We start from the raw sequence: 72,089 nt of genomic DNA, 5'->3' as shown, positions 1-72,089 counted from the left end.
ATTATTATTAGGAGTCAGTAATCTCATAAATGTAAAATGCTTAGAACCGTTGTCTGGCTCAGAGTAAGTATGCGATAAATGCTAGCTCATTATTTTTGTGCCCTTCATCTTTAAACTGAAATTTTGTTAAAATTCTCTTAAGATTGGTTATGTGTTGGTATTCGAAATGTCATCTTAAGATTTGAGATTTTTTTATAATGTGCCCTAGGTTCACAGTTGTTACCCAGATGCTGTGCTGCATTTCAAAGTTTCTTTTAAGAATTCAAGATATTCTGCCTATCATCTTTTCCAAACATCAAGCCATTGCTATTGGAATATTAGTACAAGCAAATATTTACTGAGTGCATTTTATGTGCTAGGTAGGGTGCTAAGTTTTTTACATGGATTAATGCATTTGTTCTTCATAATAATCCTATACCATTATCCCCATATGACAGATAAAGAACTTGAGGTACATGAAGGCTGAAGTATCTTGCCGGAGATTGTCCAGCTAGGAAATGGCAGAGCAGCAGCAAGTCCAGCTGGCTGCTCAAAAGGCACACCTCACATTCTTGGCTATAACCACAACTAGCCACCATATCATTGACTGCTTTTGGTTTTCCTTTGGCCCATATAAAAGGTACAGTCTTATTGGAAGATTGATAACTAACCAGAATTTTTGAGTCATTGGCTAATCAATGACTCTAAGAGATTTATTAGTAATACTGGTTGAAAGTGTGATTCTTTCCAATAATCAAATTAACTAGAGACACAAATATTTCTCTAATAGTGGTTCTTGCTCATTTGTCTCCTCCTGATTTATCTGTGAGCTGCTCTCTTACAGTATTGATGGCTTCACAAATAAGAAGCCATTAATATCTCACATTTTAAAATGACTTTTGGTGCCTACTAGAGCCTTGGATGAAAAGTTGTAACATTGGAACCTTCTTTGTTTCTTTCATTCCTTTGCTTCCCCAAATTCAATTAGCTGCTGAATATTTTGAATTCATCTCCTTATTTTGTGTAGGAGAGACTTTGCTAACCTGTAGAACCTAGGTAGAAAAATTGGCTGGAATTGTGCCATTGGAACTGTTTGTCAAATATATAAAGAAGCCCAGGTGTTGGAAATGAAAGCCTTCTTCCTAAAGGACAAATCTCTCAGGGTTTCCTCATTCGAGTACATTAGCCTGGAGCAATGTACTCACTGGTGACCCTCTGGAGTGAAGCCCAGCCTCAGGAAGGAAGATGTGTAGCAGGTGACTGCTGGAAATTGATACAGCTCGATTTGTCCCAAGGGTTAACTCTGAGTTCTGCAGGACTTTTTCATTTTTCTACCCTTTTGAAAAGGGTGTTCTTTTAGTTGAATTCTTCAACTTAAAAGTCTACCTTCTTAGTATACTCTTTTAGTCAATATTTACCTATTTACTTTAAACTTCTTTAATCTTTTTGCTTTATTGTCGTATCTTTTTACTGTATCTTATCTAGTCTGAATTTTTAGCTTGCTGTTTCATCTTGTTTATTTTATACTATGCTATCTCCTTTTATCTAAATTGTATGTATTTGCTTTATATGTGTTGCTTCAATTTTATTTACACCTCATTTTATCTTTAATGGCATGAGGTGACCAGCTGGCAGACAGCCCCTAAACTAACCAAGAGCAATTGGATTCCTTGTCCTTCTAAATATCTCACTAAACAGCTTTTTAAGTTTTCCACTGTATGTTCTTCTTTCTTCCAATAATGAAATTTCAACATAAAATATATCAAACTAATTATGTAGATTCACCTGTTAACTTCATTTTCTCACCTCATCTTTCCAGGACAATAATACTTATTTTTAGTGCCAGTGGTTTTGAGTTAGAATGGTGCCATCTCTTCACAGTATTGGCCCAAACTTTCCAAATGCTTCCTGACCCAAATTTATAGTTTCTATTTTTTCCAACTGCTGTATATTGACTAGGCCTTACACACAAATCGTGAGCTATTGAAGAAAACACAGGTGAGAAGACCTTCAGAATAACCTTCTGGTCCATGTTTAATCGTCCTCCAGATTACAGCTGTTTCCTCCCTTCTTTCCCATAGTTTCAGCCCCGTTAAAAGCCTTCGTTACCACTCCTGGATGATTGGTCTCCCTATCTCAAGTCTCCTTCCCTCTGTTTCCTCCTTGTGACCACTTCCACATTGCTTTTCTTGAAATACATCTCTCTTTTCAAATGCCTCCTCTAGTTCCCCATGGCCCACACATGAAGTCCAAACTCCTCAACCCACATTTGAGTCCTTCAGGTTATCCCTAGCCTCCTTTTCCAAACATATTTCTACTTCCCTCCCTCACATTAGACAAAATAACCAAACTTAATGGTTTGCTACTCTTCATTTATGGCTCAAACATTTCCACAGTTGTTTCTTCACCCATACTTTGTTTTTTCATGTATTTTTCTCCATCTGTGAATGTCAATATTATCCCCTCTTTAAAGTCCCTTTCCTATTTTTTGACTTCTCTAGATGAAAATAATCAACCTTTGTATGACAGTCCCTGGAGAAATAGTATTTTAGGGAATTAGTGTGGGTTTTGGCTCTAGATAGCCCTCAGTTCAAATCCTGACTGTGCTAGATATTATTTGACCTGAGATAAGTTATTTAACTTTTTGAGCCTTGCTTCCACACCTCTAAAAATGAAGCTAATAGAATCCATCTCACAGTGTTGTTAAAAAGAATAAATGAGATGAAGCATGAAGTTCTGAGGTCTTTTTGTATTAAAAAACTTGAGACTCTGATTTGGTATTTGAGGAGAAGGGGAAGGAGAGGGAAACTTTGTTATGTTAAGAATTATAGAGTCATGGGTTATGGGGGTGTGAGAGATGTGCGCTCGTGCGTGCGCACCCGCGCGCGTGCACACACACACACACACACACACACACACTCTCTCTCTCTCTCTCAAGGAATTTCAACTCCTGAAGCTGAAATTCTCATTTGAGAATTTCTAGTTTTTCTCATTCTATCTGGATTTAAGGGCCTTTTTAAAAAAAAATATATTTATTTATTTGTTTTTATTTTTGGCTGTGTTGGGGCTTTATTGCTGTGCACGGGCTTTCTCTAGTTGCGGGGAGCAAGGCTACTCTTCGTTGCAGTGCATGGGCTTCTCATTGTAGTGGCTTCTCTTGTTGTGGAGGTTTTAGTAGTTGTGGCACACAGGCTCAGTAGTTGTGGCTCACGGGCTTAGTTGCTCCGTGGCATGTAGGATCTTCCCGGACCAGGGATTGAACCCACATGCCCTGCATTGGCAGGCGGATTCTTAACCACTGCGCCACCAGGGAAGCCCTTTTATTTACTTATTTTTAAAATGTATTTATTTATCGGTTTTTATTTTTGGCTGTGTTGGGTCTTAAGGGGCTTTTTGTGTATGGAAAATACAACTCCTTTTGTCAGAGAAATGCCAAAGCGGTCCTAGATAGCTCATCTTGAAAATAAGTCAATTTGCATAGACACTTTATTATTGTGGCCTATTTGTATCTGCAGTAATTTCAAACTGTGCAAATATACTGATACCCAGTATATTAAGTATCTAAAATGAGTTAAAAATATTAAAGTATTCAACTAAAAAAGACCTGGAAGTGATATTAGTTGAGCAGGAAATTCCAACATGCGCAGGGAAACTGAGGGGACAAGGGTCCTCTTGTGGAAGATGTAGAGAGGATAACAGTTAATAGGCTTGTGAAATAAACATATCCATCAGTGCAAGGAAAACAAGGATAACTTTTACCTGATTTTTCCAATTTTATAATGGGGTTATGTCCTTCAAGGAATTCAGATGACGGGCACCAATTGATATGAGCACAGTTGTCCCTGGGGCAGCACAATCTGCCTAAAGTTATAAAGACAGAGTGAAGTTTGAAACACTGCTAGAAAGAAAGAGACAGTAGTATTTCAAGTGAAGGTTAGTCAGGGGTGAAAGATGGCTTTAAGTGAAAAGATACCTCTCTCTGGTCTTTCTAAGTTAATATCACTTTAGGTTCAGTAAAAACAGACTGGAAGGAACATTACATATTCTGAAACATAATTATTCTTCACATACACACACACACACACTTAACAGGATGTATTAAAGCGGGTGGAGATTTCCTTATTTCCCTCTCTTCCTTCACAGGAATTGAGGAACCAGATAGCCTTTCAGCTTCCTTAACAAAGGGAACATAGAGGAACTTATTATGAGCTGAGAGGAGGAGGACATAAGGCATAGTGCCAGAATGTCAGACATGGTGTCTTTGTGGGGGGAAGTCCATTGTTATATTTGAAATCTTACTTTAATACCACCAATTATAGTACTTGTATACTGTATAAGTACTATATACTTATATATACACATATATACTATTTATAAATATATTTATATATACATATACTATATATACACATATACAGTATGTATATACACATATATATGTATATATAGATATAATCAGAGTGATTATAAGAATGTTACATACATGAATACTTACAATATGGTATGCTGCAGTAATTTTAGATTTATCATAGTATATATATTACTAAGTGCCTGGGGTATACTAGTGTATTAATGTTATTTTAAATACTTAAAGTGACTCTGCAGCGTAGATATTATTTCAGTTTCAGTGATGTGGAAATTGAAGCTCAGGGTGCTTAAGTGACCTAATCAAGAAGGCTCTAAGTGGCAGAGTCCTAAGGCAGATTCATTATTCTGCCACCTCTCTGATTTAAACAAACAAATCAACCAAGGAAAACAACAAAACCATGCACTTTGCACAACACCAAATTATCCAGAAAAGTTTAAATAGTGTAAACTTTATAAATATTCCGTGTGCCTGGCAATTTTGTGATTCTTCTTACTCAAAATTTTAGGTTTAACTGTCATCATGTGCATCAGAATATTATTGGTTTGTAAATTGTCTAACTTTTGTTTGTTGACTGAAACTATTCTCTCATTAACTTGTGTTTTCCTTGTGAATCTAGTTCATGCAAATGCTAAAGTCACCAGGCTGCTCTATTTCTGCTACTGAAGCACCTGGCTCCTGCTAGCACCTGGTGATGGCAACACCCAAGTGGTCAGGAATTGTTTTCAGTCTGGCTTCTGAAACTTTAGATAGCTATAAGCACAAACATGTTCAAAATGATAGTAAATGATGCAGTAGTTGGCCCTTGCAGTAAGCAGTGCTGAATCTTAACGACTGAGATTAAAGGTCAGAGAGTCTTGCAAACTCAGCAGTCTCAAGCTGGCACTGGAAGAAAACATCCATAAATCTGGAGCCACGTAGGTGGTGAAAAGGGCCAAAAAAGGAGAGGACCAGCATCAGGGAAAGAAATCTGAGCAAAGTGAAGAAGCTAAAGGAAAGCAAAGACTCAAGAGAATAACAAACTGTGTGCAGGTCCCAAGAGGATAAAATTGCTTTGTCTGCAAACTGTCATGGACATACCACAGCTTCTTTGTGATCTCAAATTGGCAGGGCAGTGACATGCAACTCTGAATGAGCTGAATGCTTTCCTGTCTTGATTTTCCTCAACTTAGTCAAATTATTCTGTGAGTAGAGACACACCCTTTGTGTACATCCCTGTGACATGAATATATGCTATATACTCTAAAATTGACTAATTCATCCCTTTTAGGATTGGTGTCATTTATTTTAAGTTTGTCTTTGATAGAACCGACATCCTTCATCTTCATTACACTGAAATGCACTTCTCCCAACCTCTCTCAAAAACACGTATCCATTTATGTTTTCAATTTACTTTGTGCTATTTTTCAAAAAGTCAGGTCACGACCTAATTTCTAAAGCAATCTTATCAGTGCTTTATTGTTCACCAGTGGCTTATATGATTAAAGAATCCATCAGGATTTTGTGGTTGTTTTTGTTCTTTCTATAGCATCTCCTTTGCCAATATCTCATTCTTTGTGGTTTGCAGTTCAGCATCTTGAATACAAATTCACACAAGGAATGGGTGTTATACTTTAGAAAATCGCAGCTCCATTTCAACAGCCACATCGTTTCTTAGAATTTGTGCTCTCTTATTGTGAACTTCAACCATATAAATATAAACAGGCATTCAAATACTTAAATACAACATCTACCTGAGATTAATAAGGCACCATGGTTTTCTTTCAGCCATGACAATGGTATCCAATCATCATTCCTAAAAAAAATAATAATAATTCAAATAATTCATTAAAAAGCAAATGGACTGAAAGGTTGATACTCAAATTATTAGATTAATGAATAAGCCACTTTTCTGGGAACATTATGGACATTACTAAGATGTGAGGAAAGAAGCCTAAGAGTGTGACACAGCCATAGATCCCATCTATATCTGGAATCCCAATAAAGAGCAATTCAGTTCCAGAAATATGAAGTAAAAATCTTTTTAAATCCTCAATTTACTTATTGCCCACATGCCTTGCAGCAGGTTTAGGAAGGAAAATAGGCACTGAAAGTGGCAGTAAAGGGACAGAGAAAATGAACTTCTTATTAAGTTAAATGGCATTCATTTAGCGTGAATGTTAATGGCACCAGGACATGGGGGATCAGAAATGGCTGTGCTAGGTCTCTTGTTAGATCTTAAGTGCTGAAGTAACACTGATGTGGAAAATGAGAATATTTTCACACTGGAACAGACAACTACCTTGATATGTGAATTGAAATGAACTGACTATAAGACCAAACTATATATTAATATTTTTCACAATTTCAGACATTGTCTTAAACCATATCATGTAATATTCCAAAGCTGAGTAATACCTAAAAATTAAAATATATTAAATTTGCTGTAAATGAGGTAAAGGCTATGGTGTCATAAATTGTCAGTGCCTAGAATTGACCTTCATGTAGATAATCTATTAGTTGAAATAATTCTTTTATGATTCTATGGGAAAGAAACATACACTGTTGATATAGGAAAAGGTTGAGTTAAATATATATTTACCATCAAATATAATTTTATCATGCCTTTTAGAATACTTTGTTCTAAGTGAAAAAGATTAGATGGTCTCAAGTGATTAAGATTCTTTACTAATAACACATTTAGTGAGCAGATATATATATTTAGTATTAGTAACAGTATAAATCAAGTCATTTATATTGAAATACTCACTGGGAAAATGTCTATTAAATTTGCTTGCTTTTCATTCATTCATTCATTCATATATCAATTTCTTTCTTTTTCAATTTTTAAAATAAATATTTCTGGTAGCTTATATCATAGTTTGGAAAAATAGAATTCATTGCCATAAAAAGACCAGGAAAATATAAAACAGAGAGAAAAATGTTTTCTAAAATTAATTTTAAAAAGTGACTTAGTGCTTCAAAGTGGCTAGAGCAAAAGAAATGGAGATATGTTTCATTACATAATTTTTGTTTTTAAGGAAAAAATTGATGTAAGTTTCTGAAAATAAACATTTTTCCCCTTGGACTTTGGTCTGAATTCTATTTCTTGAGTGCATCTTCTCAAATGGTCAAAGACTCATGTATTGGTAAATACCATTAGCTATATAAACATGGCAAATGCAATATCAATTTTTATAGCATGTAGTGATTTGATTTCTAGATGTTTCACCATAGTCGTGGCCCTGTGGCCACTCTTCCCTAGTGACACTTATCACTTGTCCTATGTCTCCCATCTTCAGAGCAGAATATCAAGTATTCTCCCACACTTGCTCTCTCCTTTTCTAACTATTTTTAAACTTTTATCCAAAGATTATATTGCAACACATTAAATGCATGCTAATTTTTCAAATGATAAAATGACATCAGAGAGTTGTGAAATCTCTTCCTGGTTGTAAAAAAGTGCTTTTACTATATAATTAAATTAATAAAATTGTTACATTATTAACAGCAGGTCCCTAAATTAAAAAATATATACATTGATGGTAGAGGGACGTTTTAGGTAAGCTGGGTTGGCAGTTAGGAGGGAAAGCTGGATGTGAAGTGAAGGGAGTGAAGAGAAGCAGGAAACCACGAGGGTAAAATGAAACCCACATCTGTCTCTCTTCACTTCCAGCCTCATGATGCTGGTGACCTATGGGAGAAGCTAGTGTCTTATGATACAATGTTACATGTGCGTCTGGACCAGGACTTGGAGAAGCTAAGGAAAAAGATCTGGGGGGAGATTGAGGAGTTTTAGGTTTGGGTACTACCCATAAAGCCAGTAGATAATGAAAATGTGCATGAGTGGCCTTACTGCCTAGAGTTCTGCACGAGCCTTCAGAACATAATTACTGCTTCTTCACATCTGCTTTCCTAATCCTGTATAGATTATTTATATAAGGTAAAGGGCTAAGCCTTATGTAAGTTTTTACGCAAGATTTTTACACGAGGTAAGTGTCCAATCCTGACCCAGAATTATACAAGGAAGAAAATTCTGGGGCATTTGATTCTAGTTTATCTACACTGACACAGCATAAGGCCATCAGACTCAACTCCTCCTCAATTTGGTATCCATGTGCACCTCTTTTACACCTACTTAACTACTTCACTAGCCTTCTCCTAAAACTAAGATATAACTATCAATATTTGGGGGATATTTTTTCCTCTTCTAACTGAGCATTATTGTATTTAACTACTGAGATACAAGGTTAACTACTTTTAATCTATCTTAAGGGACATGGAAAAAAAGAAGAAAAATGATGAATATATCCACACATTTGTTCATATCAAAATTAGTCCAACATTAATAAAGATTACAGTTCTTATTTCTATCACTGGTCATATGGTCTTAGCTGGTGTTTGAAACTATCCTCTACTATGCATTCTGTATTCCCTTTGTTCTCAGAAGGCACCTCAGCTGATAGTGGTTCCTTGCCTGGAGGGGTGACCCAAGACTTAATTCTAGAATGGTATAAGCCAGTAGAAGTTCAGCTTTTACTGGATTGTTGTAGTTTTACATTAACTTTTATCATAGGCCATGGAATTATTAAGATGCTCCTCTGGGTATTACCTGTATTCCGAACATACTCACTCACATTCCCTTTGTGGAACAGCAGCCCATTTGTCCCTTGAAAGTTAAGAAGATAAGTCCCTTCTTTGCCTGTCAGTTCATTGGAATCAACATGAAGAGCCCAAACTGGACTGGTGGCAGTATCAATTTCCAGTTTTAATAGAACCAGGGCTCTTGTTTGTTGGAAGATTTTTAATCACAGTTTCAATTTCAGTGCTTGTGATTGGTCTATTCATATTTTCTATTTCTTCCTGATGCAGTCTTGGCAGGTTGTGCATTTCTAAGAATTTGTCCATTTCTTCCAGGCTGTCCATTTTATTGGCATAGAGTTGCTTGTAGTAATCTCTCATGATCTTTTGTATTTCTGCAGTGTCAGTTGTTACTTCTCCTTTTTCATTTCTAATTCTATTGATTTGAGTCTTCTCCCTTTTTTTCTTGATGAGTCTGGTTAATGGTTTATCAATTTTGTTTATCTTCTCAAAGAACCAGCTTTTAGTTATACTGATCTTTGCTATTGTTTCCTTCATTTCTTTTTCATTTATTTCTGATCTGATCTTTATGATTTCTTTCCTTCTGCTAACTTTGGCGTTTTTTTGTTCTTCTTTCTCTAATTGCTTTAGGTGCAAGGTTAGGTTGTTTATTCAAGATGTTTCCTGTTTCTTAAGGTAGGATTGTGTTGCTATAAACTTCCCTCTTAGAACTGCTTTTGCTGCATCTCATAGGTTTTGGGTCATCGTGTCTCCATTGTCATTTATTTCTAGGTATTTTTTTATTTCCTCATTGCTTTCTTCAGTGATCACTTCCTTATTAAGTAGTGTATTGTTTAGCCTCCATGTGTGTGTATTTTTTACAGATCTTTTCCTGTAATTGATATCTAGTCTCATAGCGTTGTTTCCGTTGTCAGAAAAGATACTTGATACAATTTCAATTTTCTTAAATTTACCAAGGCTTGATTTGTAACCCAAGATATGATCTATCCTGGAGAATGTTCCATGAGCACTTGAGAAAAATGTGTTTTTTGTTGTTCTTGGACGGGATGTCCTATGAATATCAATTAAGTCCATCTTGTTTAATGTATCATTTAAAGCTTGTGTTTCCTTCTTTATTTTCATTTTGGATGATCTGTCCATTGGTGAACGTGGGGTGTTAAAGTCCCCTAGTATGAATGTGTTACTGTCGATTTCCCCTTTTGTGGCTGTTAGTATTTGTCTTATGTATTGAGGTGCTCCTATGTTGGGTGCATAAATATTTATAATTGTTATATCCTCTTCTTGGATCGATCCCTTGATCATTATGTAGTGTCCTTCTTTGTCTCTTCTAATACTCTTTATTTTAAAGTCTATTTTGTCTGGTATGAGAATTGCTACTCTTGGACTGGAAGAATCAACATTGTGAAAATGACTCTACTACCCAAAGCAATCTACAGATTCAATGCAATCCCTATCAAACTACCACTGGCATTTTTCACAGAACTAGAACAAAAAAAATCACAATTTGTATGCAAACACAAAAGACCCTGAACAGCCAAAGCAATCTTGAGAATGAAAAATGGAGCTGGAGGAATCAGGCTCCCTGACTTCAGACTATAGTACAATGCTACAGTAATCAAGACAGTATGTTACTGGCACAAAAACAGAAATATAGATCAATGGAACAGGATAGAAAGCCCAGAGATAAGCCCACACACATATGGTCACCTTATCTTTGATGAAAGAGGCAAGAATATACAGTGGAGAAAAGACAGCCTCTTCAATAAGTGGTGCTGGGAAAACTGGACAGCTACATGTAAAAGAATGAGATTAGAACACTCCCTAACACCATACACAAAAATAAGCTCAAAATGGATTAAAGACCTAAATGTAAGGCCAGAAACTATCAAACTCTTAGAGGAAAATATAGGCAGAACATGCTATGACATAAATCACAGCAAGATCCTTTTTGACCCACCTCCTAGAGAAATGGAAATAAAAACAAAAATAAACAAATGGGACCTAATGAAACTTCAAAGCTTTTGCACAGCAAAGGAAACCATAAACAAGACCAAAAGACAACCCTCAGAATGGGAGAAAATATTTGCAAATGAAGCAACTGAAAAAGGATTAATCTCCAAAATTTACAAGCAGCTCATGAAGCTCAATAACAAAAAAACAAAAAACCCAATCCAAAAGTGGGCAGAAGGGCTAAATAGACGTTTCTCCAAAGAAGATATACAGACTGCCAACAAATACATGAAAGAATGCTCAACATCATTAATCATTTGAGAAATGCAAATCAAAACTACAATGAGGTATCACCTCACACCGGTCAGAATGGCCAGCACCAAAAAATCTAGAAACAATAAATGCTGGAGAGGGTGTGGAGAAAAGGGAACATTCTTGCACTGCTGGTGAGAATGTGAATTGGTACAGCTACTATAGAGAACAGTATGGAGGTTCCTTAAAAAACTACAAATAGAACTACCATATGACCCAGCAATCCCACTACTGGGCATATACCCTGAGAAAACCATAATTCAAAAAGAGTCATGTACCAAAATGTTCATTGCAGCTCTATTTACAATAGCCAGGAGATGGAAGCAACCTAAGTGTCCATCATCGGATGAATGGATAAAGAAGATGTGGCACATATATACAATGGAATATTACTCAGCCATAAAGAGAAATGAAATTGAGTTATTTGTAGTGAGGTGGATGGATCTAAAGTCTGTCATACAGAGTGAAGTAAGTCAGAAGGAGAAAGACAAATACCGTATGCTAACAAGTATATATGGAATTTAAGAAAAAAATGTCATGAAGAACGTAGGGGTAAGACGGGAATAAAGACACAGACCTACTAGAGAATGGACTTGAGGATATGGGGAGGGGGAAGGGTAAGCTGTAACAAAGTGAGAGAGTGGCATGGACATATACACACTACCAAACGTAAAACAGATAGCTAGTGGGAAGCAGCCGCATAGCACAGGGAGATCAGCTCGGTGGTTTGCGACCACCTAGAGGGGCGGGATAGGGAGGTGGGAGGGAGGGAGATGCAAGAGAGAAGAGATATAGGAACATATGTATATGTATAACTGATTCACTTTGTTATAAAGCAGGAACTAACACACCATTGTAAAGCAATTATGCTCCAATAAAGATGTAAGAACAACAACAACAAAAAAATAGGACCATGGCTGTGTCCTCTGGTGGAAGCATCCTTCTCTTGGGAACTAAGCCCTCTGGACCAGCAGACACAAAGTTGTGGGTTTGTGGTGAAAACATTTTGCCAGTTCATCACTAGAGATGAGAGAAACTACTTCATTTTTATCCTCAATTCTCAGGTATATAATATGATATAATTCAACCTATCTCTAAGATGTATTTTTACTTATTTAACTTTATAGAGGTACAATTTGTGTATAAAAATGCATAGATTTTAACTGTATATTTTAATGAGTTTTCACAAATTTATGCAGTGTGTATCGACTCCCAAATTCAAGAAATAGAACATTTTCCATCACTTTTCATTTCCTAAAATTTCCCTTATGTCCTTTCCCTGCCAATTCCCTTGTTCCCTAGCCCTAGGCAACCACTTATCTATTTTATATAAATATAGATTATTTTTGTATTTTATACTTTCATAAACATGGATCATAGGGTAGTTACTCTTTGGCATCAGGATTTCTCAACTCAGGAAATATTGTTTTTTTCTTTTTCAGGGTTCATCCATCTTGTTTTATGTATCAGAAGTTCATTCTTCTTTTAAGTATTATTCTGCTCTTTATCCATCTCTTCATTTATTGACATTTATGTAATTTCCAGGTTTTGGTTATTATAAAAATGTTGCTAAGAATATTCTTGTACTTTTCTTTGTATAGACATGCTTTCATTTTTTTTTTTCAGTAAATACTTAGGAGTAGACTTTCTAGGTCATATAGTAAGTACACACTTAGCTTTCTAAGAAATTGCCAAACTTTAAAAAAAAGCAATTTATTATTTTACATTCCTACCAAAATTGTATGAGCATCTTAGTTGCTCTATATCTTTACAAGCACTTGGTATTATTATTGCCTTTTTAGTATTATCCATTTTAATAGGTTGATGTTAGTCTTTCATTGTGGTTTTAATTTGCATTTCCTTAACACTAATGATGTTGAGCATTTTCCTGCACTGATTGGCCACTTGAATATCTTGTGAAGTGTCTGTCCAAATATTTTTACCCATTAAATTTTTTTCCTTATTATTGAGTTGAAAGAATTCTTTATATATTCTGGATACCAGTCTATTATCATATATAAGTTTCCAGGTTTTATATATATATATATATATATATATATATATATATATATATTTATTTATTTATTTATTTATTATATATGTATAACCTATACACACATATATGTATGATATACACATATATTCCATTCTTTGGCTTGCCTTTTGATTCCTTAACCATAATATTTATAAAGCAAAAGTTTTTAATTTTTTTTTTTTTTTTTTTTTTTTTTTTTTTTTTTGCTGTACGCGGGCCTCTCACTGCTGTGGCCTCTCCCGTTGCGGAGCACAGGCTCCGGACACACAGGCCCCGCGGCCATGGCTCGCGGGCCCAGCCGCTCCACGGCATGTGGGATCTTCCGGGATAGGGGCACGAACCCGTGTCCCCTGCATCGGCAGGCGGACTCTCAACCACTGCGCCACCAGGGAAGCCCTAAAAGTTTTTAATTTTGATGAAGTTGAATTTATCAAATTTATGGCCCATGATTTTTTGTGTTTTACCTAAATAATCTGTCTATTCTGAACTCACAAATTTTCCTCTATAATTTCTTCTAGAAGTGGTAGAGTTTTAGTTCCACATTTAGTTCTATTTTTAGATAATTTTGTTTATAATGTGAGTTAAGGATTGATGTTCATTTTTTCCCATAAAGAACATTAAGATTCTCCTTTTCTTATTGTGTGAAATACCAATATTGCCACCTCAATATTATTATCTGGACTGTACACACTTGTTTTATTTTATTTTCAACTAGTGTCTGTAATTAAAGTGTATTTCTTATAGACAGAATATACTTGATCTTGCTTTTTGATCTAGTCTGACAAGAGCTGCCTTATGATTGGAATACTTAGTCTAACAATAGAAAATTTTAAATAACATTTACAATCACATTAAAAATAGAAAATGTTTGGGAATAAATTTAATACAATATATGTAAATCTGTGCAATAAGAACTATAAAACTATGCTGAGAAAAAATGGAAATACTGAAATAAATGGAAAGATATACCATGTACATGTTCAACTAAAATCATGCATTTTTTGTGTACGTGCATGTGTGTGTAATGGAAACAATTCTCAAAAAGAAAAATTCTTATCTCATATAAGCAATTTTTCCACTGTGTCACACTGCAATTAAGTGGTAGATTTGAAACCTGAATCCAGGTTCGTCAGAATCCCAAACCCATATTATTTCCAATACATGAAATTACCTTTCTGTGTCTACTTATAATGCTGAAATATTGCCTAATTGCCAATAACTTTTGTCTTGTTGAGCTGAAAGAGAATGATGCATTGGTCATATTACCTGGATCAGGGTTGATGCCCAGTGCATTGACCTTTGCTTGGTTTCTTCCTAATACCATGTGCTCCTAGCTAGGTAGGAGATGAGTAAGGATCATCTCAAATCTACCTTGGATTTATTTCTGTCCTTTCTATCCTGTTCCATTGATCTATATTTCTGTTTTTGTGCCAGTACCATACTGTTTTGATTATTGTAGCTTTGTGGTATATCTGAAGTCATGGAGCCTGGTTCCTCCAGCCCAACTCTTCTTTCTCAAGATTTCTTTAGCTATTCAGGGTCTTTCATGTTTCCATACAAATTAAAAATTTTTTTGTTCTAATTCTGTGAAAAATGCCATTGGTACTTTGATAGGGATTGTACTGAATATGTAGATTGCTTTGGGTAGTATAGTCATGTTGACAATATTGATTTTTCAAATCTAAGAACACAGTATATCTTTCCATTTGTTTGTGCCATCTCCAATTTTCATCAGTGTCTTATGGAACCACACATCTACAGTCAATTAGTCTATGACAAAGGAGGCAAGAATATACAATGGAGAAAAGATAGTTTCTTCAGTAAGTGGTGCTGGGAAAACTGGACAGCCACGTGTAAAAGAATGGGATTAGAACATTCTCTAACACCATACCCAATAACTCAAATTGGACTAAAGACCTAAATGTAAAACCAGATACTATAAAAACTTCTAGAGGAAAACACAGGCAAAATACTCTTTGACATAAATTGCAGCAATATCTTTTTGAAGCCACCTCCTAGAGTAATGGAAATAAAAGCAAAAATAAACACATGAGACCTAATTAAACTTCAAAGCTTTTGCACAGCAAAGTAAACCATAAACAAAACAAAAAGACAACTTACAGAATGGGAGAAAATATCTGCAAATGATGTGACTGACAAAGGATTCACCTCCAAGACAATAAACAGCTCATATAGCTCCATATCAAAAAACAAACAACTCAATCAAAAAATGGGCAGAAGACCTAAATAGACATTTCTCCAAAGAATACATACAGTTGGCCAAAAGGCACATGAAATGATGCTCAACATGGCTAATTATTAGAGAAATGAAAATCATAACTACAATGAGGTATCACCTCACACCAGTCAAAACGGCCATGATGAAAAAGTCTACAAATAATAAATGCTGGAGAGGATGTGGAGAAAAAGGAACCCTCCTACACTGTTGATGGGAATGTAAACTGGTACAGCCACTATGGAAAACAGTATGGAGGCTCCTTAAAAATCTAAAAACAGAGCTACCATATGTTACTACAATCCCTCTCCTGGGCATATATCTGGAGAAAAACGTAATTGGAAAAGATACATGCACTCTAAGGTTCATAGCAGCACTATTTACAATAGACAGACATGGAAGCAACCTAAATTTCCATCAACAAATGAATGGATAAAGAAAAAAGAAAAAAAAAATATATATATATGATGGAAGATTACTCTGCCATAAAAAATAATGAAATAATGCCATTTGCAGCAACATGGATGGACCTAGAGATTATCATACTAAGTGAAGTAGCCAGACAGAGAAAGATAAATATCATATGATATTGCTTACATGTGGAATGTAAAAAAAAAAAAAAAGATACAAATGAACTTATATACAGAACAGAAATAAACCTGCAGACATAGAAAACAAACTTATGGTCACCAAAGGGGAAAGGTCAGGAGGGATAACTTAGGAGGTTGGGATTAACATATACACACTACTATATAAAAATAGATAACTAACAAAGACCTAATTTATAGCACAGGGCACTATACTCAATATTTTGTAATAACCTATAAGGGAAAAGAATCTGAAAAAGAATATATATATATAGATAGATAGATAGATATAGATATAGATATATGTATATATACACACACACAAATCGCTTTACTATACATCTGAAACTAACACAACATTGTAAATCAACTATACTTTAATTCAAAAATATGTAAATAAGTAGATAAATAAATAAATAAAAGAACTTGGATGGGGGAAGAAAATCTACCTTGGATTACACTTTAAACTGCTTTTATCAGATTTCAGAAGGATCCCAGGAAGTCTTCCTTGAATCATTTAATAAGAAAACTAAGAATTATAAACTAGGAGACATGAGAGCTTTGGAAACTTCAAGGATATCTGTAGCTTCACCACAGTAGTTACATCTGTCACTTCCAGTCTATTTCCATAAGAGTTAGTGGGAAGCATTTCCCATGAGATAGTCCAGAAGGCTTTTTTAATGGATTAAGGCAGCAGAGGAACTGAGAAAATGGTCTCCTACTGTGGCAGTAGACTTGGAGGGAAATAACCTAAACAATAGCACAAACAATAACTTTAAAAAGCAGAAGAAAAAATAGCTTCAGAAAAAGAAGAAAGGGGTCCAAAGTAAGCCAAGACAGGACTGTGGAGACTTTAGGTTTGAGGAGAATTCTTATCCAGGGCCAATTTATGATTACTTAGCAGCTGGAAGAAACTTCAGACTGACAGAATTGTAATAGGACTGAATATTTCTCAGGCTAAACTTAATTCTAAAAGATAGGAGTATGACTGATTCACTTTGTTATAAAGCAGAAACTAATAAAAAATAAAATAAAATAAAAGATAGGAGTAAAAACAATGGTCAAGTGAAGAATATTATCATACTTTTTATGGAAATTAAGATTATTTACTTTTTATTTATTTATTCCATAAATACTATTTGACAGCCTACTAAAAACTGTCTTGGCAAGATACTATAGGTAAATAAATGATTCAGATATGGCCTCTGCCCTTAAGGAATGTACTGTTTAAGGAAAGAAATACATAATAAGATGTTTATAAAGTAAGTACTATATCAGGTTATTCTAAGTTATGTAGTAGTAAAACAACAACCCTCAAACCTATGAGGCTGTGCACAACACATTTTTATTTCTTTCTCATGCATTGCCTGCTGTGGGGCAGAGTGCCTCTAGAAGGTAGGCATCCTCCACACGTTGGTTCACTGTTCTAGCTACTTTAATCTTATGACAATCCCACAACAACAGGTGATTTCAAGATCAATCATAACAGAGGAAGAGGGAGCTACAGAGTACAGCATCAGAGTTAAATATCACACCAGGAAGTGATAATTGTCACTTCCACTCATTTCATTATTCAAATAAGTTGTACGGCCTTGCTTCATTTCATGACAGGGATATACAAATGCCCCATGTGCCTGTAAGTAGGGGAGAACCGGGTATTGGTGAAAAGTACTCGCTCCTACAGTGTTTTATATGATAGAGGTTTAGTTAAAGGATTATGGTCACTCGTCAGTTAATAACAGAGGGTAAATTGGCCACTGTTTGCCTTTTCTTCTAGTTGTGGGAGCAGGTAAGACCTGAACAATATAGGAAAGGGAAAAGATAGGAAATCATTCAAATGAAAGTCTCCCTGTGCACTCTAATCTCTAATCTAATGATAACAAATTTGAATTTTGCACCCATTTGTGTAAAGTCTGTGTGAAATGCAAAATAAATAGGAGGTACAATTTTGGCTCTTAAAGATCTTAGAACATAATGGGGAGGTGAGGCAAACCTAAAGAAATGAAGTAAAAGCTGATCAATCTGATAACATATGAACTGGAAATCTTTATTATTTCCCTACGTATATAGGATGATGATAATGATAACCTTGAGACTCTGCAAAACCCTAAAGTGCTTTCAGAATCATTAAAGGAAGATTAAAATATTTTCAGTATAGTTTAGGTTTGAGGCTATTACTGAATTTTAATACTACACAATGGGCCATTCATGCACAGTGTATATTACATATCTCTATTAACTTGAACCTGTGATGAACTAGAGTAGCCCATTCTCTGATCATTTATAAACAAAATGAGAGAAACAGATAAACATTTGCTTCTAGCAACATGTGCACAGAATTGCCTATGCATATTGAGCAATCATGGTGATTTATAATGGGAGTGAGATGGAAGTGGGTTAAGTAGGAGTTTATATAAAAAGGCTATCTGAAGAAGATGAGTACGTTTTTACTGGAGAGGTGGGAGATATTTTGGAGCACAGTGAGCTAAATGTGGGTAGAAGCATTTTAGAAAAAAAATGAGATTTGGAAACAGATGTCACATTAATTTTGTGTGGCTAGAGAAGAGTATATAATGGAAAGTAGCGGGGGCAAGAAAGATCTAATAATGGGTAGAATCTTCACGCTTATGACCAGTTTTTATGTGGTTAAAGTGCAAATTAAAGTCCATTCACGTTCTCAGAAGGCAGGCTTGGAACTTCAGTTCCTGGATTTGTTTTAAGATAGGTTGGATAAGGAGAAGCTGCTAAAATGGTTGATGCTGGAATACAGACATGGATTCCCAGGAATTGCCAGAATAGAAGGTGAATCCTAAAGACTACAGGGAAGAATCAGTATATTTGGTATTCCTTAGGTTTCTGTCCGAGGTACACTTCTTTCACTATTTAAGTGATCATATCCATTGGAATGATGTCATTTACCATCAATAGGTTTATAACTCTTATCCAGAAATAGGAAAAGCATCATATAGTAGTAAAGTATGTACTCAACAAATGTTAGCTATTAGTATATGTCTATCAAAATCTATTTATTTGAACCCAAATTTGTATATCCATCTGCAGTTTGGTTATCTCCACTTGAATACCTAAAAGAAAACTCAAGCTCAACCAGTCTAAAAGTATCCTCTCCCCATCCTGACCCACTCTTGTGCTGTGTTCCCTTTTCATTCAGCCAACTGAATATATCTCCAACGTGTATATCATTGTATCTTCACATTGTTTGCCTCATAGTACATGTCCAAATATATGAGTATGTGAATATTTCATATGAAAAAATACTAGATAAGAGCAATGAAGAGGCTTAAGTTTTTAATGTGACTCCAAGGTTGTAAACTTAGGTAGAAATGAAACTGGGAATTGTAGGGGAAAGAGTATGGGCATGAGAATCAGGTTTCAATTGTTGACATTACTTGAAAGTTGCTTTACTTAGGAGATACCTTGTATTAACAAAGCACAAATCACAAATGAGGCCTCAGAAAAGGCAATTTTTTCTACAAGCAGTCCTTCATGGCTTTCGAACATTTCCACACCTCACCAATTTTGTCCTCCTCTCCCTCGAAAAGACAGCACATCACTGTGGCAAAGAAAGATGATAAAACTCTCTGCCATCATAGAAACCCAGGGTCTTCTTGGCTTAAAAATAAGAGGTGACATCCTCTAGAGAGGTTCCTGAAGGACACGAGTTGGCATCATTTTATAGAAGAAAAAAGGGCATGCTTTGATGGATGGATAATAAAAGCATGGGGGAAGAAGATATTTCAGATGAAAGAAATAACCGACAAAGAGGGTTAGTGAAGGGTCAAAACAATATATGAAGATATCAACATTTCTTACACAAACATTCAATAAAAGTGTCAACAAACAAAAGCCTGGCTGGCAATAATACAGCCAAAATGGGTAATTAAGTGAAGAAAGTAGTCTAACTGAGCTCAACATGGCTATTAACACTTATTTACTGGTCTCAGAAAAATAAAATACTGAAAGACAAGAGTTTGAAGTGAATCAAACGTATCCAATTTACAATCAAATGAAAAAATAGTGGGCTCAGAGCCAAAAAATATTCCTCAATTAAGCTTCTTTCAATGGCTTTAATTTAACCAGCTGGATTTTTATTTTAAAGTTGTAAAAAACTACTATTTTATTCAACCTTTTGAAAAGCAGGATTTTCCTTTTAAAGGGTAATCTATTTCTTTTTATAAAATGAAAGTCAGCAATAACTGGTATTCTGCACGCATGGAAACATAATAAAATTGACACAGAGAAATAGAAGGCACAGTCCCTATTCTCAGAGTAAAGACATTCTATGAAGAAGAAATACATGGCAAATGGTATATATAGCTCATGGGCATGCAGCTTACTGGACTTGCCTGTTTTCAATTCAGAGATGCTAGTCAACTTAAGTGTAAGGTGATAATTGAGGTTCTTTGTTTAACATAACATTATAATTTTGAGGATGACTCCTCAATAAACTGTAGCTTAAGGTCAAAATGTTCCAATTAAGTAGTCCTCTTATCATATACTAATATATGCAGTATAATTTAGTAAAATTTTCATTCCTAAATATATAAAAATTATTTAAAATTCTGGAACTTGAAAAGGTAAGCCTTTATCATCTGGAAAATTCTCTTTCATAAGAATAAAATTGGATGTTACTATACCAGGAAACATATTTCATCTTTCATCTTGCTTTTAAATTTTAAGATAAAATCACAGTATAAATATATAAATATATATGATGTTCCTTTTCTGGGGGGGGCATGAGTTTGTTTTTTTTTTAACATCTGTATTGTAGTATAATTGCTTTACAATGGTGTGTTAGTTTCTGCTGTATAACAAAGTGAATCAGCTATACATATACATATATCCCCGTATCTCCTCCCTCTTGCATCTGCCTCCCACCCTCCCTATCCCACCCCTCTAGGTGGTCACAGAGCACCAAGCTGATCTCCCCGTGCTATGTGGCTGCTTCCCATGTCAGAACATTCAACATGAAGGGATAGTTTAATAGGTTAAAGTTCTGATTTTTTAAATGTTGAGTAATAATGTGATGTTTTTTCTCTACACATGCATATGAGGTTGAAAAACTGTGCACTTGACAGATAATTCAATCCAATCAGCAAATATTTGAATCCCTACCACTGGCAAGTTTGAATGCTGCAAATGCCATAGAGTGGAGTGATGTACAGTCTCTGCTGTCACTCACTCAGTGGATGGCCACTGCGATGGCCCTAGAAGGAGAGAAGACAATATAAACTTATAGATAACTAATACAAAGCAGAGTCAACTGCAAAGCAAAGTAGGGGGTGGGAGGAAGTACATTTAATTGGAGAAAATCAGCAATGGCTCCACAGAGAAGACCGCATTTTATAAGAGCTTTGAAAGATAGGTAGAAATAACCTATAAAGAGATAGGGTAGTAGGGCATTTTAGGGACTGTAAATGGACAAGAAGGAGGTAAAGAATGAGATGGATTTGGGTGAAATGCTGAGTAATACAGTTCTAAACAAAGGATATTAAATAGAGAAACTGGTAGACAAGCTTGGGTTAGATTGAAGGTCCAAGAACAGGGAGTACTTATGTCCAAAGGCAGAATATAGATGTCCAGATCAAGAAGAGAGGGAATTCACCCTTCCTTCACTTTTTGGTTCCATTAGAACCCCCAGTGTATTGGATCATGCCCACCCACTTGGGTGAGGGTGGATCTCTTCACTCAGTCTACTGAATTAAATGCTAATCTCTTCCAGAAACACCCCACAGATATATCCACAAAGTGTTTAAACAGCTGTTGGGGTATCCCTTAGGCCAGTCAAGTTGACACAGAAAATTAACCAACACAGTGGCCTTTTGTGTCTGCCTTCTTTCACTTAACATACTGTTTTCAAGGTTTAACAGTACTTCATTCCTTTTCGTGGTCAAATAATATTTCACTGACTGGATACACCACATTTTGCTTATCCATTCATCAGTTGATGGACATTGGGTTGCTTTCACTTTTTGCCAATTATGAATGATGCTGTTGAGAATATTCATGAACACATTTTTTTTGGCCATATGTTTTATTTCTCTTGGGTATAGAAATAGGAGTGGAATTGTTGGGTCATGTTAACACTTTAATATTTTGAGGAACTTTACACCGTTTTCCAAAGTGGCTGTACTATTATATAATCCCACCAACAATGTACGATATTTCAGGGTTTGATTTTCTTCATATCTGTACCGAAACTTGTAACTGTTGGTTGTTTTTTATTTTAGCCATGATAGTGTGTTAGAGTGGTACATTGTTGTAGTTTTGATTTGCAATTCTCTAGTGACTAATGATGCTGAGTATCTTTTCATGTGCTTATTTTTGCCATTGGTATATTCTTTCAATAAATGTCTTCAAATTACTTGCTTTTTTAAAACTTGGGTTATTTGTCTTATTTTTGAATTGTATGAGTTCTTTATAGGTTCTGGATATAAGTCCCTTATCAGATATATAATTTGCAAATATTTTCCCCAATTCTGTGGATTATATTTTCACTTTCTCTATAGTGTCTTTTGAAACACAAGTTTTACATTTTGATGAAGTCCAAATTATCCATTTTTTAACAATCATTTGTGCACTTGGTATCATATCTAAGAAGCCATTACCTAACCAAAGGTAACAAAGATTTACCCTTACATTTTCTTTTGAGAGTTTTATAGTTTTAGCTTTTATGTTTAGACCTATGATCCATTTTCACTTAAGTTTTGTATGTGGGATGAGGTAGGGGTCCAGATTCACACATTTACATGTTGACATCTAGTTTTCCCAGCACTGTTTGTTGAATAGATTATTCTTTTCCATTGAATTGTCTTGGCCCCACAGACACAAATGTGCTTTAATGGTCACCATACAGGTTTGAGCACATACTTACCCTTTACTAAATTCTTCCAAAAAGCTTTAGATTAAATATATTATTTAATTTCTAAGTGAATATTTATGGGAACATGGATGGATTAATTTCTTGTGTGTAAGTTTGGTGGCCTTAGAAATTGACATAAAAATTTGGCCTTGTTTCCAAATTAGGAAAGAGGACCCCATTCAAATCTAGAAGGCAAATCTCTATTTCAGAGCCTGCTTCTCAGAGAATTATTTAACACATCTCCAATAAGGGGATGGGGCCTCTCAGTAGAGAGGTTAGGCATGGTAAAACATAATTAGGAGCCCATGATCTCCATAGACAGACTGACTCAAAAAACAGAGAAGAGGAAGGCCCCAACTATACCTGCCAATTTCTCCTTCCAAACTCACTAGTGAGGGTAGAGTGAATGAGGGGATGTAGGAAGACCAGGATTGCACTGCTAACATATTACATTGTCATAATCATCCATATGAAAAGAAACAGAAGAGGTGGAAAATAAGCATTTCCCCCCAAAACTTGTACCACACACCTCCGGTAAGGCGCCAGGCTCTGGTGTAGGTCTTCAGTTCTTTCCTACTCACCTTCCTACCCCACCTTCCCAAGGTATTCTGAGAGGAGAATCTGATACTTAACTTGTTTACTTATAGCTTTAAGATGAGGGTTTACCACATAAATAGTACAATTGCTTCTTTACTTTGAGGCCTTTTATATGAATAGTTGGTCATCATAGGTGATGAATGTTTCATTTCCTTTCACCCAAAGACCAAATGACTTATGAACCAGCTCAAAGCAAAGGATAGACTTGTTGAGAAACTTTTTTTCTTTTCTTTTTTAACCACTGTAGACAAAAAGGCCATTATTGCTGGATTTTTTCTCTAAATATACTCTAAATTTTGATCTTGGGTCACAAATCAAACCTTGGTAAATTTAAGAAAACTGAAATTGTATCAAGTATCTTTTCCGACCACAATGCTATGAGACTAGATATCAATTACAGTAAAAGATCTGTAAAAAATACAAATACATGGAGGCTAAACAATACACTACTTAATAACGAAGTGATCATGGAAGAAAGCAAAGAGGAAATAAAAAAATACCTAGAAACAAATGACAATGGAGACACGACGACCCAAAACTTATGGGATGCAGCAAAAGCAGTTCTAAGAGGGAAGGTTATAGCAAAACAATCCTATCTTAAGAAACAGGAAACATCTCGAGTAAACAACCTGACCCTGCACCTAAAGCAATTAGAGAAAGAAGAACAAAAAAACCCCAAAGTTAGCAGAAGGAAAGAAATCATAAAGATCAGATCAGAAATAAATGAAAAAGAAATGAAGGAAACGATAGCAAAGATCAATAAAACTAAAATCTAGTTCTTTGAGAAGATAAACAAAATTGATAAACCATTAGCCAGACTCATCAAGAAAAAAAGGGAGAACACTCAAATCAATAGAATTAGAAATGAAAAAGGAGAAGTAACAACTGACACTGCAGAAATACAAAGATCATGAGAGATTACTACAAGCAACTCTATGCCAATAAAATGGACAACCCGGAAAAAATGGACAAATTCTTAGAAATGCACAACCTGCCAAGACTGAATCAGGAAGAAATATAAAATATGAACAGACCAATCACAAGCACTGAAAATGAAACTGTGATTAAAATTCTTCCAACAAACAAAAGCCCAGGACCAGATGGCTTCACAGGCAAATTCTATCAAACATTTAGAGAAGAGCTAACACCTATCCTTCTCAAACTCTTCCAAAATATAGCAGAGGGAGGAACACTCCCAAACTCATTCTACGAGGCCACCATCACCCTGATACCAAAACCAGACAAGGATGTCACAAAGAAAGAAAACTACAGGCCAATATCACTGATGAACATAGATGCAAAAATCCTCAACAGAATACTAGCAAACAGAATCCAACAGCACATTAAAAGGATCATACACCATGATCAAGTGGGGTTTATTCCAGGAATGCAAGGATTCTTCAATACATGCAAATCAATCAACGTGATACACCATATTAACAAACTGAAGTACAAAAACCATATGATCATCTCAATAGATGCAGAGAAAGCTTTTGACAAAATTCAACACCCATTTATGATAAAAAACCCTGCAGAAAGTAGGCATAGAGGGAACTTTCCTCAACATAATAAAGGCCATAAATGACAAACCCACAGCCAACATCGTCCTCAATGGTGAAAAACTGAAAGCATTTCCACTAAGATCAGGAACAAGACAAGATTGCCCACTCTCACCACTCTTATTCAACATAGTTTTGGAAGTTTTAGCCACAGCAATCAGAGAAGAACAGTAAATAAAAGAAATCCAAATCGGAAAAGAGGAAGTAAAGATGTCACTGTTTGCAGACGACATGATACTATACATAGAGGCTCCAAAAGATACTACCAGAAAACGACTAGAGCTAATCGATGAATTTGGTAAAGTAGCAGGATACAAAATTAATGCACAGAAATCTCTGGCATTCCTTTACACTAATGGTGAAAAATCTGAAAGTGAAATCAAGAAAACACTCCCATTTACCATTGCAACAAAAAGAATAAAATATCTAGGAATAAACCTACCTAAGGAGACAAAAGACCTGTATGCAGAAAATTATAAGACACTGATGAAAGAAATTAAAGATGATACAAATAGATGGAGAGATACACCATGTTCTTGGATTGGAAGAATCAACATTGTGAAAGTGACTCTATTATCCAAAGCAATCTACAGATTTAATGCAATCCCTATCAAACTACCACTGGCATTTTTCACAGAACTAGAACAAAAAATTTCACAATTTGCAAGGAAACACAGAAGACCCCGAATAGCCAAAGCAATCTTGAGAACGAAAAACGGAGCTGGAGGAATCAGGCTCCCTGACTTCAGACTATACTACAAAGCTACAGTAATCAAGACAGTATGGTACTGGCATAAAACAGAAATATAGATCAATGGAACAGGAGAGAAAGCCCAGAGATAAACCCACGCACATATGATCACCTTATCTTTGATAAAGGAGGCAGGAATGTACAGTGGAGAAAGGACAGCCTCTTCAATAAGTGGTGCTGGGAAAACTGGACAGGTACATGTAAAAGTATGAGATTAGAACACTCCCTAACACCATACACAAAAATAAGCTCAAAATGGATTAAAGACCTAAATATGAGGCCAGACACTATCAAACTCTTAGAGGAAAACATAGGCAGAACACTCTATGACATAAATCACAGCAAGATCCTTTTGGACCCACCTCCTAGAGAAATGGAAATAAAAACAAAAATAAACAAATGGCACCCAGTGAAACTTAAAAGCTTTTGCACAGCAAAGGAAACCATAAGCAAGACCAAAAGACAATCCTCAGAATGGGAGAAAATATTTGCAAATGAAGCAACTGACAAAGGATTAGTCTCCAAAATTTATAAGCAGCTCATGCAGCTCAATAACAAAAAAACAAACAACCCAATCCAAAAATGGGCAGAAGACCTAAACAGACATTTCTCCACAGAAGATATACAGATTGCCAACAAACACATGAAAGGATGCTCAACATCATTAATCATCAGAGAAATGCAAATCAAAACTACAATGAGATGTCACACCAGTCAGAATGGCCATCATCAAAAAATCTAGAAACAATAAATGCTGGAGAGGGTGTGGAAAAAAGGGAACACTCTTGCACTGCTGGTGGGAATGTGAATTGGTACAGGCACTCTGGAGAACAGTATGGAGGTTCCTTAAAAAACTACAAATAGAAGTATCATATGACCCAGCAATCCCACTACTGGGCATATACCGTGATAAAACCATAATTCAAAAAGAGTCATGTACCAAAATGTTCATTACAGCTCTATTTACAATAGCCAGGAGATGGAAACAACCTAAGTGTCCATCATTGGATGAATGGATAAAGAAGATGTGGCACATATATACAATGGAATATTACTCAGTCATGAAAAGAAATGAAATTGAGTTATTTGTAGTGAGGTGGATGGACCTAGAGTCTGTCATACAGAGTGAAGTAAGTCAGAAAGAGAAAGACAAATACCATATGCTAACACATATATATGGAATCTAAGAAAAAAAATGTCATGAACCTACGGGTAAGATGGGAATAAAGACACAGACCTACTAGAGAATGGACTTGAGGATACGGGGAGGGGGAAGGGTAAGCTGTGACAAAATGAGAGAGTGGCATGGACATATATACACTACCATACGTAAAATAGATAGCTAGTGGGAAGCAGCCACATAGCACAGGGAGAGCAGCTTGGTGCTTTGTGACCATCTGGATGGGTGGGATAGGGAGGGTGGGAGGGAGGGAAATGCAAGAGGGAGGAGATATGGGAACATATGTATATGTATAACTGATTCACTTTGTTATAAAGCAGAAACCAACACACCTTTGTAAACAATTATGCTCCAATAAAGATGTTAAAATATATATATATATATATATACTCTAAATTTTGGATGAAAATTGATGGCAGCCCTATTTTGGGCCAAGAATTCATTTCTGGGTTCTACAAAGTGACATTTTGGCTCTATTTTATACGGAGCCAAAGGAAAACTGTTCATTAACATTTACAAGCTGTTTCTTTATATCCGTGGTCTGACGAAAATGAGCTGGGAGGCAGAAAGTGCAAATTGAATTTCCATTTCTATCACTGGCTCCATGTGTGACCTTGGACAGAACTCTTAATTTCCCTGAATCTATTTTCTCCATCTGTAAAATGGGGACAACAACAATAGTGGATATTTGCTTCATTGCTTAGTTTCCCACACACAATTTTTAAAAAGTCTCACTAATGAGAAGGATATATTTAAATGGTTCATATGAATAAAAGTTGGAAGATACAAAGTTTCATATAAATGTGAGTTCCAAGGGCGTGATTCATTTTAAGGAACATACACATTTCTGAATATCTAGCATAAGGTACAACACGTTATATTCTTTTCCACTTTCAGAATGATGGTGTATCCACATTAAGAATTGTTGACTTTAGCATGTAAGAGTAATCATTAAACTATGTTTTTAGTAACATGGTTTTTTCATAAAGCAGATATGTCCTTTTTCCCCAAAATTTTGGTACAAGTTTGCTAGTAATTTCTAGGTTACAGCAGACTTTTGTCATATGTGGTTTTGTGTTTCAGAGTTTAGCATAATACCCAAGCTTACATAATAACAAGCTAGTTATTATACAGTTCTACAGTATATTAAAAAAAAAACACATTCAGGGGTTGTTTTAAAAACTCTAAATACTTTGTAATACAAAAAAAGAATTCATTTCATGTTTTCTTTAAATAGGGAGCTCATCATTTCAACTACTTAAAAAATTTCAAGTTTGCACAACTTATAAGGAACACATCTATCGCAAGAACAGGCAAATTCTGCTCTCACATCAGGAAAATGAAAACAGTATTTCAGATTACTGTTGGGTCCTTGGGAGCAGAAGTTTCTCTTTAGATGCAGCATGTGGCGTTACTTCTCCCGAGTAAACTTTCATTATAAAAATGTCCAGTAAAAGAAAAGCTCTTGGCTATTTCCTAAATCATACTGTATCATTTACCTATTGAATCCAAAGAGGTTTATTTTAGCTTCACTTTCATTTTGCGATATTCAGGGATTGAGCATATGATCTAGTTCTATCATTCCACATATTACTTCAGTTGTCTTAGTAGGTAATGTTTAGGTTAACCGTGGTTTTGCTGAAATAATGGCTACTTCAAGTGCCTTCATTCCTCTCACAGAGTGGCTCACAGAATAGATGAAAGTCAAGGGGAGGCTAAGCTGCCCATTCAGTAGCTGTTATCAAAAATAAAGACTGGGGCTTCCCTGGTGGTGCAGTGGTTGAGAATCTGCCTGCCGATGCAGGGGACACGGGTTCGTGCCCCGGTCTGGGAAGATCCCACATGCCGCAGAGCGGCTAGGCCCGTGAGCCATGGCTGCTGAGCCTGTGCGTCCGGAGCCTGTACTCCGCAACGGGAGAGGCCACAACAGTGAGAGGCCCGCGTACCGCAAAAAAAATAATAATAAATAAATAATAAATAAATAAAGACTGATTCATGGATGCTCTTCCCAGATATTTTTATTTTTCTGTTTTGGGAGGTGACCTGGGAATTTGGACTGAAAAGGAAAACAAACAAACAAACACAACTTTCCAGGTGATTCTAACATCCAGCCATGCATGGGAATTCTGTCTGAATTCTGTCTTACAGTTTCTTGAAGTGCTCCATGAATTCAAAGTAAATGTTACTTATGTGATTGTGACCCTGTAGTCCCAGCACCAACATTTTGAATCCCCAGTCCAGACTTTTTTTGGGCCCTTTCCTACTCATGGTATTTGAATGAAGCTGGTGTTTGGCCTCTTGACTTTCATATATACTATAAGCACCATGTTTATTTCCCTTATGTGTGTCTTAACCTGGAATAATTTGAGAATTAGGCCTGTATCCAAGTTCTTAGGCCATTTATTAATTTATTCTTTCAAAATGTATATATACATTTTGAATATATAATATGTACCAAACATGTACATTTTATTACAGACATTCGAGCACAAAGGATGGGGACCCCCAACTACAATAAGTCTCTCTGAAGAAGAAAGCATTGAATGGAGACATAAAAGCAGGTGAGGTGGAAAGGGCAAAGACAAAACAAAATTTAAAAATGCAGGATATAAAAAAGGTGAAGTTTTATTGACTATTCCCTTAACCTGTCACATACTTTTGCACTTTAGGTTGTGCAAATTTAGTAGTTAGGATTGTTTCTTTTTTTTTTTTAACTAAAGACTATTACCCTGATTATTGGAGATTAATTCAAATTCCTAATTCAAAGCTCTTAGGAAATGCTAATATCAAGCAGAAATTTGAAAGGCAATCCTTGAAAACCCTACCAGATTGAATAGCTCTGACTCTGTTTTGCTCTGCTGCATCCTGTGTATAATAATATAGGACATTAACTGAAGATTATTTTCAATCTGGAACATCCTGTTATGTCTTCAAAATGGCATGCTCATATAATAATCTTATTCTATAATGTTGTTTCTGCCATAATAGGCCACTCTTCCTATTAACCATGTCACAGACTATAATATCAATGGCAGTGATTGAGATCCAAGTGAAATGTGAATCGGTTGACCTCTGAATTGGAACTGGATCTTTGTTAGGTGAAATTAGCTAATACATCGACAAAGCTACCCACAATCCAGACTGCTTGGTAGCTTTTTCAACATCAGCCTGAGAGCTGAAGGTGCTCTGGTCAGCAGGTGGATCTGAGGAAGGTCTTAGATTCTTGCTTCACTAGCTGTGCCCTTGCTGAATTGAATGGCACTTCTGTTATTCCATAGATAATGAGGCAAGATGTGCTTATTATAGCAATGTATTAAAAATAAAAAAGCCACATTGTAGCAAACTAAAATTATAATTAAAAGAAAAAAGAAGGAAAGCTTCTGTGTAAATAGTACCCAAATTTCAATGGACCAATCCTTAGAGGACAGAGACATCAGGATTCAAATTTGTTGAGTAATTTTCCTAGGCCACACGGCACCAAACATATCATCTGAGACAGATTTTCCTTTGATTTCCACTTAGGTTTAATGGTTGAATAATCATGGCTCATAAGTTTATCTTTAATAACAGTCACAGCAGACAGTTTATTAGCAGATTCTGCAAGCTGCGGGGTTGTCATTTGCTGTTATAGTGATTGTCTGTTTTAAATATCACAGCTGCTGGTGTTTTTATTTATTTATTCATGATTTGATTCCTGCCTCTCCCACATCTCTGATGCTCAAAGGCAAGCTATTTTCCCTTTCTCTTTGAATTGTGAAAGGCTGCTGTGACAGCCCCTAGCCCAGGCCGTGGAGTGTCACACAGGGTCCTATGGTGCTGAACAAAAAGCTGTGTCTTTCTGAATCTGGCAGAGCTCTTTATGAGAGCCCAGCCTTCTTGTGGGGGGCTTTCTCTGTCAGTGAGTGGCGGGCATGAACGGAATCCTATCAGGGGCTCTGGGCCAGTGAAGACCCTTCTTCATGTGTTTCTTGGCCAGGAGAGTGGAACCACTGGGAGAAATGCAAATGCCCGGGCCTCCACTTTCCTGTGCAAAATGAGATACCACTGTGAATAAACATAGGAAGCACTGTAAGCTGCAGTTTCTAAATTCAGCTGAAGAGAAAGCTTGGTCATAATACATAGCATCTTTCATTGAGTTGTGAGGGGACAGGCTTGTATTGAACAGATGACATTATTTCATTCGTCTTCAGAAAAGCCCTGTGAGGCAAAGTGTATACAGAGTGATAGAATTTTGTAAAGAGAAAGATTGGGGCCTCACATTCTCAGCATGACCTGGAATTAAGCATGGAATTAGAGGGGCTGCTGCTGGGTAGCTGATTTAGGGAGCTGAACATGCCTCAAATACCAATATCTTTCCTCTCTACCCGGAGGAAATATGCCATGCTCCCTATACCACCTGCGTAAATAAAACAATGTCCCCACCTGATGGATAGGAGGTGGGCAAAGTCTGATATTCTACAACTTAATGTGTATCCCCTGGACAGAGGGCAAATGAAACATACATAACTAATTTCAGTTAATTTCCTATAAGCAGGCTTGGATCCCTGGGAGGCCAGTGAAAGCACAGAGAAGGAAGACCTAAGAAAGGAAGAGTGAGGAAGGAAAACAGGAGACACATCCCACCCATGTACTGATCTTTGGAGGGACATGTTCTGCCCCCCCGCCACGCTATTAGGTATCTACCAGTTTCTTGCCTAGTTCAGCAAAAAGGAGACTCAGATCTCTGTGCCCCTTGCTGCTTTGGGAAAGGGGAAGGTGCAATCTACAAAGAGACAATCATCCTCCCCTTTACTGCCAGCAGCAGATTTTTTTTTTCTCTCTTTTTGGCTTCCCTGACTTTCAGTAAGTGCTTTTGTAAAGTAACAGTAAAAGCTAACGTGCAATAATATTTCAGAAGGTAATGGTGGGTGCGGAGGATTATGGGGCACTTTAATTTTGACTGTTGCTTTGCTAATATCTTTATCAAAACAATGAGCACCAGGAAGTGGTATCGATTGGTAAGCAGAGCCAGAACTAGGACTCAGTACTGTGAGCCTTTCTACCTGCCTGGCTCCAGATGCACTCCCCAGTGTCGGGCTGAAATCAGACAATGATGTGCCTTTTAACAGGTGAGATGCCCCTCATAATGCCTGGGAAAAAGCAGTTTCAATATCAGCAACATCATTCCTCGAATTTGGACAGCTTAGTGTTTCTCAAACTCTGTCCCTAAAAAACCCTGGGAGCCTACAAGCTGGGTGCCAATGTTCTAAGGCTGAAGTCCAACAATTAGTCATTCTTGACAAAATAGAAATGTAATAGACATAACATTAATGTAGCAGATAAGGTCCTTGTTTTATTTTAAGTTTCTTTGCCCATAAATGTTTATAAAGCCTTTGGCACTTGATGACGTTTACTAAGGAATGCTGGCCAATCTTTAATTATTTAAATTATTCGTTGACTCTGATAAACTGTTGATTCTACTTTAAGATATTCAGCATTCAACTAATTTTCATCATGGACACACTACTTTGGTCTGAACCACGAAAGATTATGGCAATCACCTCCTAACAGATCTTTTTGCTTCTGCCTTTGCTACTACATAGTCTATTCTCCACACAGCAGCCAGAGTGAGCCTTTGAAAATGTAGGTCCAATGATGACACTTGCTCAAAACTCGGCAGTCATTCCCCATCTCATTGAAGAGGAAAGCACAAGTCTTTATAATATGCTACAAGGCCTTACATGGCCTGGCCATCCTGACTTTGCCTGCCCCTCTTCCTTTCCTTCAACTTGCTCCTGGCACTTTGGCCTCCCGGCTGCTCTTTGAACATGCCAGGTAAACTCACACCTTAGAGCCAGTGCCTTATTTTTCTGCCTGAAGTGCTTTGCCCCTAAGATATCTGCTTGCCTGAAATCATTATTTCTTTCAAGCTTTTGCTCAAATCCCACCTTCTCAATGCAACCACCCTGCTTAATACTGCAACTTGTTTACCTTTCCAACTCCCATTCCCTCCCTGTTCTACTTTTCTTCCATTACACCTATTGCCTTCCAGCATTTTAACCCATTAGAATTAGAATGTCAATACCATGAGAACAGAAATCTTGGACTTCTTCTGTATTTCACATCTTCTAGTAAATGCTCCAGAAATATTTGTTGAATAAATAACTTCTATTATGTGCTAAACTCTAATATTCTGAGGATACAAGCATTAACAAGTTATACATGCCTACTTACAGTTCAGTGAAAACATATAATTTACAAGCAGATCCAGGAAATAGAACAGTGCAAAGTAACATATGAATAATAATGGAGGAAATCATCAAGAAACATTGAGTTGAGTTTAATAGTTTTGTGTGTGTTGCATGTACTTACAGTTGTGATCTTATTCTACATTACATTGTAGTTTTCTACTATTAAAATGGCTCCTCTGATGAAATTCAACACATCAGTATTCACTGTGATCTCCAAGGAACACTGACTTTCAGATGCTCCACACCTGAGGAAATCTAAGCACTGCTATTTGATTGTGTAGTGACTTTTAAAAGGCGTTCACATATATTTTTCTTATCTAATCCTCAGAACAACCTTCAAAATGCAGGTCTTATATGTTATCTTCTTTAATGTGTTCTCCCTGTTTTGACTTTCAAGCTTTAAGCAATGAAGTTTTAGGTAATTTTCTAAATTAACATGCCTACAGGTTCTATGAGATTCATATGTGTGGACGTGTGATGGCTGCTGCCTGTGTTCATTTTTTTTTCATTTTTTCAACTTCAGTCCACCATTATAGGTCCTTCTCTCAAAGTAAAAATAAATTCTGCAATAATTGCTGGGAATGGGAAAAGTACATCTTAACAGAAACTTCGTGGAGTAAGCTGGGCCCCAGGCTTTGGATTCTCTTCTCTTCCAGTTCCAAGGACATTTATCCCGTAATGATTGTGTAAAAGGCATGGTTTAAGTAGTTACAGAAAATACAAGGATCAATAAAACAGTATCCTTGTTTCAAGAGCTTGTACTCAAGGAGGGGTGTCAATGGTGTCAGCAGTGGTGAAAAACACTGTTTTTGCAAGGTGTGTGTATAATTTTTAAATCAACTTTTCATTTTAGGGTAGATTTAGATTTACATAAAAGTTATGAAAGATGGTATAGAGACTTCTGGTATATTCCACACCTAGTTTTCCCTATTATTAGCATCTTGCTTTATTATGGTAAATATTATAGCTAATGAACCAATATTGATACATTACTTACATTTTTAATTAAAATCTATACTATATTCAAATTTCCATTTTTTTAAACTTAATATCCTTTCTCTGTTCCAGGATTTCATCCAGGATACCATGTTGCATTTAGCCATCATGTGTCCTTAGGCTCCTCTTGTCTTGTTATGACAGTTTCTCAGGCTTTACTTGTTTTCAATGATTTTAACAGTTTAGAGGAGTACTAGTCAGGTATTTTGAAGAATGTCCCTCAACTGGGATTCGTATGATGTTTTCCTCACGATTAGCCTGAGGCTATTGGTTTTTGGGAAGGAGACAGAGTGAAGTGCCACTTTCATCATATTATATAAAGAGTAGATGCTATCGACATGACATGACTTATCCCTGTTGATGTTTATCTTGATCACCTGACTGAGGCAGTGTTTTTCAGGTTTCGTCTTGACCAAATCAGGATTATGTAGAAGCTTCCTTGGACTTTCTAAGTTTAGCCTCTCCAAACCCTGAATCAGCTCACTTTCCTCACATTCCCAAGATTTCCTATGTATCTTTTTGTCTTTTTGCATGCCAGATATTTGTCTGATGTCATCCATGAAGAAAGTGCAATTATAAGAGTAGAAGTTGTTTTGTTTTGTTTATTGCTTTTAACTAGTGACTCGGGTTATCTATGAAATCAAATACTTTATTTTGAAAGCAATCAGGCTAAGGAATCCAAAAATAAGACTAATGATTAATTTTACAGATTCACAAAATTCTAAAAAGTGGCTTAATTTCAAGTTAGAGATGTAATGCACATGCATTGTTCAAAAAGTTGGAAAACAGAGGGCTTCCCTGGTGGCGCAGTGGTTGAGCGTCTGCCTGCTGATGCGGAGGACACGGGTTCAAGCCCCGGTCCAGGAGGATCCCACATGCCTCAGAGCGGCTGGGCCTGTGAACCATGGCTGCTGGGCCTGCGTGTCCGGAGCCTGTGCTCCACAACGGGAGAGGCCACAACAGTGAGAGGCCCGCGTACCACAAAAAAAAAAAAAAAAAAAAAAAAACTTGGAAAACAGAGAATTCAGTCATTTTTCTACATTTCTAAATGTATATATATTTATCCATGTATCTACATATCTTCATTTTCTTTTGATTTTGGGAGATGATCTTATAGGTATAGTTTTGTATTTTGTTTTTTTACCCTGAATTTTCTCATTAAACTTTGTTTTAAAGGGTCTCAAAACTCAAGATTTTTGGTCAAGTTGTTTCCATTAAAAAGTACGGATTTTAAAAACTAACAACTTAAAATTGCCACAGAAAAAAGCCAAATGATCCACAAAACACCCTCTTTTCCCTCTGAAGGTTTTGAATTGCATTGTTATCATTAACCAAATTTTGCTATTCAGTGGCCAGTTGAGAGAAACAGTTCTGAGACCTTCTACCACCAGTCTGATTAAGACTAGGATGGCAGCTATTAGGGATAATATTATTTTAGCCTACTAAGTTTTATGAGCAGACTTAGTGAACTTACCCGCTCCAGCAGCTTTCTTGTCCACTGATTTGATGACACGCACAGCAGTGGTCTATCTCACGTCACAAACAGCCAAATGACCCAGAGGAGGATAGCCAGAGTTCAACACATGGGCTTCCAAGAAGCACATCAACCATGTCAGCAACCAGATTTCAAGAATTCGAGGTCATCTTTTAGCTTCTTGCCAGAGTAGTGATCAATCTTCTCCTTCAGCTCAGCAAACCTGCAAGCAATGTGAGCTGCCTGACAATTTAGCACTGAATTCATAGGTTCATAGCCAGCACTGATTTGGCCTGGGTGGTTTAGGGTAATCACCTGAGCACTGAAGCCAGCATAGGTTCATAGCCAGCACTGATTTGGCCTGGGTGGTTTAGGGTAATCACCTGAGCACTGAAGCCAGCTGCTTCCAATAGTGGGTCATTTTTTCTATCACCAGCCACAATGCCAGGATGAATAATTTTGACAGGCAAATTCTTGACATTGAAGCCTACACTGCCCCCCAGAAGAGCTTCACTCAAAGCTTCATGGTGTATTTCAACAGACTTTACTTCAGCTGTAATGTTGACTGGAGCAAACGTGGCCACCATGCCAAGTTTAAGAATACCAGTTTCCGCCTGCCACAACTAAGATCTGGCACAACCAAATTAATTAATTAATTAATTAATTAATTAATAAAAGAGACTTTCCAATATGGTAACAATTCATAAGTACTGGGGTTTAGAACTTAAACATATCTTTACAAAGAAAAAAAGAACACCAGTCTCCACTCAACCCACAGGGACAGTACCAGTACCACCAATTTTGTAGACGTCCTGGAAGAACAAACCTAAAGGCCTGTCAATTAGAAGAACTGGTGCGCAGGTCACAATCTGGAGATTCGAGCACTGTGGTTCCACTGGCACTGCCATCTTTATCGGTGACTTTTCCCTTGAACCAAGGCATATTTGTACTTGGCTCCAGCATGTTTTCTCCATTCCAACCAGAAACCAGCACAAAAGCTACTGTGTCTGGATTATAGCCAATTTTCTTAATGTAGGTGTTGACTTCCTTAACGATTTCCTCATTATCTCTCTGGCTAAGGAGTAGCTCAGTGGAATCCATTTTATTAATACCAACAATTAGTTGTTTCACAACCAGTATGTAAGCCAGAAGGGCATGTTCATGGGTCTGCCCATTCTTGGAGATACCTGCTTCCAATTCACCAACACTAGCAGCAACAATTAGTACAGGAGAGTCAGTATGAGATGTGCCTATAATCATGTTTTTGTTAAAGTCCCCGAGTCCTAGCGCATCAATGACTGTCATGTACTACTGGTCTCATATTTTCACATGGAATTATCAATGGTGATAGCAAGCTCGTTAAGCATTCAGTTTACCCAAGACCCAGGCATACTTGAAGGAGGTCTCTCCCGTCTCAGCAGCCTCCTTCTCAAACTTTTCATTGGTTCTTTTGTCAATTCTACCATATTTGTAGATCACATGGACAGTAGTGGTGGACTTGCCTGAATTTATGTGTCCAATGATGTTGATGTTAATATGAGTCTTTTCTTTCCCCATCTTGGCTTAGATTTAGTGGTGGTTTCCATGGCACCAGTGTTCTGGAAGCAAATATGTTGCAAAAAAGCTGCACTAAAATTACATATGGAGGATTTCCCTCAATTAAGTTTAAAAAAAATGGCCAACTCCAGTATAAGCATTTAATCATACATTTAGTGTTTGGAATTTTAGTTAGGGAATTTATAATTATTTCCTCTCTCATCAATTCTGTGATGAATACATTTGATGTATCTTTTGAATAATCTTTGAATGCATTTTTAAAATTATTTCCTTTTTATAGTATCTATGTCACTAGAATTCACATTCCTGGAGGTGGGCTGGATTGTAAATTCAAAGATTACCATCTTCCTTTTGTTGAGCTAGAAATAGGACCACTGCTGTAAGACAAGGAAAAAACCTCACTTATTTGGGGGTGTTAGGAATAGCAATTCAGGAGACACAGATTTGGGTAGAAACCCAAATGTGCTTCAAGAAGAGTTAAAAACCAAAGAGTTTTAACAGGAAAAAGGAGGAAGCTTACATAATTGTTTTGCAAGAATTATGATTGATTTTGGCAGACTGGAGACATTCTTGTTTGTACATGGTTGGTTGCTAAGGCTGTTACTCTGAGAGAGTTCGATGTGCAAGCATTCTTTAAAGATGTGGCCCAGTTCAAATTCATGTTCCATCTGGGTGGAGATGTGCATAGGCCCTGCTTTCCCAGTGGCCTCCTGGCTTCATTTTACTGTTCTGTTGGCATTATAGACTCCATTTTATTCATTTCTTCACACTTTTTTGGAAAATCAAGGTAACTAAGCTGGTGTCTCTGAAGGAATAGAATCTGACATAATGCACTTTCACCTCTAAGATTCCATGATACTATGATCATTGGCTATTTTTTCAAGTTTTTTTTTAATGGATTATAATATTTTATACATATATGTGTACCTATAAAATAAGGAATATATATAAAGTGTATATATATTTTAATGTGGATATTACAACTTAGACTATGATCCTACAGAAATTAAAATACAGATTTCCCCAGAAACTGCATAAATTATTGAGTTAGATATTTCAAATTACATGTTCCATATAATTCACTCAGGAAGAAATAAGAAAAAAACAGAACACTGTTTTGGGGAAAGTAAGTAGAACTTGAATATTAGCTGATGTGATTCTTTCAGTCAGATTCTATAAACATAGTTGAAAACAGCCTAGATTACAAGGTAACAAGTCAATAACACATGCTCACCACTTCGAATCAAGCTCTCAAATGCAGGCATTGGAAATACGAAGTGATTCTCACAGTATAGTTCATGCGGTTCTAGTCTTAATTGCTACTGTAGTGAGATTCATTTTAATCCTATTATTGATCTAAGAAATAGAGAGTCTGGATAGGGTCCAGAGGAAATGAGAATTAATAAAAAAACCAAAACCGATTAATGTGTTGACTAGGAAACATTGAAATCATTGGGGTTATTGAGTTTGGAGCAGGCTAAGGAGAGACTTAATATCAGTTTCTGACTATATAGGTGAGACTATGGTATGATTAACTGTGTGTAACTGATTTCATTTTCCACCAAGGAAAAGGCACATTTACACGAGCATGGATTTGCCTTGGTCTTTGAGAAGATATAATTTGTCATCAACCCTAGGATGCATTGTAGCCAGGAGAAAGAAGGCTCATAGCTTATCAGGAGAGGCCCCATGAAATGAATGGAATTGCAGAACAGAACAGCATGCAGACAGGAAGTGAGATCTGCTTCCCAATCACACAAGTTTCAGATGGTACCACAAATAATGATGAGGAAAACTTCTGTCCATGAAGAGCAAACCTCCCAACACCAAGCCCCACTCCATCCTGTTCAGTCTTTTATAATTGGTTTGGGGGCTGCTGAATATGGGCCATTGTCTTCTCTGTTATTCTGTGCTTATTGTACATTAGCAGGAATGGACTGGTATCGATTCCCTTTGTTTATGTAGACAGCACCTGTGAACTGCAGCATGATCTTTCAGCTCATGTAATATACATGCAAAATATGTATGTCTGTGAGTCACACTGATTTAGAAAAAAGTTCTTCTACTTTCCTCCAGTATAACAAGTTACTCTTTTGGAGTATATTAAGCACTTTTGGGAACTTCTTTTGGTCACTGAATGAATAACTCATTATTTGGAAAATTAATGCCTTAAATTATATTATGTAATAAGTTCAAGTTGGTGGGTTACACAAATCTAAAACTTGACGTAGCAGTATTATACATTCTTCCTGAAGAATCAAGAATAGAGTGTTATATGGATAAAAGAATGGGGATGAAAATGCTGATTTTAATAGTCAGGGGACTACTTTGTCTGATATTTAACTCAGGTTAGGTGCAGTCCCTTGTGTGATCTCTTTGTTTTCTTGTTGCTCTTTGACTCAACCATAACCCCTCCACTTAGACCCTGTTCTCGGACTCTGCTTCTTTTCCTTTCCTCCTTCAAATTTTCACTGTCTACTAAATTCATCTTTTGAAACAACATAGTGTAGTGCAAAGGCCTTCTGCTTAGACCTTGTGCTTTTGAGTCACCTAAGTATGGGTTTGAAAGCAGCTCCATCTCTTTCCTAGTTCAGAATTTTCATCAAGTTTTTCGAGACTCAGTTTCCTCACCTGTGAAATTAACATAATACTATCTATAATGTAGGGGTATAGGGAGGATTAAATGTAGTAATATTTGTAACAGATCTACCCCAACTGGAACATATTAAAAGTAAACATTTCTAGGAAAAAAAAATAGCTGTTTTTTAAAATATGATCACTTACTTCAATTCTAAGATACTACTGATCATTCAATAAATACTGAGCACTTATAATGTCACAGCTTTGTGCACAATAGTGCACAATAGATTGTACTGGATAAATAGCTACTAAAAATCATAATAATGATAAAACATAGATATGTTTCTCTTACACTCATGGAGCTTACAATAGGTTATGATTTACCATTGGTTTAATAATAGCTTTTCAGGGAAAATAAGAAATGATACACATTAAACTATATATTAATTTTAAGGTACATCATGATTTCAGAAATATGTTGTATGAAAAATGCATACCTTATAATAAAAAATATTGTATAATTATTGTCCCACTCAAATTTAAAACGGATTCATTTCTGAATACTGGTCATCATCATCTTGAATTTTTATTGCTTATATTTGTTCTACTCTCTAGCCAACCTATGTCTCTTCAGTTGTCCTCATAGGCTCCTCCCAATCCTGAAGTTCAGGCCTTGTTCCTGCCTTTGTTGCCCATTGTTCTGCTAATGCTGTGGGCTATGCCTGAAAACTTCAGTCCTGGTGAGGTGTCACATTCAAAAAGAAGCACAGTCAAGTGACCAAAAGTAATTTAATACAACTCCAATAATCACTTTTTGCTGCTTCTCTTGTAGAACATGAAAGAACATTTTATCTCCAATGCAGCACATCTCTGCACCCCATTCCTTCCCTCCTCTACATCTCTCAACTTGCTCAGCCTCTCCAAAGCCTCTCTTTCTATCTCTCACATTCTTAATAGTCTTCTCAATATTTTTTCACCTCTGATTAAAATCAGAAAAGAAGGAAATGCCAATTAGGCATTAAGAAGGAAGCAGAGGCTGTGAGTGTTTATTCAGACATAAATAATTTTGTTTCTGTCATGCAGTTGTTGCCTTTTGCTACTCTCACCTAAGGATTGGGCACAATGAGACAAATCAGGATAAGGAGGACGGGATCAGCTGAAATTTTGGGGAGAACTGACAGAGTTGGTCCTTGCAAATGCCAAACTCCACTTGAGTACATCTCTGTACCCTTGGCAATTGGGTCTCCTTTATTCTCCCAAGCAGACCTTAAGGACAATCCTAGTGTTGGGCAGGAGCAACAAACATCTGTGGAAGCTGCTCATCGGTTCAACATGAACTTAGTTTTACCGCTGGTTCCCCTGACACTTAAGCTCCATTTCTGTGGTAACACTATGTTTGTCTGATACCCTAGTATCCACCCTGATTGAGTTCTAAGTACCAATTATTTAAGAATCTTCAGGACATTTAGGGTTAACATAATAGCCGTGTAACAATCATTCAATAATGTACAAGGCTAGCAAAACACAAGAGTGAGTATTGATATTAGAAATACTCATAATTTATTGTAATAATTTGGCCTTGGCATTAATACTTTGCTATCTTGTAATTTATCATGTGCTTATTGATGTTCTGTTATGCAATTTTTAAAATGGAGGATGTCAGCATATTGGATTTACTTTATTAAAATAAGTACTGAATTTTGGGGGAATTTGGCTTCTAGGTCTGGGACAATATGCTTTAGAGAAAACTACTTCTTCGGATTTGTCTCATGTACCTTAGATCTTCCATATAGACAGGAAGACTGCACAGTCTATAGTAAATTAGGACAGTGATATTATTGGGTTAAATCATAGCTTAATTATTCAGTTACTTGAGGCTACATAATCATCCAGCCATACCTTTTGATAATGTTCCTTTAAACTCACTGGGAGGGACCAAATTTAGAATAATGTGCTGTCATGCCACTTCTAAGAAACATTTTGTGTGCTGTCCTTGGTGACTGGTTAGCGATGCCTGAGAGAATATTGTTTGTGTAAATTTCATTAATTATTTTACTTCAAGATGATGAAAGTGTTTTTTAAAAATTCAGATGAGATCTAAAACAAAACCAGACATAATTTGGGATTCAGAGCCACTAAGGATTTGTTTCAGGAGCAAAACTGTTTCCATGGAGTTACAAAGTGTATCTGAAGCTCATAATTTAGTTAAAATTATCAAGTATTTGTAAAGTTACTATGTTCAAAATATGTTAAACATTTTCATAGAGACTCTCAGACATTTGAGATCAGAAAAAGTTGGTTTTAAGACAGCCAAATGTTGAAAATGGAAGTGATTGTTATTCCATAGCTGCCACTCCAAGTCTCACTGCATAATTAAGCTAGAGTCGTTAAATGTTCCCTAGAGGACCCAATTCAGCAACATGTATCTCACCTCTAGATTTATTTCTCATAGTCCTGTGAGTCATGGGGCCCTTGGGTGATCACCTATTTACTTATATCATTATGCTGGACATCCAGCCATAGCATTTGTGTTTTATTAAGGACAACTGATATTTCCTCAGAGTTTGGGGTTTTCCAAGTAAATAAATATAATTACTTTTCTCTCTTTCCATGAACTATCTGCAACATAGATAAATTATCACCATGTACATAGTGATAACTGTATAGTAACTTCACGGGCCAAAGTATGGAAACAGGTATAGCCATGGTTAACTGACACTGGTGTTAGAACTCACACTTTCATTTACAATTTTTATAAATACAACAAAAAATTGCACTTTAAAACAAGAAAATATTACTGTGAACCAATCTATAATGAAGAGTGATAGTATTTTAAGTACTAGGCTAGAAAAAATAAAGACACCTAAGTACAATTGTATACTTTCTTATTAATTGTTAACATTAATAATCACTGCTTAAAATAATTATAGCTTGACCTCTGAGGTTGGGTAAGATAATTAACCCTCAAAACTTTATTAGAGTAAAAAGCCATTTTATGGAGACATAGCTCTGATACTTCAGGGCTTCTGAATGGATTTTTTTACTCTTTTAATCATTTCACTATGCAGACTGGTACTCAGTCCTCTTATCTTCTTGCTCTCAGATTTCCCTACTTCCATCCTCTACTTGTGGCAAAGTATAAAGTGAGAGGAAACTTTAAGAAGGTCTGTTTTCCAAATGGGATATCTTCAGTTCCATGTCATTCATCTTATCCCAGGTCCTCATTCCTAGAAACTAATATTGTTGTGAGATAAGTGTCCAAATTCAGATCTTGATTATTAGTGTTACATGTCATTTTCCACTTCTAGCCAAAGATTATATGAAGGTGCATTTCCTTCTCTTCTTCATAGTATATTTTCATCAAAAAATGAAACATGTTTCCCAGTCATATTTCAGGACCTAGTTTAGATTCCACCTATCTCTTAAAGATTTCCCTGATAATTCTAACATAAAACTTTCCTTTTCTGAAGTTTTATAATTTTTTATTATTTTCATTATGCACACTGTATTCTGACTACTAGCAGTACTCTGTTTTCTTTATGAATCTTTGAATATGCATATAGAAGTTGAGTGACTTTTATGCTGAAAAGATGACATGTGTTTTTTTTCCCCAGGGTGCTAAATACATTATAAAGTCTCATTACAGACCTTATGTTTTAGAGATGATTTCCAATAATATATACTGAGACTTTCTTGTCTTTTTAAATTTTATTCTTTTTGGGTCCAATTGACCAGTTGATAAGCTGAGGCCCAATAAGCATCTGATTGGGCATTTATGCCTATTGCCTTTCATATTTTCTCAAGTGTATTAAAATTAGGAAATGGCTGGTAACAGCATTTTCACTTCTGTTGACAAACTAATTTTATGTCATTTTAGCAGATAGCCAAGATGTATTAATTCATTCTTGACTTACTAAAATCTAATACAAATTATTACTTCTATCCCAAACATGATTCTGCTTGAACCTCAGGACCTTGAAACTGTATTTATCCCCTCTTGCCTTTTGAGTAATTTTTGTTTAGTATTTTAGTACTACATGTATTTTAACTGCAAAAGACATTATAATTTTGTATAGTAAATATTCCTTAAAAATGACCCAATAATATTTTTCTTTCTCTTTTTCCTTGTCAAGGTTTCAACTGGGATGAATTTCCATTTGCCTGAAGAACTAACTCCCTTTAGATGTTCTTTTAGCATAGATCTAGCAAAAAAAATTCTCTTAGACTTTCATCTGAAAATGGCTTTATTTTACCTTCATTTTTTTTTTTTTTTTTTTTTTTTTTTTTTTTTTTTTTTTTTTTTTTTTTTTTTTTTTTTGTGGTACGCGGGCCTCTCACTGTTGTGGCCTCTCCCGTTGTGGAGCACAGGCTCCGGATGCGCAGGCCCAGCGGCCATGGCTCACGGGCCCAGCCGCTCCGCGGCATATGGGATCCTCCCAGACCGGGGCACGAACCCGTATCCCCTGCATCGGCAGGCGGACTCTCAACCACTGCGCCACCAGGGAGGCCCTTACCTTCATTTTTGAAAGAAATTTTTATTGCATGTAGAATTTTTAAGTTGGAGTTATTTTCTTTCAGTGATTAGAGATGTTACTCTATTGTTTCTGGCTTGTGACAGTTCTGTTGAGAATTCAGCTGCCAGTCTTACAGTTACTACTTTAAAAGTAATATATATTTTTAAAATTCCTGTCACTTTTTAGATTTCCTTTTTATCCTTGATATTCTGCAGTGTTACTATGATATGCCTAGATGTTGTTGTTGTCTTTGTGTTTTTCCTCCGTGAATTGAGTTTTTCTTCACTGGAATTTTTTGGGTTGATGTCTTTTATCAGTTTTCGAAAATATTCAGTCACTGTCTCTTCAAATATTGTTCCTGCTTCATTCTTTCCCTTCTCTCCTTCTGGAACTCCAACTGTAAGTGCCTTTGAGATGTTCCTATTTGTCCCATGTGTTCCCATGTTTTTATTTAACTTGCATAATGTTTTCCATTTTACTAATCCTGCTGTCTCCAACCTCTGATAAACCCATCTACTATGGTTCTTACTTACTTTTTGTATGTATATATATTTAAATTTTAAGTTCCAGAATATCCATCTGATTATTTTGTAGGTGTCAATTTTATGTTGAAACTCTCAAACCTTTTTATTTATTTTGTGCATCTTGCCTCATTTTTTGAATATATAAATCATAGCTCTTTTAGAGTTCTTGTGTGTTAACACCATTAACTTGATCATTTGTGAGTCTGTTTATATTGTTGTTTTTGTTTTTCTTCTTTTTCTATGATATTTTCTTGTCTCTTCTTATTTCTAATTTTTAAAAATTATACACTGGACATTGTATACTAGAGAGCCTTAGGGAATCCCAGTGATGTTATATTACCAGTGAGAGTTTCCCCTTTCTATGTTAAGCAGATAGGATGAGGGGCAGATCATCTGAACTCAACAAGAAAGTGAGCTGAGTCAATGCAAGGTTGAAGATTTAGAAAGACTCAGTCTAACTCTTGTTCACCCTCATCTTTAGTTATGTCTCTCATGGAATATGTATTAAGAGATTTCACATATTTCTTCTCAGTCCTGAAGACTGTCAAGAATGTAGGTCTGCTTTTCAGAGATTCTCAGCCAAGCTTTTTAGCTTCCTGCCCAACCAGCCTTCAAATACGGCAAATGTTTTTAAAGATGGACTTAAACACAGGTTTTTCAGGAAAGCAAAGCACAAAGCAATTGCAGCAGATTTTACTCTCCCTTTTTATAGAAAATTTGGCCCAGCTATCCAGAGTCTCACCCAGCACTGGAACTCAGCAAATATCTTTATCATCAAACTAGATGCCTTTCAAGATTCTAGTTTGTTCTTCAACTCACAGAAACATTTGGAATAATGCTTGACCAAATATCTGGTCACCTTGTGGCATAGTCAAGCTGACACATACAATTAACCATTACTCTATTATTAAATTTATAACACTATAGATTATGATTAATGATGTTTTATAATATATAAATGTGTATGTGACATAATTTATTAAACACTGTATCATATATTATTATGAGAACTATTTAAACTGGCATCCAAGGCCACCCAATATATGTGCTCAATTCATATTTATTAATTATTAAAAATGTCTAATTCAAATACCAACTATCTTATGTAGAAATATAGTTAAGCACTCACATTTTGGAACTCTTCTGCCTGTGTTAAAATCCTAGCCCTATCACTACTAGCTGTGTTTGGGTATCTATTGCCTTATCTATAAAATAATGAAAATAATAATTATGTCAGTAGGTTGCTGTGAAGGTTAAATAAGATGACGAACTGGTGACCGGAACCTGATAGACACTCAGAAGTTTGCATAAAACATTGTCATCATCATCATCATTGTTGTTTTAATTATTTTTAATGCTGAGCCCTATTTCCTGTTCCAATCCATGTGCTCTGCTACTCTCAAACTTTCTTAACCCTATACATTCACTGCTCTAATGACTTTAACATAGCCTAAAATTGTAATTCTTTGGATATATTCATTGCTGAATATTTAGTTTTAGATTTTTAATTTTCTTGACTAGGAATTGTGTGGTTTTAATCATCATCCTCACCCTCATTATCATCATCGTTTTCATCATTCTCATCATTCATCATCATCATCACCATTTGCAGTAAATACACGGCAAACAGTATTTGTTGAATGAATGAATGCATAAATGAATGAGGAGTGAAACTACTTGCTATATCTGCTGAGAGTGCAAAATAATAAAACATACTACACGGTATATTCAGCATCTACGTTTAAGTTTGTTTTAGTTTTGTTCAGATCTATATTACTACATTAATTATCCAGAACCAATAAGAGAGAAAAAAAGGTTGACTTAATACTTAAATGATGTAATAATGGAAATGAAAGCCAAATCTCTTCATGGCGTATAATAGGAAGGTCAGTGTTGCTTTAATTCAAATAAAGAGGAGTGACAGAGAATTGAACGACCACAAGGCACACAGTTGTTTAGGCGTGGCAAACTCAATAGAATCTGTGTCGTAGTAGTAATAGCATATCTGGGTTTGGAGTGCAGATTCATTTTCAGCAAAACAGTATCATCCATCACATTAAATTTTGTTAATTTGAATTTTATTCGTTCATTGTTCATATTTATTTTATAAACTACTTTGGTTTTTAAATTATGTAAGAATGGATAAGCATAAGAGTATATATTTAAGTTCATAGATCTCACATGTATTAATATTGAAGTAACATAATAATAAAATAATTTTGGACTTGGAGTTCATGAGACGTTTTCCTTTGAAAGGAGACCATGCCTTACTCAGATTTGTGCAAGCACCATATGACTCAAGTACTTATTCAGTAGCACTTCATCTGAGCACAGCTTGTTAGCCTTTAGATTTGGATATATGTGCCCTCAGAAACAACACAGAAACATACCAAAGCCCAATATATCAGAGTTAATCTGTGATGCAGGCATCAGTCCAGCTGGTATGTTCTACTGCTGTGAGTACTTCACTCTATTTTCAGTGGTAATTTATTTGGCATTCAGATGGAGATCTTGTGTAGGAGTAACAAAATAGACTCAAGTCCTGAGCTGCCCAGTTCTCCTCCTAAGAGCCACCATATGAAGATGCACAGTTTTGCACCTGAGATGGTTGGTAATTGCCTGTTCCTCTCCCCTCTTCTACATTTGTATGAATTCTCTTGAATAAACGATAAATAACTTCTTTTTTTCCCCTACTCCAACAACTAAGTCTCATAATTAGAATTTGCTACTTCTTTTAATACATTCAATTATCTGCTGATTCGAGCATCTTCAGGTCAAATGCGTTAGAAAACAGCTAATTATGTTCTTTCCCATGGGTAAGAAAATATTTAAATTTAATTAAAAGACCTTAACTCAATTCCTTCACATAAGGGTCTACTTCCCAATGGATTTTCTACAAGGTGACTTAAAGAACCAAGCTCAGTATTCAAATTAGCAGCAGCTATTACTTGTTATTTGTTCCTCTTTAAAACAAAATTGTTTTTGGTCGAAGGATACTTTGATCGTTAATATCATTCTCTCAGTTATGCCTCTGCATTCACTCTTAAAAGCATAGATTAATTGAGAAAGCTTACTTGCTGGTTTTAAAATTGTTTACTTTCTATATCTTGTGCCAATAGAGCATCTTAAACACAGCCTACCATTTCTCAATCTCAATATTCTCTTTGACATACTAATCAACACATAAGCAAAGGTGGTAGAAAAAATTCTTAAAAGAAGAGAAAAAAATTACTAAGCACCACATCTGAGCCATGTAGGGTTCAAATATACAGGATGTTCTGACTTTTATGAGAGAAAGCCACGAAAATACTTTTCCACTTCCCCTGTCTAAATTGGAAAATTGGAATAGAGAGAGCTATCTCAGATTAATATCTTCCAGAAAAGCATAAAAATCAAGGCAAATCATGTGTTTTTTCTTTAGTCTCATGAGTTTTACTTTTTTTTTTTGACTTAGAACAAACTTGTTTTTCATTAAAAATTGGCCATACACAGAAAGAGAAATCCAGATGTTGAAAGGGAGAAAGCAGTCTGGAAAAAAGCAATTATATATTATCCGTAGGTGAGTTTCTCCCTCTCATCCAAATTCTGTCCCTCCTTTCTTATTCCCATCCCCTTTCTGCCCCTTTTCTTCTCTTCCTTCCTTCTCTTCTTTCTCCCTTCCATATACCTTTCTCCTTTTTCTTCTTGTTTGACCAAGTACTTCTAGAAGACAGTTAGTATGTGAGCAACATATGATACCTCCAGGTTCCTGTAATGGGCCAAACCCACTTCTAACTCCCATTCCTTTGTTTGAATCAGAGTCACTGGAGAGTAATTAATGATACTAACTGTTCTTACTAATGTAACAAGTAGGCATTGGGGAGCCATTGGAGATTTTTGAACAGAGAAATGTCATCAAGAAAGTGATCTTTTCAGAAGATTCATCTGTCAGCAATGGGCAGGAAGAATTGGAACTGGAGGGTGGTAGACATGTTAGTAGGGTTTATAATTCTCAGGTAGAAGGTGTTGAGGGTTTTAAATAGCCCAGCATACTGAAAATGGAAAGGATTTCATATTGAGATACATTTAGGAAGAATTAACCTGTGATAGATTGGGTATAGAAAATAAAAAATAGAGATGAGTCAAAGATTGTTTTCCACTTCCAAGCTTGAATGACCAAGGAAAATGGAAATGTTATAAATGGGGACTGATTAGCAGAGCAAATTGGGTGAAGAGGGTAAATTCAGTTTTAGGCAATTTGCCATTCAATGTTATAAAGCTAATTCTAGATGGAAATGACCAAATCAATTGGGGAAATTTGGAGAAAGTTGGAGAAATTGGGGAAAAAAACCCACCTCAGTCGCTTGTTGACAACTCCCTGAACCTCTGGATACTTTACTCATTAGTTTATCTGCATGTGTGCTAAAATCTCAGTCATCTGCCTTTGTGTGACAGGAAAACAATAATTTCAATACAAAAAATGTACCATTTATAGTTTCTTATCTGTTTTCTAAGGCAGGTGGATCCTAGAAACTGGAGGATCTTTTGCAAACTTAAAAAATTTATTAAAAGAGGGCTTGGGAATGCATGTTTGGAGGAGGGAAATACATGAGGAAGAAATGGTAAGTGCTGTAGCAAGGCCAGGAAGGAAGAAAGGTGCAAAGGACTGTGGTCAGGGGAGCTTTGGAAGCTCTCATAAGGAGACAGATTAAGTAGTGGTAGTGAGTGGCAGGTGAGGGAACTTGTGGATAAATATAGAAATACCTAATGATTAATTTGTGGGTGAAATGTTGCAAATGTGTTATAATTCAACTATTCCATATATACCCCATAACCCCTATGGATTTTATATTTGTATTTCTCATCAATCCAAGTATAGAGTTTTTGTGTGTGTAAATAAAAAAAAACATTGTGAATCTTGCTCTATGGTCGTGACAGAATGGGAAAAATATGCTCTCGGTGGAGGGTCATTCACACGTGGTTGATATTTGTGTTTGTATGAGTGTGTGTGGGGAGGCGGTGGGGAGAGAGCCGGGGGGAGAGAGAGGCAGAGAGAGGGAATATTAGGAAATGAGTATCCAGAGGAGTGATTTACTGAGGAGGGCGGGTCACTGTCCATGTTGCTCAAGGGGAAGTTGGAAATCCCGGATGGGGAGTCTAGGAGGTGGAGCTGGCCTTTGCAGCAATGATGAGTGCAGGCCCTGTGCTGCAGGATGGGCTTGCTGAAGAAAAGGTGAAGCAATTGAGGACATGGAGCTCCATGGTCACAGGTGAATTCTATGATCAGAAGTAGGTGAAAGCACTCTAGTGTATGGCTGGGCCTTAACAGAAAACAATTTTTACATAAAATAAAGGAGAGCCTTGGGAACCAGAATAATACTTTTGTTTTCTCAACAGCCAAGAGCCTTGGCCTTAAATTGATGGAAAGTACATGAAAAGAAGAAGAGAGGAACATAAAAGTTTAGGCTATGCTGAAGCTTCTTTCCTAATGTGAGAGACTCTGAGAAATAGATAAGCCTTCTGGGCAAACCTGGGGCCCCTGTTAGTCACTTGATCAGAATGGTTGAATCAAGAGATTTCCTCACATTTAAAAATTCCTGGCTATGCTGTGTAATATTCATCTCTGTAGATAATAAAAATTAAAAATAGAAGAGATGAGATTCCATGTCCTAAGAGTACAGTCTTTTGAAAAGAAATACATATGATCCTATGGTGATTACAAATGCCTAGATGTTACATAGGTCACAAAAGGACCTGGCATGTTGTTGCTGCCTAGGGCAATCAGAACTTACCTCCAGGTCTCTGCAGCCAAGAGTAGAGGAGGAGTTGAAAACCAGTCAGTGATTTTCTGATAGCTAAGTCAGGCCCAGAAAGCCCATAATATTTCCAGGAGACATTGAGGCCTGAGTCATTCAGACCTAGGTTAGCTACTGCTTCAGTCTATGCAAAGGGATGTAAAGGTAGGAGCAGAAAAGTGAGTCATGAGACTTACTGTCTGAACATGCCACGTGCTTTTATGCCTCCATATGGCTGGTCCCTCAATCTGGAATTCCCATCTCCTAGAGGAATAACAACGCTAGCACATTTTCAATGGGGCATCCTGGGAAGATCCTTCCTAAAAAAAAGGAGAAATAATTGTTAGAGAAAGCCTCAATAATACTGACATTTATAACACCTAATATTTGAGGCAGAGTTCTATTCTTTGCAACTGTATGAGGTCAGTGCTTTATCCTTATTTCAGTAATGAAAAATAACTTGCCCAAAGTGTTATACAGTTGTAACTGCCGATGTCAGTATTTCAATCTAAATCTCTCAGATTTAAACTCCTTGTTCTTAACCACCATACTTTTAGAAAGCCTCTTATATTCTCAATTCTGTTGTTGAATATATGAAATAAGAAATGCTTAAACTAGTCACAATTGCGTTGACCAGTTTGGGTATCCTCTCTTCCTGGCTGCTGGAAACACACAACAGGATCTAGAGGCTGCAGGCATGGAGCAAATAGTGACGGTTTTATTATCTCACACATTTTTTCATTAAACCAAAAAATGTAATCAAATAATTTCTTAATCAAAGAATTCTAAATATTCCACCCTATATTTAGGCTACAATTCAAGTTTACCATCCAAGAGGTCTTATAATTTGGTTCTACCTTATTCAGTCAAATTTATTCAATTCATTTCAAAGTCTGCAGACAGTTATGGAGAGCTAGGAGTGTGCCAGTCACTACAATGGGGAGAAGAAACAAAAATGGAATAAACACATTTCTCCAGGATCCTATAGACTTGTTTGCATTTAAAGGTAATATTCTAAGTGCTATAGTGAAGGTATATTCCAAGTATGGTCAACACAGACACAAAAATGATAAACTGCCTGAAAAGGCAGGATAAGGTAACAGAGAATGTGAAATTTGAGCTAGGTATTGAAATATGAACAATAGTTTATCAGGCAGAGAAGAGGTAGAAGGGCATCTCAAGGAGCAGCAGAGCAAAGCATGAGAATGTGAAATAGTATAGTGTGTTCAAATAATGGCAAGGAGCTCAGTGAAGGACCAAGCAATCACACAAATGAAGGAAAATAGCAGAAGAGAAGGCCTGAAATGCAGCATGGGGCCAGACTGTGAAAGTCCTTGCATGCCAGGCTAAGGATTAAACAATAATTATGGGTTTTAATTTTTTAAAAAATTAACATTGATTTTCTTTTTAGCATTCAATCTCAGGTATGCACATAACAAAAATCTAGAGAGTTTTAATTTGCTTATGTCTCTTTGTCTGTAGAACAATCTCTTGTCCACACTACAGTAAGGGCCAGGGAGAAATTCTTTCCTCTCAGTCTCCTAATATAATTAATTTTGTACATATTTAAACCTGATATGAGTACTTGTGATTTTATCTCCCAGGTTTTCTGGGAAGAAAAAAACAAATCAAATCATGAGTATTAGGAAGGGAAATTTTGTTTTTAAAAATGTATTCTTGCAGGTAGTGAAAAATGATTTGAGGAGAAGGAACATTTCTCCATTTTCCCTTATATAATTTTTTAATCCAGCCATAATTTTCTCTTCATTGCACTCCAATACACCATGCCAGTTCCCAACTCCAGCCTGGTCTTTTTCTTGTGTTCATTCTGCATTCTTAGGGATAGAATGCTTCTCCCTCTTCACTTCCAAATCCAATACTATCTCCCCTTCAGGTAAAAGCAAGTCCTGACCCCTCAATAAGGTGTATTAGGTCAGATTCTTCAGAAGCAAGCCCTGTGACAAGGATTCTTGAGCAAGTGATTTATCAAGAAGTATACTCAGGAAAAACTAGCAAGAGAGTGGGAGAAGAAGGACAAGGGAGAGGAAAAGCCAAACAAGGGTTCAATCCCTAGCTCAATCCTATGGGGAGCTCTGGAGTGCTAATTTTACCTCAAGTTTGTGCTGCCTCCATGCAAGGGAGGTGGACTTTCATTCTCCCCACCAATCAATCATTGGTTGTTGGCTCTTCCCAGGAGGGAGGTGTGGATGGTGCAAAACTACTAGGCACTTCTGATTTTCTGCACCAGCAGGCAAAGCCATTCCAGTGGCCCGTGGTCAATCCTCTGAAGACAGTTGCGGGTAGAAACCATTAAATGCAAAGCACACAGAACCTGGGGTTTGGATGCACAGAATGATGGGTATTCTAGGGGATCTGGATGGAACAATGACAGGTTCTAGTAGAACCTGCTCCAGCCAGACTGGTGTGTTTTCTAAAATTCTCTGTGAGTTATTTTGTCTGCTATTCAGACAGTGAACCTGTGCTTCTTTTAAGTGTTCCTTGGTGCTTAGCCTACTTCTTGGCACACAGAAAGGAAACACTTTTTTCTCCAAGTGCTGTATCTCTAGGAAGAATATCAAACCAATTTACCTCCTTGAGATTCCTTTACACCTGAGGAACCTACCAAAGTCCAGGGAAGATCCTTACCATATGAGTATCTGCTTAAGTGCACCCTGGGGCCCAATTCACTCCCAATATGAACCCTATGCTATTTCTCAGAGTCTACAACAACTCCTGTAGTTCAAGAGTATGAGGTAGTGCATCTGTCAATCCAAGTGTAAAACCATAGGAATGGAGACTAATTTAGTCAGCCAATGGTAAAGCATCAAGGGATCCTTGGTGACTCCAAAATGCAGTTTGCCAGCATGGAATCTGTTCAAATGTAATAGGTTTCCCAAGTTAATGCACTAGAAACTGGCTCAATAAAACCATTTTTAAATGAAAAGTGTAGTAGAAAATTGACTGTCGGCCATGTGAGGAGACTCCTTTTACTTCTTTCATTTTTCTATTTTTTCATAGATGGATAGCAATCTAAGACATTTACATGTAGAAGGAGCTCTGGGAAATTGCTTAACTAAGCACCTTTCAGCCTAGGCTGGTAGGAACAAAGTGATGTCCGTTGATTTTTTTGAATCCAAATTCAAAATGAATGCATTGTATTTATACATGTATCTCCTCCTTTATATCACTGTACCATTTCTGAGGGAAAAGAAGAAATCTTGGAGAAAAGTATGTTGCTAATATATATGATCTCCCCTTTTGTCTGCTGTCAAGACTAAAACAGTAACAACAACTTCCTTTTTGTGAAACAAAGAGCTAATCAAGGGACATCTGGGCATCTGCTGTTGGCTAGTGCAAAAGAGCAGGTCAGCATATATCCTTATAGCCAGACTCCATTCATAGTTCTTTCTAACTCTGTCTTCTTACCTTGATCTTTGCTGGTCTAGAGATCTAAAAGGCTGGCTTTTTAAAGCTTGTCCAAACTCTTCTGGTTGGAACACTGAGGAAGGGCTGCTGGAGCCATTAGATATCTTGGATTAAATTTGCTTAATCAGTCATTAAACTTAAAAGACAAGGAAATCTTGCGTCTAAATATCAACTCTCAATAACCTATAATTTCTTTACTTCTTCTTCTGTAATTATTATGAATTTCCTTACTTTTTAAAGTAGTTTTACCTTTCTGAAAATATCAGATGTAAGGTTGAAGTATTAAGGATATTTAGATTTTAGTTTGCACAGAACACTGTACAATTCAGAGTGAATCACTGTTCTTTAGTTGATGGGGTTTATAGTCTGAATAGTTAGAAAAATTCCCAAGGGAATGCTGGGAAGCTGAGAGCATAGTGAAGGTAACTATGATAAACATCTTAGCATCAGGCAGGAAAAACAAAAAGATACCAAGTTTTCTTTTCTTACCACAGAGCTAATATGAAATGTTATCTAAGATAAAATGGCAGTAATCCCTGTCATTTATGCAAGGGATTACTATTATGTAGAAATATTAGAAAAAGTGTTTATTGTTTTACTTATAATTAAGATCATATTAGTATCTTAATGCTATTCCAGTTTTAATATATTAGTTATTTTAATTACTTGGATCTCATTGCTTTTAGGGCAAATCTATTTCTCACACTCACATCATCTTTTCATTTATTCATACAACATGTATTTATTGAGCACTTCCTGCCTTCCAGGCCCAAAGTTACACACTCTGGATTCAGTGGTAAGAGGCACAGTCCTTCCTCTCAAGTTGTTCACAGTCTAGTCGGCTGTGACAGTCAGGGCTCCTCTCAGTTGCAAGCTACAAAAGCTTTGCTCTCTGAGTTAAGCAGGGAAATAATTTCATTAAAGGACACGAAGTAGTTCAAAGAATCAGCCAGAAAGAAAGAGAATCTGATTCAAGTCAATAGATGCCAGAAACAATGTCCAAAATGACACCACTATAGAAGCAGCAAGGGCATCTGTGCTGCAGGCACAAACACTAGACCCTGCAGCTTGCCCTGGAAACACATCTGGTACCAGGCACTAGAGGCTGTCACTTTCACCTCTACTCCTGCTGCCTGCCCTAGGTGACCTGACACTGCTTCAACTGCTGTCATAATCACCTGAAAGAGTTCCTCCCAGTCTCTGCTTCTTTCTTTGCATTATTAGTCTAGGTTTAAAAGGTCCTGTGGGTCTGTTAACTGGTGAGCATAGGTTGTATGCCTGGGCCTATGAAAAAGAGAAGTCAGCAAAGTGAGTATCTGACATGTTCAGCTTCTGTAGTGGAATCTTCCAAATTTAAGAATGATACTGGCACACAGGACAACCACAGTGATGTCCATTACAGTCCCCGATTTTGGTTACCCAAAATCAATTTGTGCTTTTCTTTCCTTATTTACACAGCCTTCTCTGGAATGTTTATAAAGAAATGAGCTTACAGGATTTATTGATGAGAATGATGTCAACATAACACAGAAGTTGCTTATGATTTTTCTCAGAGTACAAATGTTTTGTGTCATCAGCTGATAACTAGCGACTGTTTACACAGCTGAACACAGTAAGCTGTGGAGGAGCACCAAACTGTACATGGTGCCCATTCACATGCTCCCTCCTGTTTATTCTGGGCATGCACTCTGTTCAACAAGTGCTCATTGTGTGATTTCTGCCCAATCTTTACACATTTGCCCTTGTCTCCAGAGATCAGCAGCTTCAACCCTCTTCTTACATACAATCCATTAAAAAAAAATAAAGTCCAAGATATTCTGTGGTATTTACTAGGAATTACAACATCTTAAAAAAAACTGGGCTAGAATAGCTGTTGTACTTGTTATTGCTCTGGTTACAAAATTGCACAGATTTTACATATTTGCTCCAATCTATTTTTTTTCTGATAAGCCCTGTAACTATTTGTAAGAGATTTTTCAGGACATGAGGTTTCTAGGAACATGTAGATATGCTATAGTAGAAACACAAACTTTAAAAAGTGCTTTCATTAACATGATGCAAAAATCTCATACAGCCATACACACTCTTACTCTCTTCCCAAGAGGAGTAAAATTCACAATTTTTGGTGCCAGCAACAAGTCAAGATCTCTGTGTGATGTCCCATTCTCCCTTAGTTCTGTCACGAGTCTATCTATAATGTATGGACTAGACTGGAAGGTTCACCGCTGACTAGCACATCTATACAAGATAGTGGGGAGAGGAAAAGGAAAGAAGAAAATAAGTTCAAATTTATAATTACATACAACACAGAACAAATAAAGAAATATGGGTAAGAGCCATAGTTGTCATCTCTGAAGTTGGTTTGGAGACAATAATTTGTGTGGTTTCCCTCTTTATTAATATTTCGGTGTGGCATTTGCTATCAGCCACCACCTCTCTTGGGTGGGTTTCTCTGACTAAGCTGTTATCACTGAAGGATCTGAGTGCTTTGTGGTACTCTTGTATAGATCTGCATTAAATGTTGCCACTGGAAAAAGAATTATGTGGAATTCTACAGTTCCTGTCCATTCTCCCCCCTTTCCCATTTTGCAGCAGCAAACCTACTGAAAGCCAAGATAAGCGCTCCATGTGCTGATGGAAACATTCCTTCATTTGGGATTGAGAACTCTAAACCAAAGCTTCAGGGCAAGGAAAGCAAACATTTTCAAGTGGATCATTAGATGACTAGGTCTAACACTAACAGAAGACTCTCCCACTTTTTAACCTTTGTTTCCAAGACCCATATATTCTGGTGATGGAAGAAATAGCATTATATATTGAGTTATAATTCAGAGAATTTGCTTCCGCTGCAGTGCCTGAGTCTTTAATAGGCCATACCATAATTTTACATGTCCAACTGCTTTTAGTGAATGCAGTCCTAAGTCCATTGCCTTTGCCTCTTTTCTATAAAGTGACTATTCATTAGTTAGGAGCACTGTAATGTTTAATAAAGTGTTCTTTGATTCCTCAGATCGTGATTCTGATATGAGCGTGGTAAGCAGGGAAAGCAAACCTATCACCAATATCCAACTGACATCCCTTCCATGATGGTAAGGATCCAGCATAATTGGACTTCAACTGGTTGGCTGGCTCCCCTGAGATATTATCCCATATTGGGATGGGGAAGAGTTGGTCACCTAACATTGGTTCCTGCTGCTAATATTGCTCAGTCCTCATTGGAAGTAAATAGGACAGCCTTGGGGAGGTGTGGTCCATAATGTTGAGCTCCTGAACGACTTTATTCTTGACACCAAGGAAACTTTGTTTTTCAGCCTATTGAGCAGAGGCTGGAGTGACTGTGGAAAGAGGCTGACCAACTTTCACAAAGAGAGTCATTTTGTCCGCCCGATTATTAAAAGCCTTCCCCATCAAGGAAGCCTTTTTATTAACATTTGCATTGGAACCAAAGTTCTCCCATTTTGAGCCAATCCCAAAATGTCCATCCATGCTTCATCAAAGCTCCTTGACAACAATCTTCCAATTCCGTTATCCCAGTATGAAGAGTCTTTACAAGGTCATATTTCATATTTACAAGTGAACAATCAGATATACCACTTAAAGTTCAGCCTTACAAGGAGGATTATTTTAATCCCTTAAGGAAAGACTAGTTGCCTCATCCATCAGCAGATAGGCTCCAGATGTTGGCTCCTTGAGGGTTCGCCTCAGTTGCAAAAACCACCCTCCCTGAGGGCATAACTTTCCCAGGGCAGCACATACCCAGTGATTGATTGAGATGGAAGTATAGAGTCCTGGCCATTAGCCTAATGCGGTGCAATGCTGTTCAATATGCTGTAGAGTTCCCCATGGGGCTGACCAAGTTTTGTTATTCCTCCATCACCATCTGACTTCTTCCTCTGCTCAATCCTGCTTTTCCTCCCTTTCTTAGGTGTTGATTCTTAATAAATGGTCTGCATTACAAACTCCATCTAGTTATTTCTGGAGAACCTAAGCTGCGAGACCATCTGTAAATGAAGCTCAAGTGTTTTCCTCCTCAATCAACTAGTCTAGGAACTGACTCATAGGTACGGGTTGAAGGAAGTTTGGCTATGTTGTAGGATTAGCTGCACTGGAGTGAAAGTTTCATGTTCATGTAAAATAGTTGTGCTTTCAGGACTTGCTTAAAGCTAGAACTTTTACGTACACTTCCACCTGATGATAGAGTGATTAAGGGTCTGCCTAATTTTATGGGCTAGTGTATTAGATAAAACCCAGTTTACAATGAATTGCTCAGATCATATGGTCACCAATTAAGCCATGGTCAGGTTTTTAGTTACAAAAATAAAAGCTGACTATACAGGAGTCTAACCACTTTCCCAAATATGTGTGGCTTCATTCCCCAAACCTGCAGAACTTGCCTGAGATTCTCTTTTGAGGGAGAATTGATCCAGGCATATCCAAATCTTCCAAAGACACCGCAGGCACAGCTGGTCTACTGCATGACAGAGAAATGAGCTCTTATTCCACCAAGTCTTGTAAGATGAAGCGTTTCCTAAACATTGAAAGAGAGCTTAGATGCAGGTGACAAATGACCACTACTAGACCTTCTTACTATTACATTTCAGAAAAGTATGATAGGCTTTGTAATAGAGCAAAACGTATCAGGTTAAGGATGCCCATGGTAGTGATGTTAGCGCATCTAAACTAGCGTGGGATAGAGGATGATTCAAGTAAGGATCCTTGGAGACAGTGACATCTGGGATGGGATTTGAGGATTGAGTATGAATAAAGGGACAATAAAAGATGACAGGGCATTCTCAGCCAAAGGAGCAGCATTTGTCAAAGCTGTAAGCTGAGAGAGTACAAGGCATATTTACAGTACTGAAAGTTTTGAAATCAACTTTTTATCTCATCTAATTTGCAGGAACCCTAGTCTATCCGACAAAAATGCAAACTGTGAAGATAGAGATTTGTTTAACATTATTGGGAGAAACTCCAGCAACGTGTCCAAGGGTTATAAATAAATATTTTTATCCTCTCCTAACCCACTGCATGGAGAGAGATTTGTGGCAATCTTGCACACATTTAACAAAAGAAAAAAAAATAAATTGGAAGAACTCCTCCTACCTTGACCCCCTTTTAATCCTTGGGGATTTGCCCTGGAAGGAGGTTATGCATGCATATACCACCTTACAATATGTCATATTTGTAATATAGGCTCTGGGTTCAGTACTTCATGAATTATTGGCTACGAAACTCTGAGATAGATACTTAACCTTTCTAAATTTCAGTTTCCTTGTACATAAAATGGAGACAACATGTCTCTAAGTAATGAAGTTACTGTGAAGATCAAGTGAGATGAGGCCAATAAAGTACTTAGCAAAGTGCAGTGGTATAAAAATGTTCCAGAGTTAGCTATTATTTCACTATTATTACTTGAAATATTTTTGTATGATACCCTCCAAATATCAGCTAACTTAGATAAGCATAATAGGACGATGGGCTCATTTCGGTTCTTACTATAGTACTCTTTGCCATAATCTTGACCTTCTCACTACTTTCGTGTCATTCAGGATGGCTACAGACCAAGTTTTAAGTTCATGCTCATGATTATGAAGATAATAGAAAATCCATTCTCTAAAGCCATCAAATCATTGTTTATGTATGTATTTAACACTGTCAAATCCTGAATGAAGGTTACTGCTCATGGTCGAGAACAACCATTTGAAAATTTATCATCTGAATCTTACCTAGCTTTATTGACCCAAAATAATCACTGAAAATGCAAGTAATTAATTTATATTAATGTCAGGCATACCAGTTATTTGTGATATGTGGACTAAACAAACAGACATTTGTCTTATCTAATCTACACCCTCTGTTTCTTACTGAAAACCAGGAAGAATGCTGTGTAGAAAAAGAGGATCAGAATTTCTCATACACTGTACCACATAAAATATTCTCCGAAGTGGGTTTTGAAAACTACTAGTTGCTGTAGATTACGAATGGTTCTTCTGTAAAAATGGATTACATAGTCAATACAGGGAATATAAGGTTTTATTCCTGCTTTATTGAGATTTGACATATAACATTGTATAAGTTTGAGGTATACAACATGATGCTTTGATACATGTATATATTGTGGAATGATTACCACAATAAGGTTAGTTAATACATCCAGGACCTGACATAATTACCTTTGTATGTATGTGTATGTTGAGAACATTTAAGATCTATTCTCTTAGCAACTTTCAAGTACACAAAACAGTGTTGTTAACTCTAGTTACCATGCTTTAAATTAGGTTCCTTCCCTGAACCCATTCATCTTATGACTGGAATTTTGAACCCTTTGACCAACACTTCCCTATTTCCCCCAACCCCCAGGCCCTGGCAACTACCAATCTACCCTCTGTTTCTATGAGTTCAGCTTTTTTAGAGTCCACACATAAGTGAGATCATGCAGTATTTGTCTTTCTCTGAGTTATTTCACTTAGCACTCCATCCATGTTGTTGCAAATGGCAGGATTCCTTCTATTTTTGGATGAATATCATATATCACATCTTCTTTATCCATTCATCTTTCAGTGGACACTTGGGTTGTTTTCATATCTTGGCTATTGGGAATAATGCTGCAATGAACCTGGGGAGGGGGTGCAGATACCTCTTCAAGATAGTGATTTCATTTCCTTCGGATATATATATATATATACCCAGAAGCAGGATTGCTGAATCAAATGGTAGTTTTATTTTTAATTTTTTGAGAAACTCATACTGTTTTCCATAATGGCTGTACCAATTTACAGTCTCACGAACAGTGCACAAGGGTTTCTTTTTCTCCACATCCTTGACGACTCATCTCTTTTTTTTTTTTTTTTTTTTTTTTTGCGGTATGCGGGCCTCTCACTGTTGTGGCCTCTCCCATTGCGGAGCACAGGCTCCGGATGCGCAGGCTCAGCGGCCATGGCTCACGGGCCCAGCCGCTCCGCGGCATATGGGATCCTCCCGGACCAGGGCACGAACCCGTATCCCCTGCATCGGCAGGCGGACTCTCAACCACTGCGCCACCAGGGAGGCCCCTCTTTTCTTTTTGATAATAGCCATTCTAACAGGTGAGAGATGATATCTCACTGTGGTTTTGATTTGAATTTCTGATAGTAAGGACACGGAAAATGCCATCAAGATATGAGATTTGAGCAAACAGGACACGTGCGTGGCTGTCATGAATATTAGGATCACACAGGTATCACACTTTGGTGTATTGACCTACATGCAGGAGCAGACTGACATCCAAAAGGATTACCCAGATGAGCAGGCAAAAGGAAAATGAAAATGCAGTGTATCAGCAAATATAAGTGAGTGAGTGGTGCTCAGAGCAAGAGCCTGGAGAACACACCAAATACAGCCTTGCAGGGAAGATCCTGGAGTTAAAACAGAAGGGCTCGCAGGCTCTAGGAAGGCTAGTGATTCCCCTTTTAAAATTTTATTTATTTATTTATTTTCATTTTTTAAGGGAAGTAATTTCATTTTAACAACATTTAAGTGTAGCAGCTTTTCAAAAGCAGCAACCTCCCCTTATGTACAAGCCATTTGTCTTCTCATTCAAAGGTTTTGGAAAAGTAATAGAGAAAAAAATGGTAATAAGGGGAAATTAATTCCATTAGCTTCTGTGGTGGTTCTTTTCCTATGGCAGTTTGGCTAGGTTGTAGTACCCAGTGATTTAAACAAGTGCCAATCTAGGTACTGCTGTAAAGTTGTTTTTCTTTTTTTTTTAAGCCTTATTTTTTAATTTTGTTGATAAGTTTTTTCTATTTTTTATACAGCAGGTTCTTATTTGTCATGAATTTTATACACATCAGTGTATACATGTCAATACCAATCGCCCAATTCATCACACCATTATCCTCACCCCCCGTGGCTTTCCCCCCTTGGTGTCCATACTTTTGTTCTCTACATGTGTCAATTTTTACCCTGCAAACCTGTTCATCTGTACCATTTTTCTAGGTTCCACATATGTGTGTTAATATACGATATTTGTTTTTCTCTTTCTGACTTACTTCACTCTGTGTGACACTCTCTAGATCCATCCACGTCTCAGCAAATGACCCAACTTCCTTCCTTTTTATGGCTGAGTAATATTCCATTGTATATATGTACTATATCCTCTTTATCCATTCATCTGTCGATGGACATTTAGGTTGCTTCCATGACCTGGCTATTGTAAATAGTGCTGCAATGAACATTGGGGTGCATGTGTCTTTTTGAATTGTGGTTTTCTCTGGGTATATGCCCAGTAGTGGGATTGCTGGATCATACAGTAATTCTATTTTTAGTTTTTTAAGGAACTTCCATACCGTTCCCCATAGTGTCTGTATCAATTTACATTCCCACCAACAGTGCAAGAGGGTTCCCTTTTCTCCACACCCTCTCCAGCATATGTTGTTTGTAGATTTTCTGATGAAGCGCATTTTAACTGGTGTGAGATGATAGTTCACTGTAGTTTTGATTTGCATTTCTCTAATAATTAGTGATGTTGAGCAGCTTTTCATGTGCTTCTTGGCCATCTGTATGTCTTCTTTGGAGAAATGTCTATTTAGGTCTTCTGCCCATTTTTGGTTTGGGTTGTTTGTTCTTTTAATATCGAGCTGCATGAGCTGTTTATATATTTTGGAGATTAATCCTTTGTCCGCTGATTCATTTGCAAATATTTTCTCCCATTCTGAGGGTTGTCTTTTCACCTTGCTTATGGCTTCCTTTGCTGTGCAAAAGATTTGAAGTTTCATTAGGTCCCATTTGTATATTTTTGTTTTTATTTCCATTACTCTAGAAGGTGGATCAAAAAAGAACTTGCTGTGATGTATGTCAAAGAGTGTTCTTCCTATATTTTCCTCTAAGAGTTTTATAGTGCCCGGTCTTACATTTAGGTCTCTAATCCATTTTGAGTTTATTTTTGTGTATGGTGTCAGGGAGTGATCTAATTTCATTCTTTTCCATGTAGCTGTCCAGTTTTCCCAGCACCACTTATTGAAGAGACTGTCTTTTCTCCATTGTATATCCTTGCCTCCTTTGTCATAGATTAGTTGACCATAGGTGCGTGGGTTTACCTCTGGGCTTTCTATCTTGTTCCACTGATCTATGCTTCTGTTTTTGTGCCAGTACCATATTGCCTTGATGACTGCAGCTTTTAGTATAGTCTGAAGTCAGGGAGCCTGATTTCTCCAGCTCCGTTTTTTTTCTCTCAAGACTGCTTTGGCTATTCGGGGTCCTTTGTGTCTCCATACGAATTTAAAGATTTTTTGTTCTAGTTCTGTAAAAAATGCCATTGGCAATTTGACAGGGATTGCACTGAATCTGTAGATTGCTTTGGGTAGTAGAGTCATTTTCACAATATTGATTCTTCCAATCCAAGAACATGGTATATCTCTCCATCTGTTTGTATCATCTTTAATTTCCTTCATCAGTGTCATAGTTTTCTGCATACAGATCTTTTGTCTCCCTATGTAGGTTTATTCCTAGGTATTTTATTCTTTTTGTTGCAATGGTAAATGGGAGTGTTTCCTTAATTTCTCTTTCAGATTTTTCATCATTAGTGTATAGGAATGCAAATGACTTCTGTGCATTAAAATTGTATCCTGCAACTTTACCAAATTCATCGATTAGCTCTAGTAGTTTTCTGGTGGCATCTTTAGGATTCTCTATGTAGAGTATCATGTCATCTGCAAACAGTGACAGTTTTATTTCTTCTTTTCCGATTTGGATTCTTTTCATTTCTTTTTCTTCTCTGATTGCCACGGCTAGGACTTCCAAAACTATGTTGAATTATAGTCGTGAGAGTGGACATCCTTGTCTTGTTCCTGACCTTAGAGAAAATGCTTTCACTTTTTCACCATTGAGAATGATGTTTGCTGTGGGTTTGTCGTATATGGCCTTTATTATGTTGAGGTAGGTTCCCTCTATGCCCACTTTCTGGAGAGTTTTTATCATAAATGGCTGTTGAATTTTGTCAAAAGCTTTTCCTGCATCTATTGAGATGATCATATGGTTTTTATTCAATTTGTTAAAATGGTGTATCACATTGATTGATTTGTGTATATTGAAGAATCCTTGCATCCCTGGGATAAATCCCACTTGATCATGGTGTATGATCCTTTTAATGTGTTGTTGGATTCCGTTTGTTAGTATTTTGTTGAGGATTTTTGCATCTATATTCATCAGTGATATTGGTCTGTAATTTTCTTCTTTTGTAGTATCTTTGTCTGGTTTTGCTATCAGAGTGATGGTGGCCTCACAGAATGGATTTGGGAGTGTTTCTTCCTCTGCAAATTTTTGGAAGAGTTTGAGAAGGATGGGTGTTAGCTCTTCTTTAAATGTTTGATAGGATTCACCTGTGAAGCCATCTCGTCCTGGACTTTTGTTTGTTGGAAGAATTTTAATCACAGTTTCAATTTCATTACTTGTGATTGGTCTGTTCATATTTTCTATTTCTTCCTGCTTCAGTCTTAGAAAGTTATACCTTTCTAAGAATTTGTCCATTTCTTCCAGGTTGTCCATTTTATTGGCATAGACTTGCTTGTAGTAGACTTTTAGGATGCTTTGCATTTCTGCGGTGTCTGTTGTAACTTCTCCTTTTTCATTTCTAATTTTATTGATTTGAGTCCTCTCCCTCTTTTGCTTGATGAGTCTGGCTAATGGTTTATCAATTTTGTTTATCTTCTCAAAGAACCAGCTTTTAGTTTTATTTATCTTTGCTATTGTTTCCTTTGTTTCTATTTCATATATTTCTGCTCTCTTTATGATTTCTTTCCTCTGCTAACTTTGAGTTTTGTTTGTTCTTCTTTCTGTAGTTCCTTTAGGTGTAAGGTTAGATTATTTATTTGAGATTTTTCTTGTTTCTTGAGGTAGGCTTGTATAGCTATAAACTTCCCTCTTAGAACTGCTTTTGCTGCATCCCATAGGTTTTGGATTGTCGTGTTTTCATTGTGATTTGTGTCTAGGTATTTTTTTTATTTCCTATTTGATTTCTTCAGTTATCTCTTGGTTATTTAGTAACATAGTTTTAGCCTCCACGTGTTTGTGTTTTTACATTTTTTCCCCTTTAATTCATTTCTAATGTCATAGTGTTGTGGTCAGAAAAGATGCTTGATATGATTTCAATTTTCTTAAATTTACTGAGGCTTGATTTGTGACCCAAGATGTGATCTATCCTGGAGAATGCTCCATTTGCACTTGTGAAGAAAGTGTAATGTGCTGTTTTTGGATGGAATGTCCTATATATATCAAATAAACCTATCTGGTCTATTGTGTCATTTAAAGCTTCTGTTTCCTTATTTATTTTCCTTTTGGATGATCTGCCCATTGGTGTAAGTGAGGTGTTAAAGTCCCCCACTATTATTGTGTTACTGTCAATTTCCTCTTTTAGAGCTGTTAGCAGTTGCGTTATGTATTGGGGTGCTCCTATGTTGAGTGCATATATATTTATAATTGTTATATCTTCTTCTTGGATTGACCCCTTGATCATTATGTAGTGTCCTTCCTTGTCTCTTGTTAACATTCTTTATTTTAAAGTCTATTTTATCTGATATGAGTATTGTTACTCCAGCTTTCTTCTGATTTCCATTTGCATGGAATATCTTTTTCCATCCCCTCACTTTTAGTCTGTATGTGTCCCTAGGTCTGAAGTGGGTCTCTTGTAGACAGCATATATATAGGTATTGTTTTTGTATCCATTCAGCAAGCCTGTGTCTTTTGGTTGGAGCATTTAATCCATTCACGTTTAAGGTAATTATCGATATATATGTTCCTATTATCATTTTCTTAATTGTTTTGGGTTTGTTTTTGTAGGTCCTTTTCTTCTGTGTGTTTCCCACTTAGAGAAGTTTCTTTAGCATTTGTTGTAGAGCTGGTTTGTTGGTGCTGAATTCTCTTAGCTTTTGCTTTTGACTTCTCCATTGAATTTGAATGAGACCATTGTTGGTTAGATTAATCTTGGTTGTAAGTTCTTCCCTCTCATCACTTTAAATATATCATGCCATTCCCTTCTGGTTTGCAGAGTTTCTGCTGAGAAATCAGCTGTTAACCTTATGGGAGTTCCCTTGTATGTTATTTGTCATTTTTCCCTTGCTGCTTTTAATAATTTTTCTTTGTCTTTAATTTTTGCCAATTTGATTACTGTGTCTCGGCGTGTTTCTCCTTTGGTTTATCCTGTATGGGACTTGCTGCGTTTCCTGGACTTGGGTGGCTATTTCCTTTCCCATGTTAGGGAAGTTTTCGACTATAATCTCTTCAAATATTTTCTCGGGTCCTTTTTCTCTCTCTTCTCCTTCTGGGACCCCTATAATGCGAATGTTATTGAGTTTAATGTTGTCCCTGAGGTCTCTTAGGCTGTCTTCATTACTTTTCATTCTTTTTTCTTTATTCTGTTCTGCAGCAGTGAATTCCACCATTCTGTTTTCCAGGTCACTTATCTGTTCTTCTTCCTCAATTATTCTGCTATTGATTCCTTCTAGTGTAGTTTTCATTTCAATTATTGTATTGTTCATCTCTGTTTGTTTGTTCTTTAATTCTTCTAGGTCTTTGTTAAACATTTCTTGCATCTTCTCGATCTTTGCCTCCATTCTTTTTCCGAGGTCCTGGATCATCTTCACTATCATTATTCTGAATTCTTTTTCTGGAAGGTTGCCTATCTCCACTTCATTTAGTTGTTTTTCTGGTGTTTTATCTTGTTCCTTCATCTGGTACATAGCCCTCTGCCTTTCTACCTTGTCTATCTTTGTGTTAATTTTGTTTTTGTTCCGCAGGCTGCAGGACTGTAGTTCTTCTTGCTTCTGCTGTCTGTCCTGTGTTGGATGAGGCTATCTAAGAAGCTTGTGCAGGTTTACTGATTGGAGGGACTGGTGGTGGGTAGAGCTGGGTGTTGCTCTTGTGGGCAGAGTTCAGTAAAACTTTAATCCGTTTGACTGCTGATGCATGGCACTGGGTTCCCTCCCTTTTGGTTGTTTGGCCTGAGGCAAGCCAACACTGGAGTCTACCTGGGCTCTTTGGTGGGGCTAATGGCAGACTCTCGGGGGGCTCATGCCAAGGAGTACTTCCCAGGACTTCTGCTGCCAGTGTTCTTTCCCCACGGTCAGCCAGAGCCACCCCTCCCTCTGCAGGAGACCCTCCAACACTAGCAGGTAGGTCTGGTTCAGTCTCCCCTGGGGTCACTGCTCCTTCCCCTGGGTCCTGATGCACACGCTACTTGTGTGTGCCCTCCAAGAGTGGAGTCTCTGTTTCCTCCACTCCTGTCGAAGTCATGCAATCAAATCCCACTAGCCTTCAAAGTCTGATTCTCTAGGAGTTCTTCCTCCCGTTGCCAGACCCCCAGATTGGGAAGCCTGACATTGGGCTCAGATCCTTCACTCCAGTGGGTGGACTTCTGTGGTGTAAGTGTTCTCCAGTCTGTGAGTCACCCAACCAGCAGTTATGGGATTTGATTTTGCTGTGATTGCACCCCTCCTACTGTCTCATGTGGCTTCTCTTTTGTCTTTGGATGTGGGGTATCTTTTTTGGTGAGTTCCAGTGTCTTCCTGTCAATGATTGTCCAGCAGGTAGTTGTGATTCTGGTGTTCTCACAAGAGGGAGTGAGAGCACGTCCTTCTACTCTGTCATCTTGGTTCCAATCAAGGGGTTAATTTCAAATGTAGAAGTCAAGCTGCTGCCTGATGACCTCTCTTCTGGCTCTGTGACTCCTGATTCCCTTTAATTTAGTCATTTTTTTCCAATCAAAAGGAATCCTAGGAAAAAAAGTACTCAGCTCTTAGAATTCCTTATATATTCTAAGTCACTCCCACACATTTTCGGTGAAATCCAATAGATGGGAGTTGCTGGAAAGAGATGCTGAGTTTTTCATCCCAAACAAGGTTTGGCTTGAAGCCATAAGGATTTCTTTTTTTCATCTTGAAGGATCATAGCCCCAGTTGTTTCCCCCTACCCTACAGTACCTCAGTGACTGCCTTGGCATTAAATTGTATTTTCTGGCCTAAATGAGTTAATTGTTTACCTTCCCAAACACCTAGATTACTCACAGACTTTTTAGGGCCAAAGAGGATGTATGCTCCAAGACTGAAATAGGTTTAAGCACTGTACACATTTCCATCCCAAACAGGGATTATAAGATTACCCTATTCAGGGACCAGTCTAGAGGGTTTCTCTGTTGAAAAGAGGCTGATTTGGTGAGGCAAAAGAAAACAAAATCCTTTTCACAATGTTTGCTCAGGGGGACTTGAATTTAAAACCTAAGGAAGAGAGGAAGGAGGGGCAAGGTGAGGAAAGATGTAATTTGTATAACTGAAGTTCTATTGATGGGAACACCAATACCACCAGATTTAATTATTCCTTTCATCTTGCCTTATTTCACTCTTGAAGATCAATACACTTGTCCTCTTCTGAAGAAGCAATGATTTCTACAATGTAAACATAAATTTAATCATGTGCTGCCACTTCAGTGATCACAGACTCTGTCAAAGACATAGCCCATTATAATTATTTTTTCAGTCATTCGCCGTAAGAGAAACACTTCAGGCAACACTAAAACTTAACTTAATCACTAAAAACAATATCAGTTCCACAAATGGGTCTTATTAGATGGCCATTTAACAAAAGAAGTAAAGCTCATTTCCTAATACTTTAATTTTCTGCTAAATTTCAAACTGTGTTTACATACAGAAATTGAACTACTGCCATATTTTGTATGAACCATAAATGGAATGTTATCATGAATATTATTATTAAAACTGATTCTTAATGCAGCATATGCAAATTTTTAAGGTCATTAATCATTGTGGGTAGTTTATTTACTTCCTCTCTAAAAAGGAACTGTATGTTAATGCTAAAAATGAGTAGTAAGTATAGATTATAGAAATGCTTAAAAAGAAATAAATTGAACTGTAATATTAGAAGACAAAACACTTATCAGAAAAGTGGCAGCCCAGATGACCTCCAAAACTCATTCAAATCCAAGAGATTTCAGATTAAATATGAATTACACAAACGAATGTAAAATTGTGAAAGATGCCAACAGTGTTTTAACTGTAAGCAGATGTTCTAGTAATGCCAGAGACACACCTTATGGTACTTATGTCTTACAACATGATTCTATAGCATAAATATGAAGAAACTCAAATATGTATATATCAATTAAAAAAAAGCATGACAGTTATTCAATCTTATTATAATCAAATACAGTAATACCACATACTATGGGAAATTAGAAGTATGTGTATATGTGAATGAACATGTGTATGAGCATGTGTATGTATATGTACATATGTGTGTATGTATGTCTGTTTTGTTTACATAGATGTAAGACTGTTATGTATATGTGTTTTCACGTGTGCTCTTGATCTGTACAAATAAAATTAATAAATATATTTCTTTGGAGAAAAAGACAACTTGCTTAAAGTCGTTTTAAGGACAAAAGTAGGATCTGTTATAACATCAAACATTTTGTTTTAAAAATAGGAATTTAACAATATGTAGAAATTCATGACAAAATCAACTAAAATTATCCCAATTTTTTTCAAAGTAGTGAGGAGTAATTGCTGATTAAAATGATTTTAGGAGATGCTCTAAAGAGTGCATTTTATTATTCTGTTAAATTTTTTTATGACCTATTTAAAACTCACAAAATGTCTACAGAAAAAATAAAGCAAATGTCCTGCAGCTATTATCAGATTTAGTTAAATATACCATTTAACCATATTAACTTAAAAAATAATGTTATATTTTTAGTAGGAGGTCCTGTATGCTCTTTCAGAAACTCATTTCTGTCCTTGTCTCCCCACAAGTAGTCACTGTCCTGAAGTCTTGTATCCTTTCTGTTCATGATTTTTCATTTTTTAATGATGTTAAACATATAATGCTTTATCTGCATGTTTTTATACTTTATGGAAACAACAATCCTATTATAAATGTCATTCCATACTTATCTTTGCTTAAAATGATGTCTTTGAGATTTACTTACATTGATACATATAGCTCTAGTGAATTCATTAATTGCTATATAACATTTACTGTAAAAGTATAACACTTTATCTTTGTCCGTTCTCAAACTGATAGACACTTATTTCCACATCTGTTGTTCTTTTAATCAGTCAAGCAAGGATTATTCTTGTACATGTCCCCTTGTGCACATATGCAAAAAATATGCTATGGAACTTGACTAGCGGAAGAATTGTTGAGTTGCTGAGAAGGGCATCTTTGACTTTATTAGATCAAAAACTTGCTTCCATTATGTTTGTACAATTTATATAGTGGTGTATGAACTTTTATATTATCCCACATCCTCACCCAAACCTGTTATTATCAGGATTTTAAAATTCTGTCAACGTGAAAGATACAAAATTGTAACTCAACATTTTGTTTCAATTTGCACTTTGCTAATTGCAAATAAGCCCATCATGACATGAGTTCCAAATATTTTTCCAGTTTTCATTTGCTTTTACAGTTTAGTGATGGTATCTTTCCAACTTTCTTTCCATTAATTTTTGTTTTTCTATTTGTATTTTCTTGTTACTGTTTTCTTTGTGTTTATCTTTTGTCCTTTTTCCTCCAGATTCTTAAGGTGAATTCTTAACTTATTTTCTCCAGTCTTCATTTTTCTCTTTATTTAAATATGCATTTAAAGCTTTCCTTTGGTTCTTAAGACTTTCCTCTGGAGACAATGGTTCATCCAATGCAGTAATTTAAACAGTGGGAAATTTTTTTTTTTTTTTTTTTTTTTGCGGTACACGGGCCTGTCACTGTTGTGGCCTCTCCCGTTGCAGAGCACAGGGTCCGGACGCGCAGGCTCAGTGGCCATGGCTCACAGGCCCAGCTGCTCCATGGCATGTGGGATCCTCCCGGACTGGGGCATGAACCCGTGTCCCCTGCATTGGCAGGCGGACTCTCAACCACTGCTCCACCAGGGAAGCCCCCAACAGTGGGAATTTTAAGAACAACAGGCTGAAGTATGTAAAAATTGTTTAAAGGAATTCTTTTGGGTTCCTTGCTATCACATAATGCAGGTGACTACCAAGCTGCCTAGCTGGTTGGGTCTGGGTTTGCATACATAGTACAAATTTAATTGTGCTTAAGCTGGCATGCCTGGTAATCATGAACAAGTGCTTTTTCCAATTAAGAAGCTTCAGCTCTGCTCCCTTTAGGTCGTCTTACAAAGAAAGAAGTTAGAATTCTGTTTAATAAGATCAGTGAACCCTAGTCAGCGGAACAACTTCTACAAACGTAACTGAGTGACTAGGGAGTTATCCTTAGATACTATCAGCTTAATTCAGTGTCTTCTAACTATGCCTCTCAATACATATTATTGTTCTCGGAGAGCAATCAAATACTTTAACTGGAAACTTCCTTTTTGTGTGTCCAAAAGGCCAAGATGGTTCAAAATATATATAAGTATACGTAACAGTGCCACCTTAAAACAAATGACTTATGGGCAGGGAGTTGCAAGCTGATTCTATGGAGGAGAAACCAGGTCCCTCCATCGGTCAAACTTAGCTTTTTCTCTAAAAATAATGTGGAAACCTGAGGTGTATCAATAAAACCATTTACTTTTTGTATTTATGACTTACTGATTTTTCTAGTAAGTTTTTAGAAAACAAATTTATGGACCAGGGGAAACGGGGAGGGGAGGGATAAACTGGGAGATTGGGATTGACATACACATACTACTATATATAAAATAGATAACTAATAAGTACCTACTGTATAGCACAGGGAACTCTACTCAATACTCTGTAACGACCTATATGGGAAAAATAAAAAAAATAAAAAATAAAAAAGAGTGGAGATATATATATATCAACAGCTGATTCACTTTGTTGTACACCTGAAACTAACACAACATTGTAAATCAACTATACTCCAATAAAAATTATTAAAAAATTTAATATCCAAAATCTTTAACAAATAGATTAGAAATCATCCCCACATACCTTGCAGATATGATAGCCATCCATTACAGCATCTTATAGATCACTGTCTTTGAAGATTCATC

The 72,089-nt window shown here is 36.7% G+C and overlaps 1 pseudogene across 1 annotated transcript; it reads right to left on the bottom strand.

Moving 5' to 3' along the window:
• Positions 1-35,681: 35,681 nt before the first annotated feature.
• On the bottom strand, positions 35,682-37,270 carry LOC308614042 (elongation factor 1-alpha 1-like; annotated as a pseudogene). The gene is made up of 3 exons: positions 36,490-37,270; positions 36,097-36,336; positions 35,682-36,028 (listed from the first exon to the last, which is right to left on the bottom strand). The product of its transcript is annotated as an elongation factor 1-alpha 1-like (transcript).
• Positions 37,271-72,089: the final 34,819 nt, after the last annotated feature.

Source organism: Mesoplodon bidens (genome assembly GCF_964165515.1).
Source record: "Mesoplodon bidens genome assembly, chromosome: 3".
NCBI classification, from domain to species: domain Eukaryota; kingdom Metazoa; phylum Chordata; class Mammalia; order Artiodactyla; family Ziphiidae; genus Mesoplodon; species Mesoplodon bidens.
This window is presented reverse-complemented; position numbering and strand designations above follow the sequence as displayed.